This window comes from Ixodes scapularis, unplaced genomic scaffold (genome assembly GCF_016920785.2).
Source record: "Ixodes scapularis isolate PalLabHiFi unplaced genomic scaffold, ASM1692078v2 PGA_scaffold6__148_contigs__length_123643588, whole genome shotgun sequence".
In the NCBI taxonomy this organism is placed as follows: domain Eukaryota; kingdom Metazoa; phylum Arthropoda; class Arachnida; order Ixodida; family Ixodidae; genus Ixodes; species Ixodes scapularis.
In genome coordinates, this window is record NW_024609881.1 from 54,250,312 (window position 1) to 54,322,400 (window position 72,089).

Consider the following 72,089-nt stretch of genomic DNA (forward strand, 5'->3'; position numbering starts at 1 on the left):
AAAGAGTCGATTCGAATCCCGTCTTAAGTTTCTAAGAGAAAGAACTTCATCGCGTTCAGAAGGCAGCGTAGCTAATATTTTAGTTGCATATCACAAAATCACAAGTTGATGCGAATTATTTTTAAGACCCACACTGAGGTGTGCCAAGTGTCCCCAATAACCTTGTGCTCAAACTCCAAAAATTACGTCAGTTCTGTAACCTTCAACAGGAAACAGTCTACTTGCCTTGTTGCAAAGATATCAATTTGTTTCTCATACCTTGACTAATTAATAAATTGTGGGCATTGAATTGACGTCATGTGGTAGAACTGACTAAATGTTCATGTGACTCGTGCAGCCGGAGGAGCACACTCAACTCTGTTTCGGTTCACTCCTCCACGTTTTCTGTGTTAAAAACAAAATTCTACGATATAGGTCTGCACATCACAAACTAACGATTTCATTATAAATAATCGCGTTTGGGCAAACTGCCCTCCAATGTAAGCCAAGTGCATGCTTTATAACAGGTCTTAGTCACAGGCGTTGCCTGAAGGCTTCAATTAAATGAGCAGCAGATCGATAGCGAAGTTGAAATTAAGATGCTTGAGACCTTCGAGCCGAATCAATGACAGGCGCTTGGCTAATAGAACGAATAGAAGTCAGCCTATGAATGACGTCATTATTAGTGGATGCCCGACTACTGACCTCTATTGTAGTAGTTTGGATCGCGGATCGAACTTTGCCTCGCTGGTGTCGAGTGGCACCACCGACGGCCATCGCTGGACACCAGCTAATGCAAGGGACTCCATGAGAAAAACGAGAAAAAAAGGGCCGTTTTTCCCATTTCTAAGCTCTTGTCGGAACTGAAACGTTTTGGCCGCTTTTCAGGAAGCCCGTCAAATAGCGTGTGCTAAAACATTACAACTGACAACCCCACAGTTCTTATAAGTAAATGTTTTGTGGTTGAGAGTAACTCCGCTGCGCGAAACATGTTCTGCATCTCAATGACACAAAAGTTACCTAGAGTTACTGCGGAGTCCGTGCAGTTTCGATGAGTTGTGTTTAGCAGACGACAATCTTGAAGACTTTGCTATGCGCAAATCGCTCACACCCGGAAAACCGCTGTCAAGATGATTTTTTACGGCATTGATCAACTTCTGGGCTCCCCCGAAGATGGTCTTATTGACGGCAAGTTCCTTTGTTTACTCCACTACGAGAGCAAGCTTGCCAGCTCAGCCGTAGCTGCTCCGGTACGCTTGATATGTTTAGTCGGCGTTCGAACGTTTGACAAACACCGATTCGATCTCCAAACACCCAACATAAGTATAGCAGTACATCAGAAAATGCTGGCTTTCGAGCACAGCGTACAAGCTTGGATGTTCGTACTTTTGTGTGTTTTTCCCATGAAGTTCACTGTATTGCCTGGTGTTAAGTAATGACCAACGGTGTTGCCACCGACGGGTTCCCATCCGCGATATAGCCGACTAAAATAGAGATAATAATAATACTATTTATTTTCGATCAAGTACAAGTACATGATAAAAGGAGACTGATCAAGAAAGCTGCATTTGTGCAGCTTGACGAGTGTCGAGCCCTTTCCCCAATTGGCAACAGCAGCAGGTCCCAAAAGAAATGTAAAAATTCATAAACAAAGAACGAAATAAAATACACAGGTCATTAGCTCAATGTATAACATTTGAATGCGATACATATCTTATCTCAGCTAAAGAGACGGTTTAGCATAAAAGCAACAAGTGCACATTCACAGGCTTAGGTATATAGCCGACTCTCTAATAGTATCCTCATTTACTAAATTCATTCTCAGCAGATATAACTGCAATTTATAAATGAGGACATTGAGTGGAATATTGATTTAGTTATGGCAATGCAAATTCCCTCAGCAAGAAAACATCTCTGATATCATTTACAGTTGATGTCAAAGGATGAATATTTTGAGTATTAAGGTAATTAGGTAGGGTCGGAAACACATTGGATAGAACTTGTTCACCATCATTTGTTCTGAAACTGGGGACTTTCCAGTTGTCTAGGCTACGAGTGGGATATGTTATCGATTTCAGCGATAAGACGGCTATTTCACTTAAAGTGCTAACATTTTTTTTATTATTTCCGAACTATAAATTATAACTTACACATAACTAATATTTATAGATTTAGTAAACATGTATTAAATTTCAGTTTGTGAACGGAGACCTAGTAGGGTAATTATATGGAACATTTAATATTATTCGCATTATCTTATTTGTAGCATAAGAATCTTGTCTAAATTCGCCTTTGTAGAATTTCGCCGGACGAGGTGACAGCAATGTATGTCTGAAAAAATAACGAGTTATAGATTAACAATTTAGAGTTTTGGGGGAAAAAAAGAGCGGTGGCAATCACACCCGTCAGCTTTATTAAGATATGGTTCAGATTTTCATCCCAATTCATTTGATGCGTGAATACAACTCCAAGGATCCTAAAACTGGTCAAAGTTCTCTTTGGAGATATCTCTGATAATGATATCTCTCGTAACAGTTGCATTTTTTATTTTTGGGTGGAAACAATACAGCCGCAGTCTCGCTCACGCAGATTGTTCAGGCGTTAGCGTGGCTCCAGCTACTAAACTTCCGCAGAGTTTGATTCGCCCTATGTGCTAGGTCATGAAAACAGCCTACTACAATAGACATCAGTGAACCTGACCCGCCGGCAGAAACACGACTCATGGATTCCCCCGAAGTGAAACCATTAGCGAGAACGTTTGAGGAGGAAAAGCGCAATCCTTTCCTCCCTATGTGTGTTTTCAGTGGCTCCGCGCACCCCTGCCTATCTCGGGTCCGCGTCACCCCCCCCCCCCCCCCCCCCCCGCGCCTTGCAGCGCCCTAGAACGAGGCCTACTCTGGCATTGGGCAACGCCAAGGTGCATATACGTCTGCCGCTTTGCCGCGTACTCTCGGAAAAGCTTCAGCGTCTAGGTGACATTGATCTGGCACGCCCGAGTCAAAGGACTGTCGATTTATGCGAACCGTCTTCAATACGCACCTAAACCCTCGGTACACGGCGTGAAAGTGTTTTCGGCGCATTCCTAGCACCCCTTTCCACCTTTAAACGATCATGCCGATATCGCAGGCAGTGCCACCAAGACGACGCGCTGTCCACACTGCGTCATGATCGAGGGGATTCTTCCCATCCCGCCCTAAGTGACAAGCAGGCCGAAGCTCGGAAAAAAGGCTTGGAACGCGTCTCTTCTGTCTACCGCTTTCTAAAACAACAACAAAAAAATATCCTGAGCCATTCTATACTGTGAAGGTGGATGGCCAGCGCAGCTGTTTAGCACACGACACAGACGTGACACAGAATTTTGAATAAAGGTACGAAAACATCTATTGTCTTCATCGATGGTCATCGTGACGAAAGGTACGCACACAGATTTCTAGGACTATCGCCGCCCCGAGGAGCCGGAGTAAACTAGACACGCGCGACGGGGCCGCCACCCGGCGTAGGGAAAGGAAACTAGGCATGCAAGCGGCTTGGAACGACGACAAAGAAAGGACAATGCAAGCCCTTTCTGAGTTTTTTTGTTGACGCTCACGAAAAATCCACGGAGCCCTAGCCACGAACGGCTTCGCTGTAAAAAAGTGTCCCTCGATTGTTATCTATTGACGTCATAGCAGAGTCACATTCTCACCGGCAATAATCCTGTTGGTGTCAAAGTAACGAAGGTGGACGTGGTAGACGCTATATTCTGCCGTAGGTCGCTCTCCGGCTGGACAAGTCCACAGACGTTTCTGCAGCCAGTTTCTGCCCGGGCTTCCATCGCTGTTCATAAACGAGCAGCCCACTCCCGGTGTGGGCACAAGCAGTGACCAAACCGGGTGTGGGCACTGCTTGTGCGCAGAAACCAGATTCGCCTGAGGCGAAGCATTTGCGCATGCGCAGCACCGACAGCAGCGCCACCGCAGTGCTGTGACGTCAGAGAGAGTTGGATTGGTCTATTCTTCGCTTTACCCTCAAGTCCGGACGCAGCTGACGCAACAGCGTCGAAAGTGCATCATCAAAGTGTTCATGTTTCTGTACATGTTCCATCATCTCTGAACCAATCGTAAGCAAACAAAAGGCCTGGCGACTCGCGCTTTTGACGCTGCTTTATTGGTACCATTACCTCGTAGCCTGGGCTGCGTCTGGGCTTGAGCTGAAACGAAGTAAAGCACCAACCACCAGGATCGGGACTTTCAACATGACACGCCTGCTTCTGTGACAGCAGGGGGGCAAGGAAGCAGGAAGCCGACCTTGTCTTTTATGTGGTACGTTTTTTAGCCGCCGTACCTTGGCGTCGCCATCTGCTAGTGTCGCGCCCGCTGTGAGCCGCTCCAAGACACTTGTATGCTCTGCTTGTGTGGCGTCACAGAGCCAAAAAATGTCTGGCTACGTCATTACCGATTACTAATATATTTGACGACTCGGTTGTCCGTCTGTTTGGGTGCGTGCAGATCGTGTTTCGTCTGGTGGGCGAGAATCCGGCTGTGCGTAGTGCCCTCTCGGTCTCGACGGGGCATCGCTGGAGGGAGGTACGCAGATGCGTCGCCCAGGCCTTCACGACCTCCAAGCTTCGACCGGTATGTTCATTTTTACCGGATGGATGGAAGCGGCTGAACCTTTCGAAACAGCACGGCGGCATGCGCCAACTAGAGGAAGCCTGCAGTGCTCGATATGGCTCAACTAGGGACGTACTGCTCCCCTTCGGGATACTGAACGAAATGCTAGGGATCTTGTAAGCAACGAAAATGTAGTCTCCTTGTCTCTATCCTGCGGATGACTGAAAGTGAAGATATAGTTCAGTCACAAAATATATCACAAGTACAAAAGCATGTGCTCCTGGCTGGTCAAAAGTTTGATATGTACCTCGCGTACAGACTCTTCTTTTATTTCGGTAAAGTGTTCACCAGTTCTTTTGTAATCGAGTTGGACTAAATAATCTACGCTTAGAGTACCGGCACACTATTTCCCGATTCTCATAATAGGCCACTTTGTTGTTTATTGCAAAGTGGGCGCAGTAGACGATATTTACGATTCAAACATGCGACTTCCAGTGCTTTCGAAAGGTTTTCAGGAAGTCCATACTATTTTGTTTCAATGTCACGAATTGTTTTGACATTAATAAATGACCGAAAGGTGTTGTCTACAGTTTCAGAAAAAAACTTTAAATAACTGGTAACAATAATTTTAATCAACGAGATGGCTAAAGTGTAGTTATACGAAAACGTAGCATAAACTAACCTTGGAGTAAAAACAGGCGCTTCTGGGTAATAGTACCAAAAGAGTGTTACCCTTCATGGTTGGGGTTTTCCTTAGTAATAGTAGCTTCAAAACGAAAACTTTTTGGACCTGCTAGGTCCAACGTCAGTCCAAGCTAAAACGTCTATATTTTAGTTTTCTTTCATAATTACAAAAATGTCGTGCAAAGAAAAAGTCTGAAAAAATACGAACGACGTGAAAAATAAATACTAAATCAATATCTGACTCCGTGGTTAGATACAATCAAACAAAAAGGCAATATACCTTATGATAAAAGTTAAAATGACAAAACAAATGTAGTTGTTTTAGGCAGAACCAGTTTTTTGGAGAATATGGCTGCCGTAAAGCCAACAACATCGGGTGTCACAATACTTCGATAATTTCTTAAAATAGTCTTTCGTGTCGTGTTACACGATCAAGCGAGAAAAAGAAATACCAACCGTGCGGCACCGACTAGGTCTGTACTAAATATCAAGGAATTGATTTTTTTTTTTTTTTCCGGTCTCCACGGGTTCTGAAGCCACCTTGAAATATACTAGAACTAAAATCGAAAACTTACATTACGATCAGTATTATTGATCGTAAGGTTTCTCAAAACCTTACGAATTAAGGTTTTGAGAAACTGGTCCGGGAAGAAGTGTACGAATGTGACTTTTATTCACACGTTCTCCTACGCTTGTTCCAGTTTCTCCTATATACTGAATTTTGCATTTCTTACATCGAGCCAAATTAACGATATTTTCTGAATTACGACTAAATCTATAGTTTATTTTACAATTAAAGTTGTTTGCTGCACTCCGAATAGAGTCACCAACCAATAAATCTTACGCAAAATGAAGCGATGATTATTTGATTTAAAAAAAAACAATCAAGTTAAATAACAATCAGTGATACTCTCCTCCGCATACGCAGTTGGTTCCCGGCATGGAGGCTGCAGTGGACGAGTTTCTCCATATTCTGAGGGAAAAGGCCGCCGATGGACAGACGGAAGTAGATGTCTGTCCGCTCCTAGACAGGGTGGCCTTCGACATGGTGGCACGGACCGCCTTCGGGGTCAAGCTGGATGTCCAGACGAAACCCGAAGAACCGCTCTTCCAAGAGTCCAAGCTCCTGTTGCGCAAGTCACTGTCCGGAATATTCAACAAGCTTGCCCGTAGGCGATCATGCATTTTTTATCATACCCCAAATACAAATTGGAACGGGGAAGGGGGTCACGAGCCTGATGCATTGGCGCGCTTCACGCTGTATGTAAAACAAACGCAAACGTATAAAGGATATCAAGGGTCTTAAGAGTGACCTGGTGTGAAGCTTGGAGAACATGAAGCGAAAGATCGTCCTGTATACCCTATGGATCTTGGGTTGCATCCCTACGCTTGCCCGTTTCTGTATGAATGGATATCGTGACAGCGTGCGGTCGTTCACTACTACTGCGGGATGCCCGTTAAAGATCCCAGGCTAGCTGTGGTACTGCGCCGGCTGAACTTCTCACCGACTGCTGAGACAGCAGATGCCCATTGGTGATGATTAGCTTTATGCTGTCTAAACATTACACAAAACGCAATTATTAAATAGAGATTCCAAGCACGAAAGCACGTATGCCGAACTAAATAAATTAAAAAAAAGATATGTGCAAGCAGTTGAGGTTTGATACCGCGACCAATTTATTGTTTCCTTGGCTAATGTAGTAATGAGCGCATAAAATTGTAATTGAGCTCGCTCCTAAAATATTTATAGTTTTGACCTCAGGCAACCATGCAAAGCCTAATCACTCAAGACCACCAGATGGATTGTGGAACAATTTAGACCACAGAAAACTTTTAAGGAGTCAAGTAAATGAAAAGGTGATTATGCTTATCTTCGTCAAACTACGCGTGTTCCTGTAAGGCCGAATCTGGTAGTTACGTTGAGATTTTTGCATGCTTCACATTAACTGTGAATTTGTTATAATGCAATTTCCGCATTTACTATACAATTTACTATACAGCTCCAGACACAACGGCTGAAAAACACGTTACTCTGGTTTCGACCTCGATGTATGAAAAAAAAAAGGTCTGAACGACGCCGCCTCGCCATGGAACATGTGTGTTCAAAGGTTCGTTCGCATTCCTGACAACCGCCGTGAGATACGCATCTTGGCAAGGGCTCGGGGAAAGCCGTCCTCACTTGAGCGGAAGTTTTCAATTCCGGGCGGCATGTGACCGCGTCTGCGCGAATGCCCCCTAAATCGACAGCGCCCCTCCCGGGAGATGGGCGAAGCCCGAGCTACATATGGTCGCCTTGGGCTGGCCTTGTTCATTCGTCTATCTTCTTCCACCGTGCTCTCGACCTGCATACATGTGTCCTCCAACACGCGACTCTGACGTGACGCCGCTGGGTGGCGCTGCGTTCGACAGCGTGAATATGCGCAGACGCTCTACTTCGCGCAAAGCTCGTTTCTGCGCACGCGGGCTGTTCACACCTCGTATAGGCAAACGCCGACTTCTTTGCTAACAGCGCGTTGGCCGTCTGTGTGGGGGATTAGGCAGCTGGAGGTTAGTCGTCATTAAAGTGCCATCGAACGTCAAGGCTGCGCAGGGACCATCTGGAAATCTAGCACGACTGTTATTTTCCTTTTCAAAGTCTAGGATAGCGTAGGTGTTTCGTGAGTGCACACACGTAAAACACCCACCCTATATAAAAACCGACAGCCAACGATCTCTTGGCCTGGATGTTTCGTATTTCTCTGTTCAGTGCTGTGTTGTACTTTTCTCCGATAGATTCCGCTATACCCGTTGTCACATCAAGAAAAAAGAAGGAAGTTTTCCCCAATATTCATGGGCTGTACGAAGTAGTGCCTACACGGTTTGGTTGTCGGAAGAAGAAACTACCCCTTGGGGGTTTGAAACGTGTACTTCTTGATATAATAACGGTGGTTTAGTTTTTAACATTCACCCAGGTTTACCTTATTTCACCACATAAAGGAGTAAATCTGTAACGCTCCGCGAGAATCCGCACTTCTTTCTAAGCGCGATTCCTGAGGTGACTAGAAATATAATTGCACTTAGTATGCTACGATTCAGATTTGCAACTCTTCAGCCACATCTGCTTAAATGCATTGCTGCCAGCTAATTAATTGGCATGTATTTTATATATGAAGTTATCAATACCGGGTGTTTCATTTCGGTCCGAACAGGTTTATTAAAAAAAGTCCGTAAAATATCCACTAAACCAGTTTGGGCAGGTGCGTTATGCGGCTAGGCGTATATCATATAGGTGGCTAATCTTTGCGGTAAGTGGGATAATTAACTAAATTTCCTTAATAAATTTTTAATTGTTAAAAATAATCATATGGTTTGAATTAGGAAGATACTGAGCATAACCAAAAACCACTATATCATTCAATTTTTCAAGGACTTGAACCTCGTGGGAAACTGGGGGCGCACCAAATTTACCACTTGTGCAGCAAGCGCAAAGCTAACAGTGGCGGAACGCGATGATAACCTAATCATCCGGTTTTTGCCACTACTAGCTTTGCGCCTGCTCCACGAGTGGTAATTTTGGTACACCCCCGAGTTTCCCACGAGGTTCAGGTCGTTCTGAAATTGACTGATATAGTGGTTCTTAGTCATGCTGAGCATGTTCTTAATTGCAATCATATGATTATTTTTACTAATTAAAAGTTTATGAAGAAAGTTTAGTTAATTATTCGACTTATCACAAAGATTAGCCACCTATATGATGTCCCCCGGCCGGCATTACTCACCTGCCTAAATTGTATTAGTACATCTCGTACGAATTTTGTTCTTATAAATCGGTTCGAATTAAAATGGAACATCCGGTATATTTATTTGAAGCATCACCTGAAATCGCAGAAAGCGCTATTTCTTCCCCTTAAAAATCTCGAGACAGTCCGCGACAAAGCACAACGATGTCACCCGACATTTCTGATACTCTCTCTAAGACTCGGGTTGTTGTATTTTGAAGTTGTAACTATCGCCAATTGCGCCCGCCCTGCACTAGGAAACAAAATGGCATCTCTTCTTCGCTCAGCTTAGAGGGCCGCACGTGCGCTAAAGTTGGTCTCTTAGACGTCTTGCAATGCATTTTTGAGTTACTGAAATGCGTTACAGGTTTCTGGGACATCTCTTGACGATTGTTTTTCCCCATGAGACCTTAGCCCCGTGGTTCTTAACCACTGATGTTTTCGGGACCCTTTAGGGATCGGCTGAAGTGGTGGATGATCCTGTGCACTGCAGGGGAGGGAGCGGTATTGAAGGGTAACAATGACAAAAAGGTAAATAAAGAAAACTAAATACGCGATAACCAACTTCGAAGCCCTGGATTTAAGAATAATCAACTCTACTAACTCGATGCATATGGTTTGGTTTATTTACCTTTATGAGATTGCCAACATCAATCGTTTTTTTTTTAATGTCTATTGCTTGGTTTTATGGGTGTTTGAGGTCTTGAGGGACTCTATGGCCTTCGGGGAGCCCGAAGGGTTCGCGGACCCCAAATTTGAGAACCACTGCCCTAGCCTATCCACGCTCTGTGTAAAACTTCTGCGCAGAGTTCTTCTCCGGCGTGAAAGGCCTGCTGCCGATTTTGATGTTCCTGGAGGACCTGTTCAACACCCAAGCTTTTTCTGCCCTGGCCAAGTTGTCAGAGCCCATCATACAGCACCGCAAGCAAAATCCAACGGTATAGCATTGATCTAAAATACGAACCGACGGCTCGGTCAATAACGATACAAAAATGTTTCTCTCGGTCCCAGACATCACTGATCTTCTTAGAACGCTCACGCGTAGTCTCAAGATATACACGGTCTTTGTTTTGCGTATGCTCGAGAACGTTAAATAATTGTTTAAAAATGCACTGTAAATAAATATATTATTCCTTCGGGATAACGTTATTGACCGCGGCGCACACAGGACTACGAGTGTGAAATGACAACATGCAAGTTATTTATTTAAACTGCACTAAATTTATTTCTAAGAGACTTGAAAAGGTCAGTGCTCGGCCTTTTAGTTGTTGACTATTTCTAACAAAGAGCGGGCCTCTTATTAATTATGTAAAATAGCGCTGCGATTCGGAAGAATTTAAGACGAGCTGCGTGTCTGGCGAGCACGATCAGGAACAGTATGCCCGAGGTGGAGTTCGCGCTTTTTTGGCAACTTCAGTGGACAACTACTAGGTCCCATTGCACACAAAAGACTGGACAACGTAGAACAAAAAAAAAATATTGACGCCGAGCTCAGCATTCATATTGCCATTTGCTCTACAATGGGAAAATTGCCCCTCGGGGAGAAGATTAGTGTCCCTAAATTTTGGAGTATTTCGAACTGCTCGACCGAGGTCACGGGGTTTACTTGTCGCGTTTGCAATACAAGCTGCGAGGAAGAGCCCCTCCGTCTGCTGTTCTCCACGCTACGCGACGGGTCTCGCATGTGCGTGTGCATGCGGGACATGCGCATGCACTTGCACGTGCACATGTTCATTTTGAATCTGCGAAGGAGGCATCCACCTTTAAAGTGCAAGATGCTTTTGAAAGATAATCAATGGTTTGAGTTGCTCCCTTTATTAAATTAATCAATTTTTTACTCACTCCTTCTTCAAAATTTAGCAATGGTTTGAGTTGCTCCCTCTTCTAAATTAAGCGGTGGTTTGAGTTGCTCCCTCTCTTAAATTGCGCATTGTTTTGGGACGCTCCCTTTCTTAAAATAATCCGCGTTTTGAGTTTCTCACTCTATTAAATTAATCAATGGTTTGAGTTGTTTCCTCTCCTAAAATAACCAATGGTTTGATTTGCTTCCTCTCCTAAATTAAGCAACCGTCTGAGTTGCTTCCAATGTTCACTTAAGCAACGGTTGGAGTCGCTTCCTCTCTTAAATTAAGCAACGGTTTCAGTTGTTCCCTCTGTTAAATTAAGCAACGTTTTGAGTTGCTCCCTTTTGTAAAACAATTAACGGTTTGAGTGGCATCCTCTCCTAAATATAAGTATCTAGAAAACACTCACGACGCACGGGTATACCAACTTCCTTCATATAAAAAGAACAAATGTGATTGGTGCCACTCCTGATAGAGGGATAACTTTTATAGCGCCTCCACATCTGCTGCTTTGGGACTGGCAGGTAACTGAGCTGAGCTGCGAGAGGACACGGGAACTATGGAATGGGGCTAGCGCGGGAATTGGGTCAGATAGCAATCAGCTACCACAATGTAATTATAGGATCCTGCAAATTAGCCCTAGAGGAAACGGAACCCGTATTGTCCAATCAACGAGATGATCGTGACCTTCACTCATTCGGTGATTGGCTTCCTGTTTGCTTTCAAGATGCAGTCCAAATGCCGTGGCTAGTGCCTCAGTCAAAACAAAAACGGAAGTAAGCTCACATTGGTGTTTATTACGTCGCTTCATTAAGTCCTACGAAAATTCTGTAATATAATTAAAGTACCAACGTAACATAAAAAAAATTATTAACTACTTTCTTATAAAATTTTGCTATGCCCCCCTAGATTCCTCAATGCACGCAGAACAGTATTCTTTTCAGTTAAAAAATCTACTTTTTAATAAAGGTTCACATTAACTTATTTTGTATACATTGCGAGCTACAATTTGGCACCCGAGGCAGAAGTTGTCATACATGAGAAAGTGGATCGTACAGAAATGAATTAAACAACGCAAGTAGGAACGTGACCTCGAAACCTCGAAGAGTGACTGAGACGAGGACGATAATTATTTCATTGATGATGCATCTGTGGACAGAATGAACATGTCATTCTTTCATGACGGGACTAAAAAACTTATTCTTTCCACAACCTCCATTGAGCCACTTTAATGACACAATGTAACAGCTTAGACAATTAGGCAACCCGGCACACAATAATATAGTCAAGGGTATACTGTTTGCTTCGCGTAAGATACAAACCGTCCTGCAGCAACGCACTACAGTTATATTAGCATGCCTATAACATATCTGTCTGAAACAATTTATCTGCATATATGCGGCAAAAGACGGCCAACACGAGGTATGTACAATAGCATACAAAACTTTTAGAGAGTTTAACTCAGTGACTCTTTCATGTGTATGACATTTTGCAAAGTTCATCTCAATTCCAACAAGAAGGGAACTGATAGGGATTTCGAGTTATAGTTTAACAATACCTGCTTGTAAATGTCCCTGAGAGTGCTGACGCATTTATATCAATGAATGGGCCGTCCGGCAGTCGGAGAAAGATTAGACAGGCGCATTATACCGACCACCAATCGCAAATTTAGCAACCCGTAGAAAAACGGGCTCATAACGACACAGACTAATTATGACTGCGCAAAAATATTCTTTGGGTGAAATCTTGCGAGCACATAACCACGACTGCCAATCTTTAATGTGCACTTGGTTTGCATTTGTCTGCAGGGTGAACGTTTCCTCTACCTATTACCAAGCTACGCTGCGGGTGCTTCATCCACAGATCTTACCTCGTCATTTCAAATCGCACTACTGCTGGTTTCAATATAAATAAGCGTTGGACTGACGTCCATACAGTGCGTACACTGCGGACATCGCAAACATGCACCGTTATCATAGAAACCATAAGATGAATTCTTTATTCTTAAATTGGTTCTCGATTAAGCACGAACTTAAACGTCTACCTACTTTTTTTTTTTTTTGAACATCCAATGTTTCGTAAATGAAAAGGACGTAGTGATAGATTCCCTACGTCACCTATGAGAAACATTTGCGTAGCACCGATTTAACGGCTGAAAGCTCAGTTACACCTGCCGTTCGTCACGCCACTCAAGACAACGCTTGTAAACAGTATTGTCCTTAACAAATGCAAACAAGGAAAACATGAGTGCTATGTCAGCTTCCGGCTGGAACTCGTGCTCAATCAACAAGGACACCTGGCCCCGTCGAACACTGAGGCACCACTCGTGTCTCATCTTTGCCCTACGCAAGCCTTTTTCAGTAATGCATGAAATTTCGGCGCTTATACTTTGTTTCAGCTTAAGTCCAGACGAAGCCGACGCTACGAGTCAATGTTACTAGAACAACTCATTTAGAAAACTGCCATAGAGTCTGCTTTGAAAGAGTGGCTTCGATCCGTACTCGAGAACCGAACTAATGGCGATCGCAAAACCGCTATTTCTCCCGCAGAGGTCACTCCGGGGACTGCACGTCTGCACATAGCGGCTCGGGTCTAATCGCGCAAAAGCCGGTAGTGCCATCTCGCAGTGAAATTTCACAGTAGCAATGTAAATAAACTTTTATGTTTTGACTGATCGCTAAAGGGTGGCGCTGTTATCGTATTTAGCTTGCTCCCGCAGAGGCCACTCCGGGGACTGTACGTCTGCACAAAACGGCTCGGGTCGAATCGCGCAAAAGCCGGTAGCGCCATCTCGCAGTGACATTTCGCAGTAGCAATATAAATAAACTTTTATGTTTTGACTAGTCTCTAAAGGATGGCGCGGTTATCGTATTTAGTTTGGTCTTGGTGGACGCGAGTGGTCTGGGTTTCATGGGTCAGTTTCCCAACGGAGTGTTTGAGTAGCGTTGATACGAGCTAATGAGAGCAAACAAGCAGCGTCGAAAGAGCGCCAGTAAGCCTTTTCTGTTAATGATTGGTCCTGTTATGATGGAACGCGTACAGAGATATGACGAACACAACGATGCTTCACTTTTGACACTTCAGCTGCGTCTGAACTTCAAGTGAAACGAAGTATAAACTTTCTTATCCAGGACGTGCTGGTACATATCTCTACTTCTCCCTTTCTCTTCATAAAGTATGTCCGCTCCCCCTTTTTCATCTTTTCAATTTCTCACGAAGTAGTAAATCAGCATCTCAAAAGAGAATGACTTCTACCTGATCTCGTAAATAAACCTTTTTCCAGCTGTTTCGCGCCAAATCATGCCTACGGACATTTGATTAACACAGTTCAACGAGTTGTCTTCGCGTGCAGATGTTTAGGCGAATGTCAAATGGCCTTTGTCTTGTGCTTCATTTCAGTTGGCAAGACCAGACCTGATGCAACATCTTCTGGACGCAGAAATAACGAAGCAAGATGATCCGGACGTCGTACAACAGGGGGATCAATCACCAGACCGACGGAGAACTCCACCTGCAGGTATACAAAATCTAGTCTGTAGAAAATTAAAAGAAAACATACATAACGACAAAAATAATTAGCAAAATCTTTGATAGGGGAATATTGTCAATTAGTGAAGAATATACCATACCAATTGTGATTGTTTTTATCTCTTTTTCCATCATAACTAAGTGGCTCCCTTCGTTATATGTTATAGTTGTTTTGTTTTTTTTATTTTTTCCCACGCGTTTGCTTATCATCTTGATTATCTTGTAAATTTGTTTGTGGCCTACGTGATCAAGCACTGGTGGGAATTAGTTCTGCAAGAAATCGCAACGGATTTACTTTTTCTATTCAAAATCTATACATACAAAAACTTATTTTCACAAATATCGAACACTGTCAAAAATAAAACCATTACTTGTAACAATATAACAAGCTTATCTTGTCTATATTCCAAACAGAACTATCACATTCGTAACGTCTTTATGGTGAATACTATTTCCTTAAAATTTAGAAACTATAGCAATTCGTTTTGAAAGAAAAGACCAAGTACAATCCTAGACACATATCGACACATATCCTTTTTTTTTTTTTCTTTTTCTTTATAGCACCTCCGGATTGGACCGATTTTTATTCTACTCCTTGTAATAAACAACCGAGTAAAATTATATGAGATAGTTTTTGTTGAAACTTCATTTTCTATGTGTAGAACTCCATCTAGAATTGATGATGTCTAAAATTGTAAACGCACTGCAATTTCACAATCTGCTGTCTGCTCTTTGTTGGCTCTGGTAGTACTACGATAGTAGACTGACTTGATTGGCTAGCAAACTCTTGGCCTCGATAATTAGAATTGAAACTAAGCAGATCCCAGGCACACTGCAGTGCATAACCACCAGTGTAATTAAGTGCATCTTTATTCAAATATGTAATACTACGAAAAACATTATCGCCCCACGTGCTCACGCTATTCTCAGTGAGACATCATATACTTTATTCTTAGGCCGAAACGTCCACTAGGCTACGATGGTAGTTTCGTAATTGGGGGAGCGCTAAATTGACGAACAGAGGCACCTCTGGCCTTCTGTGTTAGGTTCTGAATTAATGTAGTAACTCACTTCTTTCTCAGCGCCAAGTTAGGCCAAAAGCATGTAAACGTTTCTATGAAAGCCATCACAACTATTAAACGCGTCAAAACCATACCGAGCTAGGACGTAAGCATTCCAGACGCTGTGGACGACGCAGCTGAAGCCAGAGGCTTGTTGACCGGAGTATCAAACCGGAGCCGAACCGAACCGAAAACCGGAACTGAACCGTTTTTTTAGGCGAACCGGAACTGAACCGAACCGTCAACTTCGCCGCCACCTTGGAAGTAAACCGGAAATGAACCCTAGACAAATGTAACGGTAACCGGCTCAAAACGGTTCACATCAATTTTTGTGGGTAATATCACAAACTGAAAATTTGAAAATTAAAAATTGGCAGCGGTATTTCTATGTATTGATGAAAAAACCATATGCAGAATTGCCATGTATGAGAAATCGGGGCTTTCCGTGGCGCATTTGTATTGATGACAATAAAACTAATTTAATTACTGAATGAAGATTTATCAACATAAATGAAGGGCTGATTACCTCAAATATTTATATTATGAGTAAATGCACCCCCCATCGGTCCAAGTTATCTGCAATATGCTCTGAAAATCGTTTCTGCCTTTTTTACCCTCAATAGGCACGTCTATCAGTGATTGGAGAAAGACTTAAAAAGATTATAGGACAGATTAAAAATACAGTATGCGATAACTACACCGCTAGGACCCACTGTATATACCTATGTTTTCTTTAAATTTGTTTTGTAATTGGCGTAAAAGCTTTGTAGATAAATCGATTTATATGCGGGACCCTCATATCCACTTCCATTCGGGAAAACCGCCGTCTTTGGTGGCTCGGCAACGTACAGCCTCCCGATTTTTTTAACATTATTGCGCGAATGCTGACCGGCCGGTAGACCAGCGCCTTATTGCTGCGTAAAACGCTGACCAGCTAGACTACGCGCGTATGGGAGAAGGCACACGCCTAGCCTCGCTGACTTGCTGTTTCCCGCCGCGATAAGGCCCTGTTCTACCGACCGTAGATTCGAAATGCGCCAAAAAAAACAAGGACAACAGGAAGGATTGGACGAAACGATGCTCCCCTGTCAACTGAATTTTTATTCGCAAAATACAAACATATATACAGTCCCAGCGAACCATTCCCTCACAATCGAACTTCTCGCGAGATGAATTCAATGTCTTTATATGATAAAAGGACTGACAATGGTGCTCATGCATGCTCTATTGCCCTTCAACCTGATATTAAGAGCCTCAAAGATTTATCTTTCTGTTTTTGTTTCATACCGTCCCAAAATCTGCGTGTCATCGAGTGCAGGAGTACATGGGCACCTGTCACAATGAACGGCCAAGTTTCCCCAAGGTGACCGCCTTACAGAAAAATCATGCCCCCTGGCCCTCTCATTCACGCATCTCACCGTCTGCCCTATATACGTTCTCCCGCACGTTGTTCGTGTTTCATAAACAACCGATATTTCGCAATCTGTATATTTGTTTACATGCTTTTTTGTACATGCTTCCCCCTCGTGTGCTTTATTATTCACCCTTGGGCCTACTCTGGATACCTTTGACGATGCTGTGAACACAACAGGAGCCCCGAAACGACCGGCAATCGTTTTAAGATTGTGGGACAGCCTGGGAATGTACCATAAAACCGCCACTTTACGTTTACTCTTGGGGTGTCTTCCGATTCACTTTTTTTTTCTTCTCAACTTTGACACGAGGGTTTCGGCGATTTCCACAAGATTGTCTTCTTAATAACCCGTCGTGTGCAGGCGGCTGACTTGGTTGTGGAAGCTTGATCTAGAAACGTGTTCACACATCTCGAAAGGTCTGTTCACACGATGCATCTTTTAGGCGCGCAACAGTTTCGCGACACTCAAGTTTCGCGAAATGTGCTCGTTCACACGTACCGCTTCACGTGCAACAACGATGACGTTTAGACTCGCGAAAATAGTTTGGGTGTTGACCATAAAGTGGCGCTTCAGTTGAAAACCAACATCATCATCATCACCATTAGCCATTCAGCGTCGTGTTCTCCATCTCCCGCCACATTCTAAGAGTCAAAACGCAGGCGAGCTGGTGAACAATCATAATTAAGAAATAAAACCTTAAGACAAGGAAACAAAAAGGGACATACACACCACCGTCTTAAAACCAGCACAGCATACAGCTGTCATTTACTTCCAATTACTTAATCTTCTCTTAAATTGTCATTTACTAGTTGTTGAATTGTCATTTACTGCCATTTACTTTATTTACTGTTAAATATATATAATTTGGATGGTGGTTGACAAAGAAGAAGACTGTTGTGGAAGTAAATGACAGCTGTACGCTGTGCTGGTTTTGAGACGGTACTGTGTACGTCCCTCTTTGTTTCCTTGTCTCAAGGTTTTATTTCTTAATTCATCATCACCAATTACGTCTTCGTCCATCGCTGGATTTTTTTCCGATATGCTGCTCACTTTTCAATCAATGGTACTTGACGTGCTTGCGGAAGTGCCGGCAGTATCCATCGTTCGTGGTTTCGATTTTTTTCTGATTTGGCTCGGCTACAACACCGGCAGCGAAGTGGTCTTCTCAAACAGCTCGCTCCCCCCTCAAAGGCCACGTGAGTGCGTTTCTGAGTGGCCATTGGCGGCGCCCTCAGAGTGATTGATAGAACTCGGCAAAGTTTCAGCAAAAGCTTGCTCCAGAAGCGAGGTGTGCGCGCAACTTTTTTAAATTCGCGCGTCCTTTTCAGACTCGTTCAGACGGCTCAACCATTTCGCGAAACTACGTTTCGCGACACTAGATGCGCGAGAAAAATGCATCGTGTGAACGGGCCTTAAAACAACGCACAAGCACAGGAGGAAGGAAATAGATGAAAGGAAAGAGCTCTCTTTCCTGTCTTCTATTTTCTGCCTCCTGTGCTTATACGCTGTTTTAGATATGTCTTCAAGGTACCACCTAGCTCAACTTTCTACGTTACTACGTTTTCACGCGATTTTTCTTGCGCGGCCAGCAACAATGAGGTTGCAACTCCTCTCTCCCCGATTCTTTGAATCCGCAGAATCCAAGGGAGGCACTTTTTTTATCTTTGATAATATAATTAGCAAAAATAATTTTCTTCAAACTTGAAATTTATATCCAGAAACGAGTGTTATGTAATGGTTCCCAAAAAGCCCCGGTCTTGTGCGACTTCTTTTTTTGTTTTTGGCGGAGTGTGACAGAGTGCCTTGGCAAAGTTCTAGTGGAAAGGTGGGGCTTTATAATCTTCACGTATGTGGACGATTGTTTAGTGTTAGTGAATCCACCCATGGTTGTAAATGAAGAATCCATAAAACATGTGCCAGAAGTGTTCTCGAACGATGCCAACGAGTTCGCTTTCACGCATGGGAAAATAAAAATAGGTGCCTACAGTTTCTGGATGGAAATTTCAAGTTTGGTGAAAATCATGTTTGCTGGAAATATGAGTCAAGATCTAAAAAAGGTGTACTTCCAATGGATTCCACCAATTCAAAAACTATTAAAGAGAGGAGTGGCAACCTCACTGATGCTGGCCGCGCTAGAAAAATACTGTGTACACGTTGCCGTATCAAGCTCCGCAACCAAGTCAGCCGCCTGCAAAAGGCGGGTTATCCAGAAGGCAGTCTTGGGGAAATCGCCGAAAGCCTCGCGTCAGAATTGAAAAAAAAAAAAGAAAGAGTGAATCAAACGGCATCCCCAAAAAATAAAAAAAATGGTGGTTTCGCCGTACATTAATAGACTGTCCCACAATCTTAAAAGATTGTCGGTCGTTTCAGGGTTCCTGTTGTGTTCACAGCACCGTAGAAGTTATCCAGATTATTCCCAAGGGTGAATAATAATGCACACAAGGGGGAAAACATGCACAAAAAAGCGTCTAAACAAATATGTAGACTGCGAAACATCGCTGGTTTATGAGATTCCAGCGCCCTACGGGAGATCGTATATAGGCCAGACGGGGAGATCCCTAAATGGGAGGGCCGGGGACCATGACCTTTCTCTAAGGAGGCCACCTTCGGGAAACTTGGCCGTTCATCGTGACAGGTGCCCATGTTCTCCTTTACTCGATGATACGCAGATTTGGGACGGTAGAAAACAAAACCAGAAAGAGAAATCTTCGAGGCTTTTTAGATCGGTGTGATGGGCGATGAACATGCATCAGCACATCGCCAATCCTTTTTTTTTTTTAGATAACGAATTTGAATTCATCTTGCGAGAAGTGTGATTGTGAGCGGATGGTTCCCTTAGAAGTGTATACAAGTTCGTATTTTCCGAATAAAAATTCAGTTGAGAGTAGCGCAAGGTGTTGTCCAATTATTCCTGTTGTTCTTGTTTTTTGGCGCTTTCCAACCTAAGATCTACCAACGTTCACAACTACAAATTCTTCTAGTGATCAGTCGGCGTTCGCGCGATATTGTTAACAAATATAGATGCTGTACCTCACTCAACACGCGGCGTCTCCTTGCATGCAGACCCAGTAGTGATGCAAGACTATCGAAATTCACTATGGACACTATCGATAGTTGTTTTCCAAAACTATCGATATTGAACTGTTGATAGTACTACGAATAGTCGGATATCGATAGTACTATAGATAGTTTACTATCGATGGTACCATCGATTGTAATATCGACAGTTCACTATCGATAGAACCAGCGATAGTGCAATCGACTGTACTATCGATAGTACTATCTATAGTTGTATTGTAGTCGACCATCATTACTATCGAAAGTCAGCTCTCAGAAACTATTCAGTGTTAGAAAAATTAAAGCACCTTTCAAAAGAGTAATGACGACGGATATGTATGGTCAGACAATTTTTGGTTTTGATTTAAAAAACACTAAATTGAAAAGAAACAAAACATAGTTGCATTCTAGTACAATTAATATAGAGGTAAAACAGAAAGGACGGTTTCCTATCTTTCATGTGCACATATTTTGTATATTCATGGGGTTCCGATGTCAGGCTTTACACTTTAGTATGCCCGCATTTGTAAAAGTATTCAGTATATTCAACATTTCTATTTTATTTGTTTTGGAGCTAGGGAAAACACTCGCTGAAGACATTCAGCATCAAGATTTTCACAAGATTTTTTTGCATTTGTGTTTTTTTTTTAATTTTCTTCAATTGACCCATATCGAACGTCTGTGACTACCTTACGCTTCTTTCTAACCACGGTATTTCTCCTATTCTGAACGTGCCTACGAGGGAAGAGTTCACAAGCGGAAAACTTGTTTTTTCTTGCATCGATCATATTGACATCAGGGTTCAGGGGCGTGTGTGAAATCCGCAGTCATCTCACAAAAGCTACCTGATCATTATTTTGTGGCATGCCAAATGGACTGTGGTATTGTATCGGGAGAAAACAAGAGGCTTTTAAACCAGATTGCTATTATCGACAGTCACGTTTTTGACAAGTTACTCGCGTCATATGATTGGGAACAGTTAGTAACCACCACGAACTGTCAGACTGCATACAAAAAGTTATTTGATGCATTTGCGCGTTTTACGGAGAAGAGTATAAAAGTACTTAAGACAAAAAACCGAAGACCGCAACATCTCTGGTTGACAGCAGATATTATATCGTAAATTAAACTTTAAAATATCTTAATGGGCGCGTTATCGCCCATCACCAAATGCTCAAGATATAAAATTACAATACGCAAACCAGATAAATCGAGGAACCGCTCTCATACGCTATGCAAAGCGGAAACACTACCTACGTAAGTTCCTTGACGCACGTTCTAATATTGCAGAAACCTGGTCTCTTGTGAATGAAGTAAAAGGCTACAATACGCGGAACTCTATCAATGAAGCTATTGAAAAAAAACTTTAATTCCAATATGCTTTCTGTGGCAGATAATTTCGATCGTTTTTGCTTCAGTCTCCGGCAGATCTGACGATGTAAAGGTTTCGGCAGTAAATCTGGAAAAAAACCCTGCCTAAATTTTACCTTTCTCCGAAAAATGACTGAAACTGACTGAATATTGAACTGTTGATAGTACTACGAATAGTCGGATATCGATAGTACTATAGATAGTTTACTATCGATGGTACCATCGGTTGTAATATCGACAGTTCACTATCGATAGAACCAGCGATAGTGCATCGCTGGTTCTATATGTTGATATTCAGCTTTCGGCCTCATGAGACTCCTGGTATAGATAGTATTAAACAGCAACTTTCTTCGCACTTTTAATGTCTTAAAACGTGCTCTTCTCCACATACTAAACGGGTTTTCCAAAAAAATTTCAAAAGCACAACTGTCAGACCTCTTTATAAAAATGGTACACGTGACATTGGAAAAGGCTATCGTCCCATATCTATTCTTTCTTGTTTGACATTGGTTCTCGAAAAACATATTTTGAAAAAAATAAGCTCCTTCCTTGACAAATTCAATATTCTATCACCTAACCAATACGGCTTTATCGCCGGCTGCAGCACCATCTCGACACTTGAAGATATGTCTGACACGTTACACACCTCAATCGACAATAATCAGTTTACGTGCGCACTCTTTCTCGATGTGTCGAAAACGTTCGATTCTATCAATAACCAGGTACTTCTGGAGAAACTTTGCAATTATGAATTTCGGGGTTCATTTTTTTCGTTGCTTCAAAACTTTCTGACTGACAAAGCGCAACAGGTATTGGTTTGCAACAAAACAAGCGCCAAAGTATGCCTACAGAAGGGAGTACCACAAGGCTCGTTTGTGTCCCCCTTGTTGTTTAATCTTTACATGAACAATCTCGCCAGATCAACATCAAGATGTACAGTTATCACTATGCAGATGACACAGTGTTGCTATCCACTCATATTAGCCTGCGAGTGTAATCAACATGCTACAACTAAAATCTACAAGAGTCATGAACTGGTTTGAAGCAAATCGAATTTCTGTGGATGTGCTCAAAACGAAACTTTTTTGTTTCCGTAACTCACTCAAGCGGACATGCATAGACACACCTTTTATATTACATCCATCGTCTTGTGTATCTTGCAGCTGTACGCCCGACACCATACGGAAGTACAGTAAAATACTTGGAGATTTTTTTTCGATAGCAATTTAACATGGAATACACACTTGGATTATTTGGCTAGAAGACTACGAAATGTATCGTGTTTATTATATCTCATCAAAACCTTCCTTCCTATCTCCGTCAGAAAAACAGTCTTCGCCAACTGGACAGCTCTTTGGAGAACTAAAATAGATGTCATTCTTAAGAGCATCGCCGAAAAGGTTGCCTATGATCCCAAACTAATACAGGATGGTGACATATTTGCATCAGTGAACCTACCTCGTTTTCTTCCTCTTTTTTAACGATGTGTTATCCTAAAGCATTATTGGAATAGCCCGTTTAAAACACCTCACTTTATTGAGCACTTTATAAGAAATAGTGAACGCTTTATAATTCCTCGAATATACACCAACTACGGAAAGAGTATACGTTCATTTTACGTGCCTGACATCTTCAACAAATTACCAGACGTTCTTAATCAGCTCCATTCACTACGATCTTTAAATAAATACCTGAAAGAAATGTGCTAGAAACCATATATGCATTTGTTTTTTGCGAATAACATTTCGAACTCGTTGGACCTTTCTTCAATTGGTGCTGTATTCACATAAGCATTTGTTTGTGTTTTTATCTGTGCCTATGCTGTAAGTTCTCTACATTTGTATATCCGTGCACGTATCTGTAGATCTAAATTTGGGTGTATATATATATATATATATATATATATATATATATATATATAAAAGTAGAAGCCACCGAGGGTAAAACACACTTGGAACGTTTAATTCAACATGTATAAGTTATACAGAAACCGCGACGTTCCTCAAGCGGGACTTGAAAAGTGAGACCTCAAACGTCGAGCGAAATACCGCAGAAGCAAGAAAAACAAAAAAAGGCAAAAAATACATAGAATACAAAGATAAATTTTTTTATCTTTTTATCTTTGTATTCTATGTATTTTTTGCCTTTTTTTGTTTTTCTTGCTTCTGCGGTATTTCGCTCGACATTTGAGGTCTCACTTTTCAAGTCCCGCTTGAGGAACGTCGCGGTTTCTGTATAACTTATACATGTTGAATTAAACCTTCCAAGTGTGTTTTACCCTCAGTGGCTTCTACTTTTATATATATGTATATATATGCCTCGGTGCATCCTTGTGTGATATAGGCCTGTATACACATATCCGTTGTTTGTTTGTTTTTGTTTTTTTAGAGCATTTTCTTTTTAACTTTCGAAAGTGTACACTGCCCCATTTATGTGTTTAAATATTACTTTGTCATGAAGGATGGTATAGTGCAGTTATAGCAATCATCTCGTGTGTCTTATTTTTGCCATTTGTGAATTATTTCAAACTTCTATACTGACTGCCATTTGTGAACTATTTTGAACTTCTAAACTGACTGCTATTAGCATACCAAGAACGCCCGTCTACCACTCACATTGGCTAACATCATTGCTGGGTCGTGTCACACAAGCCAACAAGCTTCGACAGACCCGAGTCTAACATAATGAAGAAATCAAATGCGGAAATAAGTGTATTATTATTCCTTTTCATGGCCTCGACCACTGACAGATGAAAATAAGCACTCTGCTGGGGATGATAATTTTGTTTTCTTCTGATTTCCATTTATAGCGAATTCCTGAAAATCCAGAATTGGTTGTTCACGAAAGCACTTAGCCTTTTATGCCGTGATCTGTTGTCATTTTTGTTCGATTTTGTTTTGGCAGAGTTTAATAACGGTGACTGGGAAAATATTGACCAGCTCGTATGAGAAAAACAACTTCAAAATACAGAAGCTGTCACATAATATGTGAATAACTATATTGCAATCAATAAATGTAACAGTGATTTTGTTGCGCAATCTACGAATTGAACTTTGCCTGATAAAATGCTTATACCAAGAAAACATACTGATGCTTTTATTTTTTTTTTCACTCTTCAAATACAATAAGTTTGGGAACATGCGGCTATTGGATCAAAAATAACTGATAAAAACAAATATTTATTGTGATTTACGTAGAGGTATTGTCGACAATGAGGAATTATTTTAGTTAAAAGGCTTGAGAATCCGAAAGGCAATATTATTTCATTTCTTCTTTGCATCCTCTTTGTTGCGAAAAAATGCCACACTTATTTTTTCATCCGGGTAAAGTCATGTGACCATACATACCTATTCGATTACCATCGCTAGCATTATGTTGAAGCAGAGTTCCGCATTTATGCAACACATACATAGTTTACTTATCAGGGACGACAGGGTTATTAATTTTTCTGATTGAGCTCATAAAAAGCAAAAGCAAAAAAACTTTGGCAACTATCACATTGATATTTGTGTTGGTATTTTTTTCAATATTGAGCAATATATGTTTTATTAGTTTATTGGCAATTATTTCTAGCACGGATCTCTACCGTTTTGTGATTGTTTTCGAAGAGGCCTTAGATCTTTCCACGATAAGTGTGCGGAAGTCCCTAGCTGCAGTCACGTTTTTCTCCGAGCTACAGGACCTTTCCTGGACGTTCTTCGTCAGTCACGTAATAAACCCCCATTGATAGCATTACGTTCGTTTGATATCGTTAGGTTCCCGATATTCGACTATAAACAAGTGCATGATAGTCGGCTTGTGAGTATGCAATCGAGTTTCCCGATAGTCGACTATCGATAGTTTTACTAAAGTTGACTATCGATAGTATAGTGTCCATAGTTTCACGATAGTCGACTATTGATAGTTTCCCGATAGTCGACTATCGATAGTTTTACTAAAGTTGACTATCGATAGTATAGTGTCCATAGTTTTACGATAGTCGACTATTGGTGGCACTATGGATAGTTTTTACACTATCGATAGTAAAATTGTGGCTCAACTATTCATAGTGTCAATACCGCTATCGATAGTTTTTGCATCACTAACTCCCAGTCCATGATCTTTAGGCGTCTCACGCTTCAGACTGCTCGTTTTACGCGTTTCGAGCACGCGCTCTCGAGAGATGTGACATGTACGGCGTCGCTCGCTTTGTCGGAGTCTTCGACACTGATTGCAGCAGCGATGAGACTGATTGTTATCAAGACACGTTGAAATTGGTCATTTTGACTCCGACCCGCTGGTCCAGCGACGACGAGATCGTCACGAGCGAATTCGGCGATGTCCGCGACGACCTCGCACATGCATGCCGGTTGGAAGATCAAAGAGCAATGGGGCAAGAGCAAAGGTAGCGTTTGAGTAGCCGAGTAGCCTGAGAGCTAGGCGCGATAGTACCCTGTAAAAGCGAGCTTGGGCGAGCATGGTGGCGCCTAAAATGAGAGTGTTCAAATACACATCATGATCATGTGGTTCATGGACACCATGGTGTGACTAACTTCGGCGTTGTCGCCTGGTCGCCAGATAAAAATATTGAACATGGAAGTAAATTGATTATTGCAATTACTAGAGTTCTAACAATCGCGAAATGTGGTGTATATACTAAGAAACCTATGAACATTGCTTGAAACCGAAATCGCAAGACATATATGATTTTGCTACACTGAACGAGGACGTGGACGAGAAGGAAAACACAACGTTCTGGCGGACGCTCTTGTTTCTGTTCAATTTTCGTGCTCTAACCCCTTCAACCAAATTTCCAATTTTGGAGATGATCTAAATAGCCATGTGTACGTGACACATAAATAACTTTTCAAATGTATAGGAGTATGTTGTTGCCTTTTGTATGTAATGAAAACCAGCTTGACGTGTCTATGGGCGGGACTGTGACGATTACGCACACAGACCGCAAGACAACAACCAAAAGGAAGCAACCAAAGCTGCTAAATTTAGTATAGGTCATCAAATGCCACTTTGTTCTCTTAAATGAAAATCATCAATCAGCAAGAGTGATTCTCATTTGCCAATTCAATTTGCCGTCATCATGTCAAGAAGAAACCTCAACAGCCAGGCTATGGATATGCCAGTTGATCCCTTTGTAAGGAAATATTCACCTGGGTACGCGCTAATCTAGGCCAGATTTCATGTGTGTTCAAATGTGCGTGGAGGTTTGAGTGAATAATTTTGACCACTCCTTTTTGGGCGATTCTTCGCCTACAGCACTATGGGTTAGGAAAACAAGAGTTGTGATTGCCGCTTAGTGTTTCTATTAAAGGTAGAGTGAAAGAGCTTGTACTAAAATTTTCGAGACATATTGACTATATGATTGCTTTTAGTTTGGTTGCAACGTCATCATATATATCGTGAAACGTATTTCCTAAACCATATTTCCCAATATTCACAATGTGCCCATTCCATACTTTTATGCACTGCAATTAATATCTGAGTTTAAAAGCACAACTACGATTCAACTTTTAAGACTGTGACGCAAACTTCTACCAATTCAGTTTATCTTAGGTGACTTACCTCACTTCGTAACGACCTTACGCTTATATATATATATATATATATATATATATATATATATATATATATATATATATATATATATATATATATATATATATATATTACTGAAGTTGAACAAATTAATGCTGATTTCCAAACACGACGTTTCGTATGCAAGTCTATTTTCTAAACTGTTGCGTCGAAAATAAATTGCGCAATACTTTTTTTTATTTTTGCTACTGAAAATAAAACTTGATTGTACCAAGAGGAAAAAAAAGTCTATTCAGCTACTCGATTCACAGCGGCCTATTGCCTAAACAAGGCGGAGGATATATTCCCACTTCAGCGGTTCAAAGCGGTTCGAGCCGGTTTGAATCGTTGTGATTATAATGCAATTATTGCAAAGGTGCAATCGAGCTGGACAATAATAACAATAATATTCCCTGGAGATGAGGACCAAAGGGGACAACGGCGAAACACAAAACTCCAAACACAGCTAGGTGACTGGTGCGCGACCGAAAAAAAATCCGCTTCGCCAAGGTATCGAACCAGAGATATCTCCCTTTCCAGTGGAGCACTCTACCCACTAAACTAACCAGGAGTTAGACCTCAGCAGAGCCAACGGGTTTTATCAGCTGCCACCAGTCTGAAAATAAGAAGGACGAACGGCCTGCATTTTAAGGCTGATTCATAATGCAATTAATGCAGGGGTACAAGCGAGCTGGACAATAATGACAGAACTGAACTGATCAGAACAGAACAGACAAGAACTCAGACCAGAACTGAACCGGAACTGAAAGCCGCGACTACGAACCCGAACCGAACCGATAAAAATTTCGGTTCGACGCTTCAGTATTGACACGCAAAGCGGAAACGTGGCCTTCACGAGACGCTGCGACGCAGCCGAATATCTTGGGCGAAATTATCTTGGCAGCTGACCAACTCTGCGGCAGCCGCTGCCGCAGACTCGGCAGAGCGCACTGACAGCTTAAGAATTAAGAAACGCTTCTGGCATTGTCACTTGTTCTTCGGCCTTCATATCGGCCAAACCCACATTCCCATTGACTGCAGGGCGTTAATAGAATTCTCCAGAGTCGCCATGCTCCGAGTGTCTTAAAGGGGGAGGCTGATCTTTAAGTATGAAGTTAGGAAAAAGTTATTTTTGAGAAAATAATTTTTTTTATATTTATTCATTTTCACCCAGCTCTGTACAAAAAATTATTGCTTCATCTAATTTTCATATAGAAAAAAAAAATATAAAGTCTTACTTTTTTTATGAACATTCAGTAGGAATAAATATACATCAATTGCTTTTTTTTTTCTCTTCACACTTCTTTCACAAGTACCGATGAAATACAGGCGTTTTCTGAAGTTTGTCTTGGACAATATTAACACGTTTGGTGTCACTTTAATCGCGAAGAATTGAGCTGTGCGGTGACAATATTTCTATAGTCTTCCAACTAAAGAGTTTATTCAATTAATTAATTTATAAATAACTAAAAACCATGTCTTTTACACTATAATTACAATCACTTTTTAGTAACATCATCTCATGTGAGATCTAAAGTAGCATCACCGCACAAATTACGCCTTTGTGAATTCAGTTGCATTAGAACATTTTATAATTTAGAAATAATTTTAGCAACCCGTAAAAAATGATCTAATCAAATTTGACTGATTTCCCGGGTTTTAGTAAAGATGTTCAATATCTGATTGCATATTTGGAATGGGTTCGAGATGTGTTATATTCGTGTATAATGTAAGTATTCTTTCATAGATAAACAAATTACTCTAAAGCCCCACATCCCTTTTAAGCACTCAAATGTCATGTGCATGAAGATTTAGCGCACTTCATTTGCCATCATTTTTCGGGCTTTTTTTCTAAAGAAACAGTATACTTAAACGTGTATGGAATTCTAACTTTAAAACTCTGCCCACTGTACAGCGGCCACGGAAACCTTCTATTCGATATGATCTTGCGCGAATTAGAACAAAATATGGCGAACGTGTGAGAATGTGTTATGTACCACCTCTTTTCAATGACCTCCCGCCCTAGTAAAAAATCTTATATGTATAAGAAATTTCTGTGTTCAATAAACTCATTCGATCAGATTAGAATATTTAAGAACAAACAGGAACCTCATGAGAACATACAAGACAATTTAAGATTATATAAGAAGTTATAAGAAACTGATAGGAAGTTTTTATCATTTTTTGTCATCTTATATTGTTCTTATATGTTCTTATAAGATTATGTTATGTTCTTATATAATCTTGTTTGATCATATTCGTTTATTGGACACAGACATTTTTTATACATATAAGATTTTTTATTAGGGGGCCCCATAAGATTTTTTTATAACTTCTAGACAGAAGCTCATGATATCGTTAAAGCATTTAAAGCAGTAATATATGTTTTTGTGTGCTTTTTCACATACTTTATTTGTATTCTCCTCACTAATTGCTATGTATATAATACATTGCGTGGTTTTGATTCTTTTGCTTAGTCTTTTTGTGATCTGCCTAAAATGTCATTCTGTAGACATGTTACATTGATTGCAAACGCTTTACATAAGTATGTAAAATGTTAAATATACCTAATGTTGTCCACCCGCCGAGCCAGACATTTAGAATACGACTTAGAATGGATTCCTGATGTTCATAACCTATAGAACACGCTTTCACCTCCTCACCAAATGGAGCCAAGACACGCGGCCACGTGATCGGAAGCCAATCACGTTTCTCTAATGTTTATCATAACCTCGCGCCGGGGTTGGCAAAGTACAGGGCACGCTCTGATTTACAGACAAAAGGAACATTTAGCAGACCGTTCACCGTGTTCCGCATACCGCACTACCGTAGCCTTCGAAGCATGCTTTTAAGCGCGCACGCCCTGGTGATATCGTGACCGCGAAGCGTGGTATCACCCTGGTTTAAAACGGCGCTGTAGTCTGTGTCGTTCTTCACTTTGTCCCTGTTTTTTGTCTCGCCGTTTCAAACCTAGACATCCCTGGTGATTGAACTAACTTGAGGGGAGTTTCCGAAGTGTGGTGACGAATTCGATGTAATACACTCAGTGAAAATAGGTTTGCTTTCTTACTTTCAGAGAAGGGTCGCATGAGCATTGAGGATGCAGCCTCCAACGCCGCCAACATGCTGCAAGCAGGGTGAGTTCGCCATAATTCGGGCAATACCATGGTCACTGATAAGATTAGAATGGCAGAGAGGAGCTTCAGTTGCCCCTCTTCTATAGCTCTATATTTCTGCCTTCGATAATGCTTGGAAGTATTGTGAACCTCAAGCGTGCAAGCGCCTCCGAAGCAGAGCGGAAGGGGACGAGCGAGTGCAGGAGGTTAAGGGTTTGAGATAAAAGCCCTGCCGTTCTCGCATTGTCAGTGGCCATACTTCTTTTCATACACTGCGTCCACTCCTAAGCTGATAATGCGGTGGGAGCTACGCGCTTGACGGTCCAATCAACCGCTTCCCTTTCGTAGTTCACCGCACCTCTGCGCGCAGGCATAAGCGGTAGCGTGATCACGTGGCCAAAGATCGACGTATAACTGGTCCAACAAGCACGCAGTTTTTCCACGCGCCGTCATCTCAGGGGAAATTCCTTCCTCCCTTTCTCTTTCTCTCTCTCTCCCTTTCTCTCTCTCTCTGAACCAATTAGATATGTTGCTTCTTATCTTCCTAGTGCATTTTCGCGTCCTCGTGGCCAACTTGCTTGGATATTCCTTGGAAGAAAAATATTTTCGAGTAAATGTCAAAATAATAGATTTGCGTTCTATGATACCCGGGAAATTACAGTGGTCGGGAACATTACAATATTTTGTCAAGAAAAGCAGGAATGTCCACTTTCGTGAATGTAACCCACGGAATTCGATGTGAACAAAATAAGTCGCAGAGTCGTGGTACGCGTCCAAAAGGTTTAATTACTCCTTAATGATATTTTATGACTGTCACCTACGATATAACTGGGGAGCATTGCAATGCTTGTTGTTTTTCGGTTGAAATTCTGATTTTAGTGCATTCGGCAGAGGCGTTGATGTCCAAGAAAGTTGGGGGTGACGCAGGCTGCATTTCATTGTTTTCTTGCTTTTTGCTACCCCTTTATACCAAATCAAACGTGTTTCTTTGGTTGAAATTTCTTTCTTTCTTTCCTAACAAGGTCAAAATGCCGCGCCGTTTGTTTGTTTCTCTTTTTTGTTTTTTTCTAAGGTCCCCCACAACTCATGCCCGAGTCTCACTAAAGGGACAAACATAAACAAGCGACTAGGATAAGCTTCAAGCCAGAGTCTTTCGCAATTTGGCAGGCTTTGTAGAATAAAGGAGGCTATGCTCCATCACAAGCATCATGCACAGGAGGGTACCTTCGGCAGGCTTGCAATCACTTGTGCTTATTTCACGAGCACACTGAACGACTAAACACCTGAAAAAGGTACCATCGCGAGCATGCTGCATCTGTTCAAGGCTTGCCACTGTCGTTTGTTTCTGTTTGTCGCTCTAGGGGGACTCGGGCATTAGACGCGGGACGAACCTTATCGTGTTCCCGATAATCCTTTCTTATCCGTGCTTTCTGCGTCCTTATCGGCTAACATGGCGATTTCATTTTCTTGACTCGTCACATCCCACGTTTCATAGGCTGTCAATTACTGTATAGTTGTTTCCAGGACTTGGTACTTGCCAAGAAAAGACCATTTAGCAAGAATCTGATGTAGATCACATTGAATCGCAGAATTCAGTCGAATACGTTAAATTCATTGTTTTATTGACATAAAAGTATGTTTAACAATATAAAACGTCTCGACGAAGAGGTAAGCTTTTGTAAAAACGCCAGATCTAGCTAATGATCTGGAGATCGACCCCAAAAGTGGACTTGCTTCAAGAAAAACGATGATCACATGATATAATTGTCAACTTTATTTTGTATTACTTCTTTTTAAAAAAACTACGCAACTCCACAGCAAATGTTTCTTACCTTGAAATATTTATACACATTTGCAAGCCTGCTGGCAGACCCAACTTCATGCATGCCACTTGGCCTGTGCAAGTTCGCCGATTATATAAAGCCCCTATACCGAGAGCCTTGCGAATATCGACAAAACGGGGATTTTACTCGCGCTCAATGATCTGGACTTAGCGGTGTTGTAAAACAAGATATAGAAATCAGCAATATCTTCTGGATGTCAGCTTTTATGGCCATGTTCCTGAGGCGAAACCTTAGGACATCTTCCAGCTACCAGAAAGTCTCTTGTTAACTGCCGCGATTCAAATTTAGCAATACACTACCAGAGATGCCGTCCGAAACTTCTAATATTACAGGGTTGACGGTTTTACGTTGCAACAACCGAGCAGTTATTATTTTCTTAAGACAAACATCCGTCGCCATAACCCGCACGAAATCGCAGAATTTAACCAGAGTAATCTTCAAAACGTAGAAAAAACGTCACGAATAATTTGAACTCAAAATTAAACGAACATCCAATTTACAGCCAGAACGCGTGACTGAAGTGGGCATTCTGTACTTTGAATGGGCTTCCTAAATTTATGGGAAAATAGTTATTGATGAGTTTTTATTAAAAGGGTCTCGGGGTACCTAAAGGGCTGTTCAAACGGGACACGCAATTTGTTGTGCACGGCAAAACAAAGTACTGACTTCTAAAAAAACATGAACCATGCGGCGCGCGCGTAGGTTGTCAGTGAGTACATAACCGCGCAAACTGCACTGCGTTTCTTCTCGCCTTCTAGCTGTCGAGTCTTCTCCCTTTCCTTATTTTCTTGAGGTTGGGGACTGACAACAGCCGGGGTTGTCTTGACGACAGCAGAAGGGTGGTTCCGTCCTGCTCTCCGTCATAAGCATGCTGTAAAGCTTTGTTCAGGGACTCTAACCGGTTTTGGCAGAAACTGACTCCCCCCCCCCCCCCCCCCCCCCCCCCTCTCACGCCCGCACAATCACGCACTAGAGCGGACTGGAACGGAGGGAGGAGACTTCCGCTTTTTTTCAGCAAATTTTGTGCACAGTGGTAATCGTGTACTGTGTGGAGAGCCCTTAAAGTGGTGTTCGCTCTTGCAGCTTCGAGACGGTGTCGCTGACGCTGTCCTTCTGTTTCTTCCGCGTCGCCAAGCACCAGGAGATACAGGACAACGTGAGAGAAGAGGTCATCTCCGTCCTCGCTAAGCACGTGAGAAGGCTTAACTTACACGCGTGATTTAGTTGCAGGGGAACATATTATCTTTCGCTTTCTGTGAAGTCATACGATATGGTATTCATCGCAGAATTGTCGCGAAGACAGTGAAGCTTTCCTGTCCTGTGACAAACTTTTTAAATGTCTGAATGTTGTTGAATAGCTAACGTTCTACGCATTATTGCTTAAAAGATCGGCTCCATGAAGCGAATATACCGCGAATAATCGACGAACTGCATACGGCGGCTAGTTCACTTTGAGCGCCCCCCAAGGGAACATTCACTCTCCTGACACCACGAGCAGAGTGATTTCCGCCAGGCACAATTCATCGCCTCCTTCGCTCCATGGAGCCCAGCCTATATTCATTGCTTCGCCATATGAAACCAACCAATCATCAGATAGATTTCTCTACGTTAGAGCTGTAATGCTAAAACTCAAAAATGGTCTGTTTTATAAAAACAATGAGTGCACAACATCAGATGAGAAGCCTAACAAAATCTCAATGCATTTCATGATTCAAGCTTTAGGTGCAAGTGAAAAAGCTAACAATGCAAGCTAGGGAGGTTACTTCGTGATAATAGAAAAACACTAATGCGTCTGCCAGAAATGCAAACAAAACTCGCATCTTGTACACGACCGGTGCATGGCTGGAAGCTTTTCCTGAACCAAGCTGTTATTTTTTAAGCCGAGAATCAGTCAATTAGAGTGCTCGAATTACAATTCATCTGTGCTGAAAGTATTCATACGTATATATCCCATATCTCTATTTCACATTCTATTTCAACTATCTCAAAAATTGCTCTTAAAAAGGCTCATCAATTTCTTAGCGGTAAGCACTTCCCTTGGCGGTTTCAAAGTAATATTGTCGATCTTGAGTGTGTGATCAAATATAAGTGACAACATGCGTGGAGTTATATTCTAGAGTTGTCCACGAAAAATGACCTGGAAAACAGCTTAGTGGTAGGGGCGTTGTATGAAGTCGCTTAGTTAACTTTAGGGTGTCATTTTTAGACTGTGTTGTAAGCCTTCGGAGAACATTTATTTTAAGAACATCTTTTATAGTTCACCTTCTTTCAAACCCCACCGCCTCCTCACATTTTTTTTTTTGCTCTTGCGTTAGAAGAGTACAAAGCAGTGGAAAGATAGGTTAACGACCTGTATCAATAGATGACTAATGCAACATTTTTAGTTCAGAAGCTTGTAAAAAGCCATTTGAATATCGCCTATGGCACTCCATTAGGGGTTACAAGCCAGTGAAATTTTCACCATTTGGTCATATGGCGCGTACTTTGCTCAAGCGACAAAGCTCTTCATGGTGAGAAGCGTATTAAGGCTAGAGGAAAAAAAAACACCTAAAGAAACGGCAGGGGACAAGTAGAAGGCACACGCATAACATAGCTGTTTTGAAAAGTGTTCATTCATCCTGATCATGCACCGACTTGACAATCTACGCACGCACTTCTACGGTGTGCTAAAGCCCAATTCGAAGCACAAAAAAAAACAAGCCTGAAGCGTCTGCTTTTCCCCTAATGCACTTGGGAGAGAGTCAATCTCTTCAATCACGGAGGCAGCGCGGCGAATGACGAAGCTGAAAAGAGGTTTAGACCTTCAAAGTTCAGTCTGCGCTGCTGCAACAGATCATGCTTGATGCCACTGTAAAAATTGATGTTTTAGATCTATGCTATAGATGGATGGATCCTAATGGCTGTACCCTTTAGAATGGGCGGTAGATTGCGCTACCCAGCCTAGAAACCAAGAGTTTGATTCATGCACTCGCTTTTTCAGCCTAGTAATTTGTCGAGCGCCCTCCGTATAGATTACAGTTTCTGGCGCACCAAAGTGCGCCAGTAACTGTATTTGCACCTGTGTAACCCCACCTAACTGTATTTTTGAAATTGTCATATTTTACTCTTTCCGGTATGCTATTAGTATCGCGAAATTCAAAATAGTTACTGTGAAATCGGCAAATAAAAATGACGCCAAAACCAAGATTCGAATATGCCCTGCTTTTCATTGCCGTGACGTCACGGGATGGCAGGTTTTCGGTTCGAGCGGGCTGACTAAAAATGAACAATGCCGAGCATTTGTTTCGTGCTGCTGCGCGGGATCTCGAGCAACATTCCGAAGCATTTATTTCACACCATGAAACTCTTTTTAATCAGTTGGGAACAAAGTCTACAGCCCAAAGAGTGAACCCCTGCTTTCCCATGACGTCACTTTTTCAATGTTGACAGTAGAGCTTTTCAGTTTGAAAAACGGGATGAGGACCGAAATTGCAAATTCTATAACTTCGCGAAAAAAAGTTATTTGGGCCAAATATTGGAGTTACTGTTTCAGCAATGTTTCTTGGTGTGTTTAGCAAGTTTTCAGGCAACTCGGGACTATGAAGAAAACACCAGAGTACCCCTTTAACTGTCAGGTTTTGTATATTATACGTAAAAGTTAACTGTCTATATTGAAAACACAAGCTATTGTCTGTTGTAACGTGAGATCAACACTTGATGCTCCGCATCCATCATGCGCCCGTCGCTTCTCGGCGTGTTTGACTTGGCGTGAGCCAAAGTGTTATGAAGGGTATGGAAAGCTTGCGTTTTAGTCGGAACATTTATTGCTAATCTTAATCCGCAACGAAATATAGGTGACACAATGCGCAGCTCAGTTTCAAGGGTTCAGCCGCTTGCATGCATGCATTCCCTCATTCGTACATCCATGTTATGTTTACTCGGCGACGACGCTGGGGCGGGTCCAGTGACCGGGTTTTTCAGACGAGGACGCGGCGACAAGCGGAACAGCAGAGTGCGATCAATTATGTCTGGCCGTTGTTTATTCGCAGGGAGCGCTAAACTACGAGGCCATCAGCGAGCTCCAGTACACGTCACAGGTGCTCAACGAGACTCTTCGGGTCCACGGCCCCGTGACAGCGTAAGGGTGGCATAGTTTACGGGAAGACCTTCGTCCTCTTCGTCGTTCCCGTACACTTACAATAAAACCTTTCGTCTGCTTCCCATAAGCTTTTACGCTCCCGTAAATTGCCGTAACCTTACTTAAAGCTTATTATAAACTGTGTTTGCTTCATTGAACATATATTAAACTGATCATAAACGTACTGCAAAGTTACCTTCGCATACTTTCCAGGGGAATTTCTTTGTTCTCTTTTTCGCTTTCACAGACTTACCATAAACTTCCCCAAAGATCGCCTTGAACTTTGCCGCTCTGTAGCTCTTCTAACTTTACTGTAACCCTGTCAAAAGCGTGACGTAAGCAATGTCTCTCCCGTAAACGTACAGTGAACTTACCATAAGCTTACCAAGAACTTAATTCGTCATACATTCGAGGGAAATCTTTGTTTTTTGTGCCGCTCCCGTAGACTTTACGTGAAAAGTTTACTTTAATGTTTGTCGCTCCTGGAAAACTTGCCGTAACCTTACCGAAAGCCTAACAGAAACTATGTCGCTCTCCTAAACGTACCTTGCAAAGTATTTTATTATTTTTGTGAAGAAAAAACTATTGTCTGTGAAGAGGATGAAGAACGACTTTTCCGATTTCGTGTTGCCGCAACTTCGAGGGCCACAGGAATAAACAAAAATTACGCACTACATCGGAAGGATTTTTTTATGTATAAAACACGCAAACTTGTCTATATAAATTGTTTCAGTTTATTTTATTTAAAATAACATTTGTAAAAATAAAACGACAAACTTGCGTAGTTTTTTTTTCATTTTAAGTAATTTTTGGCGAATGTTTAACTTTCACAGCTTTTAGTAATAAAAACAATAATATTCTATATATTTCCCAAGAAAATATGTTTGTGAAGACAGTCGCAAAAAGCTGGTAAAACAACTAAACAAACAAGATACAGCAGCAGAAGAGCATCATAAATAAAATGTATATGTATTTAACCAAAACACTGATTAATAAATGTACGTAATATAGAAATACATTCTTTACAAAAAGCATTCACAAAATCTTAAAATAAAGTTTGCCAAACAGAGGCATCTTACAAGAGAGACTATTCCAGATAGCACCAACGTACATGTATCATTTCAACAGCAATCAGAAAGCGAATCGGGAAAGAAAAAGCAAAAAGACAAAGAGTAACCGTTCAAATTTACCCGATTTGGTTAACGATAATTAATTTCCTTACATTACTCATCGGCGGTGCGTGAAGTTCTAAATGTTCTGCACTAAGTTGATTTAGGATGATCGGGAAAGTGTATGCAACAGTTCGATGTCCGTGATTTGTTCTAAGAAAATGCTACTTCCCATGGTTCTATAACACGTTTTGGAAATGAATGTGGCACTTTTGTTGTTAGATTAGCTAAATTTCAAAATGATGTTTTAGCTTACATTTCAAACATATGCGATATATATATGCCACAAATAATTGTATTACTCTAAATTGACTGATACGAAATTTCATTGGATGGTTGACTCCAAAACTGGAAATGCTTCTCAGCACTTGTTTTTGCTATATGAAGAGTAAATGAAAGTTTATATGAGTAGTCATAGCCCATAATAAATGTAGATAATTTATATTGGAATATAATATTAAGTTTTACAGTAAAAACTGTTCCACGCGGAAAAATATGTTGTCTCGATATATCTGGTCAACGATGCTGGACAGCTTGAAATAAATGCAATTAATATGACCCTTTCATAACATGTTCTCTCAAGAAATACGACCAAAGTAATAAATGCAAGACTGATTCAATTTTTGAAGAATTGAAACATATCTACTTGCATATATATAGGATTCCCTATGTTCGGCTCTTTTTTTTTCTAGTGAAATTAGGAGGGTTTTTTCTGGATTTTATTTCTTACCGAATATTTGGAGTTTATCGGAGTTTATTTTCGGTAGATTTTCAATTCTCTTTCCAAATTTTCAAGACTGAAAATAAAAATACATATAATCCGGTGGGTATACAGCTTTTCCCTGGATTTGTAGGAACGCACGTGCACCACATGACATTGGCGTCCTTGCCATTAGTAGTACTAACGGTCCAACGACAAAACTTTAAAAATACATTAAAATCATTGAACTCCTTCAAATAGTCATTTGAAAGCTTTTTTTTTTCATCCCATTTTATCGCTTCTCCCTCCAGCTGCACGGAGTGGAGGGGTTAAGCAGGAGCCTCAGCTGTCCCTCCTATAAAATTTAAGATCTTTTACGCCTATCCAATCACAAACCTACGTTACTCTAAGAGGTTTTTTCTGGCGTCCAAAAAAGTGGGTTGTGTCGTGATTCACAATTAAAATGCCCCATTGTCTTGAAGGAACCCTGACGGAATAAGCGTTGAATTTTCTTTGGTCAACACTACGAGATTTTGAATCTGGGGAGACCTCTGCTGATGACCATTGAGCATGTGTTAAGACCAAACTTTTTTGTAGAAAAGTGTCGCTTCTTTTTCTCATCGTGACCTTCACATTTTTTTTTTTATTTATCCTATATATCGGACTTGAAGAAGATTTTACTGGAGGGTGTTTTTCTGGCTATATCTAATTTATCCGAAAACACGAAGGCCTACTTTTATATTTACATATTTATTCTTCGACCGAGGAACATCCTTGGTTTTATTCAGATTTATATTTTAAGCATTTTACTTGCACAATTTATCATCTAATTTTTGTAGTGTATCATTGCCACTATCTATGAGTACTGTGGCACTATTACCAGTGAACAGCAAACTGGTATCGTCGGCATCGATAATGACGAAAGTAATCCCTGGAGAAGGGGAACAAAGGAGACAAAGGACAAAGACAAATGTCCAAACACAGCTAAGTCACTGGTGCGCGCTCGCTTACCCCTTTGCATTTAATTGCATTATAATAGATGATGTTGTTGATTTGCTTATGTTGACAATGTCGTTTACATAAAGATCGATTAAAAAAGATAACGCCTTATCCAATCGCTTTTTTTACGATGAATGACCATTTATATGAACACATTGTATACAGAAATATACATATATGATTTAATAAGCAGTGACAGTTGATCATAAAAACCACGCACCTCTAATTTTTTTAATTAACAAACTATGGTCAATATAGCCAAACGCTTTCGGAAACTCCATAAATAAATCAAGAAAAAGGTGTTTTTAATTGCTTAGATCATGCATCTTTTTTTCTTCAAGGAGATCAAGTTCGGCGGATTTTTATTTACAAAATTGAAATTGAGGTGTATTTATTGAGTTGTGATGATCTGAAAATGCTTTCATTCGAATAACTGATTTCCTTTTCTCATTACCTTTAAAAAACACTAGCAAGAGTTAAACCGGTCTTGGATTGTCCTTACTAAACACACCCTCGGTACATGCCCCGCCTGATGTTTCTTCGGGCTCCAGTGACTATTCGCGAATCCAGCGACCTCTAGCGAACGCCACTATAGGGTAAATATGGCGATTTAAAACAGGTCGCGCCGTGCCACGTGACATCTCAATGCACGACGTTGGGGGAATCAGCGAGCAAGCATTGGACTAAAATGGTTTTGTCCTGATTTTCATCCTCCACATTTCGCGCCTGCGGCGATGTGTTGGCGTAAGACCAGCTTCATGAGGCTTGACTTTCTTCGAGAAAACGATGAAAGGATTGCCTGCTGTCTTTCCATGGCGCCGATTAACGTTGATAAATGCGAAATATCTGGTTACACGGTTACGTAGGTTGCGCTCAGAGCGACTGGGTTAACAAACTCATACTATGCGGCTACGACAGATTCAATAGGACAACTGTTCTATCGCGCCAACCACCGACAACATGTAATCACGGAAGCGACAAGATACGAGCAGAAATTTCGAAAAGACCTGTTCGGGCCAGTTTAGTTTTTTGCCGCTAGATGCCGTCCATTTTGCTGGAGTCGCGAATAGTCTTATGCAGTTGAAGAAAAAAGGACAACCCCTTCCCATGAAGATATCTACTTACCATGATTGGTGCTTTCCGCGTCTCCCTCGCCTCCTCCCTATTGTTTTTTCTGCTAGAGTGAGAAGAACGGAGGGCCTTGTGGGAGTTTCTTCTCCTGCTACGTGTGACCTGAAACAGGCTGCTGTAGGCACCTTTGCCAGGCTTATCCCCCGTGCGAAACATGCTGACCTACTGGACTGTGGAAGTATGCGCGGCGCCTGGTATTAGCCAGAAGAGATCCTGCTGCGCTTGCTCAGAACGCATTTGGAATCCAGATTGACAAAGATGGCAGCGCGCTGAGGGCGATTACTGGAATGAACTACGAAGGCGGGGTCACATAGTTGCGGTTCAGTGTGATCGAGTGCTCTGCGCCGATACCACCTAGAAGACGAGGCCTGAGCATGACGTCATCATTCCTGAATCCCCGACCCGCCCCAAGCGGCAAACTGGCTGAAGCTTTACGCAAAGGAAGAAGGTTTTGTAGCATTTGCGAAATCAAAACTATGCACTGTTTTTTTGTCCAGGGTCACTACAGACATTGTTGTAAATGGTTCCAGCGCACGATGAAAAAATAATTTGTGAATGGTTGGAAAATGTATATACGGAGATTGGAAATGTTCCAGGGCTGCCCGATGGATGGCGCAAGTGGGCCAGTGTGCTCTCGCATGCGGTTACAAGCGAGCACAGCTCCCTCTATCCCAGTCGAACGCAACTGTTTGAGCGAGCCTTAAGTCGTTCCATCTTCCACCTTATGTTGTCTACGAGGCAAATGCATGGCGATTTTCAGGTTCACCTCCCGTATGACCAATCAGGATTACAAGTACCAAGATGTGCTTCTTCGCCGGGGCTTCAGCGTGATCGCCTGCAGTCACCTAGTCCACAAGGACCCCACCCTTTGGCCAGAACCGGACAAGTTTGATCCAGAAAGGTAAAAAAAAACTAAAAAGGACATGTCGTTCTTCTATTCGATCACCATGTTTGTAAAAAATATAGGTGTATTGAACTGTGACGTAGTGACTACCGCGCGAATTTTGTTGAACTAACTACCACAAGGGGCTGCTATAAGAGCTTTTTCTTTTTCTTGCAATGGTCATTGTTTATAAGTCGCTATCAACCAAGAATTTTGCACAGGCGGAAATAGTATACAGTTATTAATTATCTGGATACTTAAACCGCGTCTATATCAATATATTAAGCGTTTACATTAGGTTTCCTTCGTGTGTACGGGGGACGCTGCGGTACCCAGTGATCATTCACAAGATCAGAACGGCAGGGTGTCTGTTTGAGATGCCCAACGCATAAGCGTGTTTTCACACCGCGGCCTGGAGCAAGTGGAGCAAAAGCTGGAGCTTCAGAACCCGCGTATACGGGGCTCGATCCACTGCCCCTTTCCGTTTCAGTCTGAATGAGCATCGTACCGACCTGCGACTGTGTATCTGCACTCTAAACACAAGGATAGCAGTCGCACTGCACTGGGTAAATTCGTCACCTACAGCTCTGACACCAGACACCCCCTGGGGTTGACTCACTTCCCGCTGTCTGCACAAACACATAACACAATAGAATCGTCCGAGGTGGTTGTATCCTTGTACAACATCAATACGGTCTATTTTATTTTTCTGGCGCTACCCGGAGCTATGAAGAACGCTGTCACTCAAGAGGCAATCCTGATGGCAACGCTGACAATCTCATGTCTCGACAGGCTTAAAATCTGTAACCAGGACTTCCGTTACTGCCTGGGGTGTAAAGACAAGAAGGCCGAGCACTACAAATCGTAAGCGCTGGAAAAGGTGGCTAAGAAAAAACTAGAGACTAATGCTATCCGAGTTTGTTTTGCCGTGTCGACTTTACGTTCTTCAAGTGATAGTCAACTGTATTTCTTTGTATACAGTATTTCCGAGCAAATATGGAGAGAAAACTTAAGCCTGTTTTGATCATGAAGTCGCAAACACACGAAATGTGTTGAAAATGAGCTGGCCACATTTCGTGTGGCTGCAACGTCACATGACTCTGAGACGTCAGAGTCACGTGACACCACTATGTCACGTGATATTATGACGTCATGTAATAACGTGAAGTCACATGACACAAGAACTTGACGTCAAATCACGTGACGTCGCGGCGTCACGTGACGTCGTGATGTTATTAACGTCATGACGTCATTGTGATATGCGCATGTCATGTCACGTGATCTTATAACGTCAAGATACCGTGATGTCCGAACTTGACGCCAGAGTGTCAGATGACGTCATCATGTTACGCGACGTTAGGGCGTCACATGACGTCATTATACCCTGTTAAGTCACGCTTGACGTCAAGGACTTGACGTCAAGGCCAGTGACCCGTGTGACGGTCGATTGCGTCGATTTTATCGTGCAACCTCGCCTTATGACGCATTGGGTATTATAAACAAGGAGCAGACATTTTGCTAGCTATGGTGTGCCGCTTCTTTGTGTATATTAAACCGCCTCTAGCAACACGGGCCAATCGGGACCACCCATGTCCGCGTCCATGTCCAGCCGCTCCGAGGGGGCCGAAATGCATGGGAAGACGGTGGACCTTTTGCTCCAGTTTTATTCCATAGCCTCCATGGCCACTGCGCAGGTTCTCTCCGGAGCAGAGCAGCTCCCGCGACCCGCTCTGCTTCCAGGGGTACGGCATGGGGCCTCGAATCTGCGTCGGCTCCAAGCTCGCCCAACTGGAGATGGCGCTGGTGTTGGCCAAGGTACTGCTCCACTTCCGCCTGGAGCTCGGACAGCGGGGAATATCTGAAGTAAGCACTCACGATACGATGTCTGGAATTCGTTCGCGAAATTTAGACCTTACAAATCAAGTGTCACGAGCAGGAAGCTTCTTAAACCCAGGAACATTCTACGTGCCACCTAGACAAGCGTACTTGTGTTCTTTCTATAACGCTATCGCAATTTTCCAAGCGGCCGTGCAAAAGCAGACAACACGGCGCAGCTCACACGCGCTGCTTCGTCGGTTGTCAAGTTGTCTGCCTGTACGTGATTAGGAACGCAATTGGGCATTTGTAAATGGCATAACCAATGTCCAAAGATTCAAGAATCTTTCTGCTCGCGAGACTTCAGTGTAAGATCTACATTTCCCGAACGCAGAGCGAAAACTATGTTCCGCCCCATATCCGGCGCACTAGGTCGCTTCCCCTGAAGTGCTTTGGGCATATTTGTCGCACGCGACCCCGTCTTTGCCACTGAGGAATTAATGGCCAAAAGAAAAGGATACTCTAACTTTTTTATTTGGTTTCTCTGTAGGATGACACTTTTATGAAGTCATCATGAGGAAATTGAGTGATCACAAATGAGAAGACGGTAAACACTCGCCGGTTGGGGACGCGTTCCAGTGAACGCAAAAGGGTCGATCGTGAGTATGCATAATCACGATTGACCGTTCCGCGTTCGCTGCCATACTCAGGGTAACGAACGAAACATCTCGCGCCGTTCACACCTTCTGTAACAAAACACTGAAGCCAGAAGAGGTTCACTAAAACCTAATGTGGCACGTAACCACCGTGTTATGTTTTCGTTACAAACCGATAAACCCCGAAAATTAACGCCCGACCCAATTTCAACAAAATCGGTGAACACAGACAATTCCTGAATCGGAGCTGCCCTGAATAAGAAAAAAGAAAGGCTTCCCCGTAGAGATTGTTTCATCTTAAACCATGTTTGTAATCATAGTTTCAGGAATTATAAAAACCCTGAATAGGTGTAAATAAAAAATCGTGAGAAGCAAGCGTTTAAACATTTATCACAAACCACCCTAAATTTAAAAAAAAAAATTTTCTTTAAACAGGAAAAAAATTAGGTCAATGCAAAGAAGCCCAATAAATTTCAATTTAGATATGTTGAATATGTTAAGATGGTTCACGGAACTTATTTGGATAATCAAGGTAATTGAATGCGAGAAGATTAAGATTAAAGTATTTTTCACTCTCCAGGAGGATTCTGAAATACGACTTAGAACGCGAAATATAAAAGCCCCGAAGGTAAGCGTTTATAAGAAACACTAGAATAATAGCTAAGATGTGATTTAAATGCATCTCGTAGAAATGCTAAAGAATCTAGAAAAACAAGATTTCATAAACTGGAGTTCAGGTTAATCATAGAGTTTTCTGTAAAGGAGGTCAGACTACTGGTTATAGGGCATTAAAACAAAACGTTCTATATTATTCAAGGTTTAATGTTTTCTAGACGGTGAACACTTTTATAGCATCTGATATGAAAGCAAAGACCTGAAATACAAAGAAGATTCCATAACAAATCGGAGCGATCGCGAATCACTGGAATTGCATTGCTATGTGATCCGGACCGGAGCTTCATATGAACCAATAATGTCAACATACTTGCATAAAAGCAGACTTCAAATATAACCTGGAAAATAAGTTTCGAAAGAATTATGAATTATATATATTTTTAAGTGAAATGGGGAAAGTCAAGAAAGCAAGCAGAAAACATTTAAAAGTATGACCCCGAAAAGAGGTTGCGTTCTGGAGAATGTTACAGTGAATAAATTGTCTTCAAAAGCGCCCTTTGAATGTATAATCTAAAACAGAAGCCACTTGCTGTTTATTCATATCCTCGGTTGAGCAATACTGAACGAGGCCAAACAATTATATGAAATAGTCGTGTTGATCATATATCTCCATTATCTTCAAGTAATGTGGAGATTTAACTAACGGAAAGTAAAGCCGCCTAATAATCACCTATTATATGAAACGTAACAAAAAAAATGCTTGAATATTTGAAATATGAGACGATATTATAGCTCAGACATACTATAACTTGCGTCGCTGCAACAACCATTCATTTCCTACAAAGGCATACCCTCCATCCTTGAGTTCGCATTGAATAAAAAAATGATTGCTTTAAAATAATCTAACAATTTTTCATTTGATGATTAAAAGTTTCCTTTTTTTAGTTAGAGGCAACTATACAGGAAATAATATAGTACATCAAGATAAATACTATGGTGCCCTATATTTGCCCTGCAATTATTACCGCGGTAAGAGCTCTTTCTGACACATGATAAATGTGTTTTAAATGTTTAAAGAATGTTTTACATAATTGTTTATGGTTATCGGTCACAATTTTAGTGCGTGTTTATCAGATATTTCATTGCAATTAAACAGGCCTTTTTGTGTCGCATAATGTTGACTTCCAGGAAGCATTAAATGTACGTTCTTTCCGGACAAAAATAGCGACCAATAACTCAACAACGCCAATATCTAGAGTGAAAATAGTATTAACTCATGAAGTAATACGTGGAGTGTATGACACTACACAAAAGATGGCATGTGTATGTGTTATACAACTCGTCCTAAGGACAAGCGTCCTTCAGAAATAATGTAACCTCTCAATTTTACATTGGGAGCAACGAAAACCAAGGGTTATTCCGTAAGGTTACCTGAACTATAAATGGCATCTGCATCTCGATTGGAGCCCAGTAAACAGCCTCAGCACCGACATGTTTACGCATCTATCCCTATTTCTCTTGTACATTAAGACGCTATAATGCAGTTCCAGACTTTTATTTTTCAGGGCTCATGTCTAAAGGGGTATTCACACGGGGAACTGCGTGACTTTAGTGGTCGGGGGTACCAGTGGGACTCTCTGCCCGACTACAACATTCATATGAACGGCGGGAGCTGAGAGGGATGTCAATGATTCCTCAGGGACCCCCCAGGAAGACTCCTCAGGGTGCCTCGGACGATATAGGCAACAGCGGAAGCCACAAGTTAGCCGATCCTGATGCCACCGCTAGTATCCCGCAGGGCAAAATCTGTAAAGTAGCCAGACACGCCAACAAAATACCGCCAATTGCGAAGGGTCCCCGCGCCAGGGCGAGGACTGTTTGTGCATCCCAAGCAACAGCTCTACCATCCCCCTGAGATTTCTACGTCAGCGGGACTCCGCGCAAAGGCGTGACGTTGTTACCGCGGGGTGTGAATCTCGGGTAGCAAACAGAGGGATTTCCCCCGTGTGAAAACCACTTAAGAACGCCATTTTCCCGCTCTTGAAAGCAGCTCAATCGCACTACTTTTCCACGTGCCGATTTCATCCCAAAGTCTCAGTCAACGGATCATCTTGTTTGTTGGTCTTAATATTCTATACTTATTTAGAAACTACACGCACCCATTCAACTTATCTCGTTGCTTATACGAGGCCAAACCTGAAGATCCACGTGAACGACGATTTCAGGCCGTCTTGGTCGCCAGGTTTGCTCCGGTATCTTGAGTTTAACCGAAAGCAAGGGATGCCAGCTTTTGCTCCTTGACATTATGACTTCGTGACGCCATGAAGGACTCATAAATAACATCATGAGTAGAGATGACGCTAACTTTTGTTAAAGCTTTGAACTTTTTCAAAATTCGAAGGACGAATCACGAAACCGGAAGCGTAAACATGATCAGCCACGCCCCACGTTTCTTAAGTGGACACTGACAATGGCATGACACTATTCAGAGAAAATATTTCGTAAACTCCTTCCTCAATCTAGTCCATTTTAAAAAAAGTCCCTAGAGACTTACTAGCCACATATCCAAAAAATTGCTCGTTTCAAATGCACGAATCGAATAGACGATTTATAGATAGGTATATGATTCCCCTCTATTATAGTTCACAGTTAATTCTGCCGATAATGTTTCACTTCACAACTTTTTTTTTTCAAAAACTATTTTTTGAACTTTGACGCAATCACATGTGCACCACAAAGTTGGGAAGTGCATTAGGTGAGTGCATGCCATGCACGTCTCGTCAAACAACAGTCTTTCTTCCTTTTCAGCCTCATCAAAACGCAGTATTGCTGAAAGAGTGCTATAGTCCGTGAGCCCAGAGGACTAAGCGGTTATTACCAGCTTTTAACTTCTCGTTCTTCCCCGCATCGTACAGAGACAGAACTCGGACTTGCTTTGGTTGTAATAAAGACAACCATGGATATCGCACGACTTTAATTACACGTCGCCATTTTTATTAAAAAGGTAGTTAAATCTTAGTTTCATTCACTCCTTGTTGTAAAAAAAAACTTGAGGCTTTTATAAAAATCAAGTATAGTTTAATCCTAGAAATTATGCTGGCATAGAGAGGCTTTTTTTCATGATCTCTTGTAAGCTCGGGAATCAAGCTAGATTCCTCTGAATTCAGCCAAATTTAGCGTGATAATTTAGGTCTCCGGCTAAACTTGCTGAGTTAGTGTGTTACGCGCTTTTCCGGTGCACTTTTAAGTTAAACTTTTTTGGGGCGTTTTATTGAGCCCTAGCTGTTTGGTGCACCAATTTACATAGAATTACAGAAATGCATGCTGCCATTTCTCATTGGATTTCCGATTGTGTGCTCATTGTTCAATGCATTATTTATTGCATCATACATCCTACTTAATTCATGAGTTTGAAGTAGCCGGTCCAAGAATATGAGAAGAAATCGTTGACTTCATCGAAGAAACATTGATCCACCGTATTGGTTATATGTCGGATCACCGGAGAACAAAACACAAACAGACCAATCACATGAATGAATGCATGCTTGCAGAACGCGATATAGTTCAATCTTCGCACCTACACTTTGTTCCATTATTGGAGTGGAACAAGCGGACATTCCGCTGTACGATGAGTTGAAAAAAGTTGGCACCTGCACGTGGAAAGATTAAAATTTTCACTGAATGTGCACTAAACATGTCAGTTATACCGTTTGACCTTTCAAAACGTAGATCTCTTCCTGTAAAAAAAAAATTAGAGCGAACAAACTTGCCAAAGTTCCGGTTGTGCGCGTTCGCAGACGACAGAATATAACGAAGCTGCTTTCTTGCCCCGCCATCTACCGAAAGGCGCAGCAACCAGAAAACAGAGTGCGTCGTCTGCTCGCTGCCACTATCGAGAGATGGCGCCACAATTAAATAGCGTCGCTATATCGGTCGTCTGCAAAAGCGTCCGACCTTGACTTCGGCAAAGTTTTCATCTCAGTTTTAGTACGAGAATAATTCTACGCCTTGACATTTTACACGGTAACACTGACCTGCCCACTGCACACTTGGAGAAAGTTTGAGCTTTCAACGTGAAGGCGCAGATTTTTTCCCACTTGTACAGCGGAAAGTCCGTTTGCGCCACCCCCACCCGTTATATATAGAAGCTGACAGGATGAATAGAGCAGGGTGTATGTTTAGAATGCCTGGTTTCCAGCATGCCCTTTATGCCTTCCGTAGTATTTTAGCCACTCGTGCACGCTCGAAGCTCATAAGACGCCCGAATATTAACGAAGCTGGGAAGCTATAGCGCTCGAGGCGGGATAATTAAAACCCTGCAGTTTTCGATTTGGCAGGAACTAGAGCCACAAAACAAGCAACGCTTCAGAATAACGACACTGCAGCCATCTTGGTTCTTAAAAATCGTTGCTGCCAGGTATCTTAAGTTTTCTTCTTAAGTCGCAGGAAACGGCTTTCCCTTTTCCAGAAATGTTCAGACAGCCAGCGACGGTGGAAAACGATACATCCTGAGGTTCCGGACACCGTGTCCAGAGATCAGGCAATCGCGTGTTCGAAACGTAACGATCGACAATCGCCTCCCCCTCCCCCCCCCCCCCCCCCCCGCCCCGCTCCTCACGGAGCACCAACATGGCGGCGCCCACGAAAACATTGGCGAATGGATTGTCCCTACTCTAAGCGTGACCTATTGAGTGCCCCTATCGTTCCCTAGATAGTGAGAAAAGACTGCATCAGCTTGGCGCTGCAGCATGGCACAAAGGTTCAACTCTGTCAACGTACACCTAGAAACGGAACAATGCGGGAATCGATCCGAATTTGCAGCGGAGAAAAACCGTTGGTGGGGAAAGTCGCGGTCTCTTAGGGATAGTAGTTCTCGTGTCGTATCGCGTTGCATTAGCATTTCCTGTGCCGCCGTAGCAGGTAATGTATTCTACTGGCTGAAGCCGCCCGGCCGTAAAACAGGGACACCGAACACGCTGAACTAGAGTTTTATCTTACCCGGGCTCTGGCTTTCGAGTGAATGATAGTATGCGATTTCGTGGGGTAGGCGCGACAACATCGGTGGTTCACTCAGCAGTTCACTTTGATTTCTTTTTCTTTCTTTTTTTTATTTTTTTTTGCCCTGTTTTCGATTGATATTTGCATTTTTTCCTAAACATGGATCCAAATGTCATTCTTGATTTGATTTAACATGAATTCCATTCGGTTTGTTTTAGAGATATAAAAGAGTATTTCACAATTTTGTGATTACGGTGATGTGCCGCATAAAAAAGGAACGCTTGCTTACTAATATTTTCTTAGTCCCTCGGCAAGGCTCTAAATTTTTTTTATTTGATTGCCTATGTAATCTAAGATGTTAATTTTATGTATTTCACACACTATTAGTCCTGTGTTTAGGACTCTTATACGAGTGGGAAAAGAACACTTCAAACAAAAATATGCAGGGGTAAAACAACAAAGTCCCTTGCATATCGTACATACAGATTTAAATTTTAAAAAAAACGCTCAATGTAAAAAAAAAAAAAAATTTCTCAGGTCGGTTACAAGACACAACACTTTCGGGCAGTGCATTCCACTCGCGTATGGTGCCAGGGAAAAACGAATTTTTAAAACGCTTTTTATTATTTCTGTATTCTTGTCGATGCCGACTGTGCTCATTTCTTGAAATTCTGGACTGGTGAGGTGTAACATATCATGCCGTGTCGATATGAGGAAGATTAGTAGGAACCATATAAAAAAGTTTTAGACGCTTAGTTTTTCTCCTGCTGGTAAGCAGCGGTAGATCGACTTGAGAACAAAGCTGTGTGGGGGACTGAAGTCGGTGGAATCTAGAAAATATAAAGCGCACAGCAAGGCGTTGAACACTTTCCAATTGCTGTTCAAGGTACATAACGTAAGGGTCCCATACTTCTGAAGCATATTCAAGTAAGGGTTTCGCCAACGTTTTATGCGTTAAAAACCTCGTTTCAACGAACGTATGTCTAAGGGATCTGCGGAAAGAACCCAACCTACTGTGATCCTTTTCAACTATATTACGGACGCGCGTATTCCATCTAAGATTGTTTGCTATAGTTACGCCTACACGAGTTAACAATCCGCACGAGTTAACAATGTACCATTAAGATTGTAAGGAAACGCCAGTGGGTACGTTTGTCGGTGATGGTCATGCACACTTTTTTTGAAGGTTCGAAGACATTTGCCCCGTGGCACACCATTCACGTAGTTTGACCAAAGAACGATTTAGTTTTCCTTGATCGGAGACCATCTGGACTTAGTAAATACTAAAAAAATCGTTTTCAAAAGGTTTAGCGTGCGCATCTTAATCGCATATTAAGTCATCCATAACTATTAAAACAGTAATGGCCTTAACAGGGATCCTTGGGGAACCCCTGATGTCACGTCACACACGTTAGAGTGGACGTTTTGAATACTGAATACTGAATACAAACTGTCCACGTTTATTTAAAAAGGAATAAATCCACCCAAGCAAGAGCTTTTTTTTTAATCAGCCGTAATTTGATCATTAACTTCTGATGGCTTACTTTATCGAAGGCTTTCGTGAAGTCTAGAAAGACCACATCTACCTGACCTCTGGCGTCTAAAACACGTGAAAAATAATGTACGACTTCAGTTTGCTGCGTCACAGTGGATAGGCCCTTTCTGAATACGTGTTGCCTATTATGGAGTATGGAATGATTAGCTAAAGAGGTGTTAATATGCTTCGAAACTATGTGTTCAAGAAGTTTGCACTAGCTTTAGGTTGGTGAAATCGGCCGATAGTTCGGTACATTAACATCACCTAATTTTAGGAATGGAATAACTTTAGATCTTTTCCAATCGTCTGGAATGAAGCAGAAAGCAATGAAGCCTGAAAAATAATGAAGAGATATTTGGCAGACCATTGAGCATATCTTTTCAAAAATGAGTTTAAGACTAAGTCAGGTCTTTCTGACTTGGAAGGGTCTACATTAAGTAGTAGCAAAAAAATTCATTCATAAGACAAGGGTACGTCATTGATCGCTGGAATATGAGAGTATTCATTGAACACTGGTCACCCACCATCATCGTTTAAAAATGCCATAAAAAATTATAAACTTGTTGGCTTCATTAAACACTTTAACTACTGGCTCACCATCATTAACCAATTTGGAAATGTCATTCCTCCTACGTGAAAGATACCGCAAAACGTTTTTTGGGAGCAGTCAGTAGAAAACTAGACATTGCGATGTTATACAATTTGTGTTTAGCGCTTTTTGTGGCAGTTTTTGGGTTTGCGGTCGGAATTTTTAAAGTTTCACCTATGGCCTTACTATGAGATTTGTGGAGGTTTGCTCTACATCTCGAGATTTTTCGCTTTTGATGGACGATATCTTTCGTAATCCACGAGTTGTTGGAATGCCTCTTTTCTTTGTTTTGGTGGGAATGTACTGGACAATGCATACGATTATTATTTCCTTAAATTTCAGCCACAGAATGTTAACATCGTTTGCAGGGTCAAGGCTCAATCGCCTAAAAGTGTGATAACAAGAATTTAGTTTGTCTAAAACGCCAACGTCACCTCCATGATCAAACTCTTTGTATGTTGTCGCATCACAAGGGTATGTAAAAAAAAATAATTTTAAATATTCTTAATTATGATCATGTTCCTCTTACACGAAGGCCTGCTTTACAAATATTGGCATATTCCTAAAATATCGCTCTGAATACCAGTCTTAATATGATAGAAAATAATCATTAGTACAAAGCAGGAACAGTCAAGTTAAAGTTGCTTTACTTTCTAGACACAAATCAGCTAAACATAAACACGCAGTGTTATTTAAAGCCACGCTTGACTCCCGATCTTCGGGGCACTCAAGATAGAACGATCACGCCATTTAAAGCCTATACTGACCTTTGCAAATATTCTTTTTTCCTGCGATCCATCACCGAATGGAACAGCCTGCAGCAAGATGTTCTTGAACGGAATTTTCTTGCAGGTTTTGGAACCAAACTGAAGAAGTTGACTCAACAAAAGATTATTTGAATAATATTTGAACGAAAGACACCCGGCGGTGTCCTTCGTTTGTCAGCGTCGGGGAGAGAGGGTGAAGGGGGGGGAGAGGGTGACGCGTGCGACGCTCCCATTGGTCTGAAGCCCTGACGTCAGCACGCGTCAACCTCCTCCTTTCTCCCCGGCGATAAAAAACTGACAGACACCGCCGGGTTTTTGTCAAAACGAGCCCTTTTGTCTTCGTCAAAGTCGCGCGCACACCTGGCGCGGTGCCAGAGAGGAAGAGGCGCCAAGGCGCCAAGGCACGCTGGAATACGAGTGTGCTCAGTTGCCGCTTTGCCGTCGCCGGTTGTTCTTCGAACTGGATTACCGTAGTAGCGGTGCGTGGGCTGTGATATGTGTGTGTAGTGAAAACGATGGATGCGGTTCCCTCCACATGTGATATGAATGCGGTTCCTTCCACGGAGGGTATGGACGTGGTTCTTTCCACGAGTGATATGGATAACTGTATCTAAGGGGGTCGGCGTACTCTGACAGGCAGAGTGCAGAAAAGGAGTGAAAGGATAGAGGGACATTCATTAGTAGATTCTTAGGGAAATCATTAGCATGACCCTTGGAAAACGCCACATGCATCTCTCTTTGGGAAATGCCAACACTGAGCCCGTAACCAGGCCAAAAAGGGGCAGCAAAAAAATAAAGGAAGCAAAAGAGAAAACCGAAGGCGACATGGGAAGAAGTCAGCGTTTGTGTTTTCCAAAGGAGGACGTGTGTGATGTTTCCAAGGGTCACGCTAACACATTCCCTAAGAAAGAATCCACCAATGGATATTATTATTAAAGCTCAGTTGACGAGTCTTCGCTTGTCCCGTGTGCACTTGTACTTTCTCCCTGTTTTTTGCGCGCTGTTCGCTCTTTTGTCAGAAAAATAGACATGTAGGGCTTGTTTTCTCATCTCTGCGGTTTTTATTAAATGCAATCGCACTTTTCCTTTGGCCACCCCCCCAACCCCAAACATTTTGATCCATAACAAGAAAAGCATGCGCATGCGCGAGAGAGAGTTAATAGAGAAGAAAAAAATATTGGCAGCGACCCCTACTTTCAATGTCCTTTAATGCGTAAAGTGCGGTGTTTAAGAAGTAATCATTTTCATTTGTTTAGAAGACTATATTCAGTCTTGTTTGGTATAGAACCCGTCACGCCGGGCCATGTGACGTTCACTTTCCGATAAATTTTGCGGTGAAACTACGTCACGTGACGTCAGGTTACGTGACATCAATTTCCCCGCCAAATTTAGCGGGAAAACTGAAATGATGTATAGGTCACGTGACGTCAGGTCGAATAACATCCATTTTCCCGTCACATTTAGCCATTTCTTTTATTGAGGAAACTAAATTGGTCTGAAGGTTCAATGACGTCAACAAAGTTCCTGCTAAATCTAGTGGGGAAACTGAATTCGTGTATAGGTCGCGTGGTATCGATTTCCCCACTCAATTTAGAGGGAAATCCACAAACTGACAGACGGGCAAAATTTTTTATTGGGGGTAACTTCAAAGAGCATTTCATGCTTTAATAACAAAATTCCAAACAATGAAGATGTGAGACCAAGGCCCCAAGGGTTTCAGCACGAAACTCAAACACTGTGCCAAGGTGAAGGCTTGTGAAGCTATAGCTTTTGCGTGGCGTTCGCGTCGCCTAACTTGACGGCATTCGCGGGTCAGAGGGCGATGGGCTCAGTAGATGTACCGCAGTCCTCAGAATGCTTCGCGACGAAAAGGAACGGACTAAAGAAGAGACAACTATACAGAATCGGTGACGTGCTGAATATTTAAAGTGGCGAGTAGACGGGCAGATTGCTATCAAGTGTTATTCTCAATTTAATCACCGCAATATAATCTTCAATAAAAGACAAGCGATGCTCTTGAATTTCGACTTAGTCGTCATTGGAACATCGCAAAAACGCCGCCCTGTTGTAGTTCTGTGAATATTCCGAATAAACTGTGCTATTGGTATTCGATTCGGCAATCGACTCTTTGGCCAGGAGTTTCGGCACTATTTGATTCAAATTTACTTCCAGCTGATATTTGAATATTGGGACACCCCTATTTATAATGTATTTAACGAGTTCATTTCAGAGGCATCCTAAAATTATTTTAGGCTTTCTTTATTACGGACGTTTTCCGCCTAAACGAAAGCTTTCGTTACTAAGGTTTTCATAATACTCAAGCATGGCTCTAAATTTCATCCTTTATTCGATTGACTATGTTTTCTCATGTTGTTTCTTCAGAAGCATTTAAATTTTTATTTTAAATTTTCTTACTTAGGGACCGTCGGGAACCACTCAAAGTTTGCTTGAGTAAGAGTTGGATATTCCCCAAATGTGGCTCTGAACGCAATTCTCAATACTGTGAGCTATATGGGTGCGTTTCAGTGCATTAATATGAGAGGTGTCCCGAAATTAATGTTAAACTTTCTCGATTACGGACATTTAGCGCTTAGACGAACGGTAGCTGTAAAAATGTGCGTTTAATCTTTGCTAACGGCTAAAGCCGTTCGTTTATACGATGAACTTGATTTAGCTACAAAGCATGAAATGCTTTTTTAACGCTACCCCCCATCCTAAAGTTTTGTCCGTTCGTCCGTGGATTCTCCGCTGAATTCAGAGGGGAAATCGATACCACGAGACCGATACACGAATTCGGTCTCTCGGCTAAAATTAGCGGCAAAAATTATGTCACGTGACCTTTATGTTCCATTATGTTCCCGACAACAGCTTGTGTTGTACAGTCGATCACGAAAGTCAAAGAACTCGAGCAATGTGGAAAACACTGCTTCCAGACATAAGACGAAAGCAGCGAATATCACCGACGTGGTTTCCGGCGGACGTTTTGGAGCCGGAAGCAGCGTTGCATTACGGTCTCTTGCAAGCACCCTGTGGAAGCTGTTGTAATGTCCGCTGAGGTCCCCAAAGTTTGATTTGTTTTGCGGGTAGACAAAGATTTCCGCTTTTTGTTCTGCTGTAAATAGGCTGTATTTTGGCGCGTGTACGAACACTGTTTCTCGTGCGTTTGCCTATTTCGACACAGTGATGGTAAACAACTGAGCTATTTTACATAAATGTAAAGCTTGACTTTCAGAGACAGGAAGGCAGACGCTAAAGCGGCTTGCTTTACCCGAACTAAGACAAAATCTTGGTTGAGGCACTACGAAAGGCAACATTTCCAAAAGCGATGGTACAGAAGAATAGCGCGTGGAGAGTTCATCCTTCATTCCTATTTGTTTCTCTCCCGCGGTCTGAGTTGAGATTTTGTGTAAACTTGTTCTGCAGCAAGCCGGCCGCGCTTTCCATGGAATAAAAAAAGCAAAGTTTTGCCTCGTTCCCAGGTTCCGGTACCGCTTTGTAGCTTCGGCCCATCTTTCCCAAAACAACCCAAGTTTTACGCATTGTTTGGGCCGAATCTAGCTTCTGTGCCGGGTTTATTCCTTCCGGCGTGACACCCCGTTGTGTACGGCGTACAATGTTGGTGACAGTGTCGGTCCGCCTAATGCCTCTAATCTTGCGCACACAGGGCCGACTGGAAACTGCGGGCTACTCTATCATGGAAGCCCCAAGAGACGGTGTCTGGCTCAAGCTGCACGAACTCGAACAACCCTTTCCCAAATGTAGCGGATAGAGCGTTTCCCAACGCAGACTGCGCCCCATGTTTATCCTGCACGCAGCTGAAGATAGCGGTTGTACACTTTGAGACTGACCCTGGAGAGTAGTCTTAGTTAAAACAAAGAGACGCCATGGAACTTTAGTGTTGGCTCATATGTATATTCGGTTGTGTCTCCTGTGTTCATTTTTTTTTTCTTTTTTCCTTGACAGCAAAGTGTATCATTCTCAGAAGAAAGATTATAGAATGTTTCGCTTTAAACGCTGGTTTGCATATCTGCGTTTGGATGCGATCGACTGCATTGCAACCGCTGCTATCTGTGAACACACTGGCACGCCATCAATGAGGTAGTGCTAGAAACCTTTCGAACTGCGTACGACTATAGACCGACATTTTTGCAGTATTTTAGGAGATCAACTCGACGCAATATTCGTGAGAAATAGTCACTTATAACATTGTCAAAATAGTTTCAAACACACCGTGAAAGAATTATGTTGATATATACGCGTAGATCGGGTGCGTTCCAGCGCTTCCCCATTGGTGGCGCCAGTAGGTTCTCTCGTCGTGAGCCTGCACCAGCGGTCACACTCGAACGCGAATGTGTGAACGAGCCTTAACATGCGCCGCACCGAGTGTGACGAGCACATGCTCCTTGCCTAAGGACGCACTTCAGCTGCACAAACTCTCGCACAGCAGGAGCAAAGTCTGCCAAAGTTGACATGGTGAAATGTCTTCATACCAACTCGCCCAACTTAAAACACTTCTGGCAGAGCTGCGAGCTTGGGATTCTAACCTTTTATAGGCTGAAATGAAGTATAGGAATATGCGTGTACAGCCTCTAACAATATAATAGACCCATTCGCCTAGACAGCTTTTGCGACTATGCTAAGCACAGGTTGGCCCTGGGCACTTTGTATTTAGACCAAGAACGGAACGACAGTTAATTTATTTTGTCCCCCAAGCAATGTGGATCGACCTGCTCAAAGTGACTCTTGCACGGTCGTCTGAAGCTGCATTGTTGAATGTGTATTTTATAATGAAGAAGACTACGACACGTACCCTGTACATGCTTTAGGTTGTCTTCCTTCTGCTTTCATCCGCAAAGTACATGTTACAGACCACTTAATGTGAGCTTGCTGCACCAAACTCATCGAACAGCAGCCAGCCTAGGGGACAGTTTTTCTATGCTCTGGAAGTTTCAGCTGACAACACATTTCTCCCCGCCTATGACTCTGTTATTAAAACGGTATGTGCCGCCAAAAGCAAGTGAATTTTTATTTTTCATTAGAAACAGGACGTCGTGTACATATAGATGTTTGTTAGAGGGAAGAGTTGGCCAGGAGAAACGAAACACTTGAACTTCATAGACGCTTTTCCGGGAAAGCTATCACGCCGAAGCAAGTGAATGATTAGCGCAATTGTTTAATGGCGTACAATGTAACCTTTTTCATTTTCGATTAAATTACAATGATGGCGAGTTTTGTGGTTTGGATTCGATTGAATTGGACAGGATTGAATTGGATTAGATTGTATCAAAAAAATTCGAAATTTGATGTGCTAAAGCTTTTGAGGCTGTCGTCAACAATTATTCCGGTTCGGTGTCTTTATATCAGGAGCCGTTTTAGAGGGGAGGGGGGAGGGGGGGGAGCGACCGCCCCCCTCCCCCTAAGTTTTCCAATGTCAACTTTGTTCTAATAAAACCATTGATATACACCATTCAAAAGTTTAGCTTTTATTGACCAATGTCGGGTCAACAAAAAAGATCTGGGCAACGTTTCGGCCGTAGCGTCACATCTCGGCAAACTACCCCCCCCCCCCCCCCCCCTGCCAGCCGGATGCCTACCGCCTCTCCCTGGCCTGCCCTATAAATCCGCCCCTGCTTAATATGTTATATTAATCGATAGTATTGAACTACAGACACGTAATTCGAAACTATCTGTTTCTGCATCATTACTTCTGAAAGAAGGATTCTTTACTTCTTTCCTTGCTTTAAGTGGGGTCAGACGAACCGGAATAAATACGTGATACTGCTTTAAAAATTCATAGTTCAAAAATCTACCTCGGGGGTTTAGCTAAAAAAAAAAAACATTTACCAGTGAAAGTATTTAAAAAAACATAATTGATTTGCTTTCTTCCAGTAAGAAAGAAGCGCAGTGGCAAATTTACTCATTAAAATAATAGATTACTGGCAACCCCAAGATTTACACAAGACGTATGGAACAAGTGTTCCCGTTGCTTTTTGCTGCAGTCCACTTCAAAGCGGATGTGAGTTGGTTCTTTTCAGTAAGAATGCCTTTCCTAATCGATGCGCTTTAATTGCCTTTTAGGTGTAATTAGTTCATATAGATCAGAAAATCAGCGCATTAAAAGCGTATGGCACTAAAAAAGACAGGACCGCGAACATGTTTTGTTTCTGAACTTATCTCTTGCGGGAAAAAAAGGCGGATAAATATTTTACGACCATTATTTTAAAAAATAGAAAAACAGCCGAGGCTGTTTTGGGGAAAACTACGTTTTAGGTTAAGTTTTAGGTTTAAGTTACTTGGGGAAAACTGCGTTTTAGAAAAACCTCTTTTCTTGTTAAGAAAGTGTCTACTCTAACAGGGAAAGAGATTTCTCTTTTTAAAGAAGTATTCTCATAAAACGCCTGTGAATAAAATTCATTGCTTTCCCTCTCGCTCGAAAAAAGGTTTGTCCCTTCCTGGCGAAGTTCTTTCTTCAGAAGCGAGGAGGTTTTTCTTCCTTGAGAAGTCTCTTCCTGAAAGGTCTAAAAAAAAGGTCTCTGCTGCTCTTCTTACGCGGAAAGACATATCCAGTCTCGGAATAAAAATGTCTTTCCATTCTGACAAAAAAAAAAAAAAATTCCATTCTCAGAAACTTTTTTTCCCTCAGAAATGAAGATAAATCCTTTTTTGGGAAATTCTGATCTCTTGACGCATTTGTCAAATAATGACTCTGCTCTTGGTCTTTCTTATATAGATTTTCTCTCCCTTTTTTTTTTATCGAATATTAAATTATTAGTAGCGTCGACATTTCTAAGCAAAAACAGACGTCAAGAAGGCGCGTGCTTCGGCCACCTGGCGTGCAACCCGAACGATCCAACTTCTCACTTCCGCCGGAAGTCGTGGGCACCGCAAGCGGCCGAGTGACGCCCCCGCGCAATCGACCTGTCCAGTTTCTCTGGACACTCGTCCGCCGCGTCGTAGGGAGACGCGCGGGGTCAACTGTAGAGAGCATAGATTTCAGAGATGAAGCAACTCGAAAATGCATCGACTTTGCAATTTAACGATTGACGTCTCCTACGATTATTAGTAGTCCACGCGCATGCGTGCGAGGCGAGGGGAATAACAAGGGTACAGGCTAAGCTAAGCTTGAAGACGCTTGCAGACGAACCAACGCTTACGGCTTCTCTTCGCAGCTTGTATTGCAAATGCCGCCCGTGAATCACGTGACACCCCGTTGGAGCAGTTTGAAGCTCTCTCAGGTCAAGCCACAGTAATCAACAGCAAAGCTGCAAGCGACATTAGAGCCAGTCGCTCGAACCAATTTGCTCGCCCATGAAATTTATTTTGAGCATGGTTCGCGGCAGTACATAAACCAATATATTGAAACTATCGTCAGAGCGACATTTAGTTTTATTTTATTATCGCGCTGCTCGTGAAATAAACCAGTGATCCCTAGAACCTTATTTAATTTTGATTCCAAAAGGTTGCGATGTTCGTAAATTTATATTCCTTAACATCTAGCGGACAGGGTGAAGCCGCTCAAGACATTCCGAGCTGAGGTAAGTAAGCAAGCTGCCCTAACTACAGTGCGTGGCATTTTTAGCGCGAACGTAAAGCGGGCACTTTTTAGCATTCTATACATACACGTCAGTACCAGACACCACATGTTTCCTACTTGGTTAATACCAGAAATAAGTGAATTCTCCTCTTTTGGAAATTTTTATCGCATCCTTTCATTTCTAAAGAAAAAACAAAAAAAAAATCTTTTTTGTGTGTTTGATAGTTAAAAACATTGATTTTAACTATTTTATCCTACAGTATATGAGATGTGACTCTCGCCAGCTGAGCCCTATAGGGCAAGGCCGTAGCACTGAAAATCCAGCACAACGGCATGGCATGGGGGAGGGGGGGGGCATCAGAACGACGAGCTCTGATTGGAACGATTAGTGGGTATACCAGAAGCTATAGTTGCTTTGGCCTCCACCGCAATTGTCGAACGCGTCTAAATGCGAGAGCCAAAAACGACCGACGCCGGCGTTACGCGTTCTAACGCGTTCGACGAGCGCGGTGGAGACAAAGGCCTCTATGCGGAGCGAAAGTTCGTCTGCTTCTTGCACGGAGGTGGCAATGACGTCAGAACGCCTAGCTCTTATTGGCTGAATAAAAACAAAATAATGGGTAGACCTCAAGGCCTATAGCAATGACATCTACCTACTATCCTTTCAATCAAACCCAATCAGAACTCGGCGTCGTACTGACGTCACTGCAACCCTGCGCAACAAGAAGGCGACTTGCTCCCCTCGTAGCTTTAGGACTACCCACTAATCGTTCCAATCAGAGCTCCACGTTCGGGCGTTTCCGCGCTCTCTCGTCTCCTCCCTTCCCCCACTCTCTCGGCGCATGCGTGGTTTAAGTTCGGCCGCATTCAACGCTGCCATCGGATGCAGTCATTACTCATCCTCTCTCTCCCTCCCTCTTTCTTTCTCTTTCTCTCTTTCTTTGTTGCTCTGAAGACTAATATGTGGACATTCTAATTAGAAGATCGATTGAAGGTACCCGCGCAAGAAAGACTTCGATCTCAGGAAGTATGCGGTTCGTGACACGACTAATCGTGACGTGGCCCAATTGGGGATACCGCCGCTTCCTGTTGTAGCCGTCGTCAATTTCCTACGGATATTGAACTCATGAAAACACGGCGCGCAAAAGAGAAAATAAAACTGTTTTTTGTGTGTGTGTGGTTTGCGTAATAAAAAAATATAAACTACGCATTGCAGAAAGGTGAAAGTCGGTGGGAATATAACGCCAGCTATAGAATGCAAAACTTTGAGAATATGCTCGGAACCTGGGTGAAAAAAACATTTTAAAATTAAATATTTCAATATAAGACGACGTCTACGTAGGCCTAATCTCCGGCGGACGACGAACTGATACTGTGGGTGCCTGTGGCAAGTATTTTAGTGAAAAAAACCTTTTCACTTTTCTGGCTTCGTGACAATTTTTTTTATAGGTGAAATAAATCTTACACGCGCCCACGATGTCATTTCCTGGTTTGACAAATATTAGGCCTAGTTGGACGTCGGTTCACAACTAAAAATCCTGCTTTACCTTTTGATTTTGTTACTGACAAATTCTCAGACTCTCTTATACTAGCACCACCACAAGCGTCGAATTTACATCGAGTTTCGGAATTTTTACTGAGTAATTTGTTTATGCAAACAAAAAAAAAGTTATTTTTCTTTAATTTTGTTAATTTAACATGGTTTGTACTTCTTCCAACATAGAAAACGCTGGCAGACCTGTCACACATTGCAACCAACAAGGCGTCAGCTTGTTATAGGCTATAGCTCCTAGGAAATAAGGATTTAGTATTGCTTATCTTACGTCATCTACCGTACGCCAGCGCAAGGCCCAAACATGCTCCGTAAGCCTTCGATTAAAACTAAATTGTATTGTGCGTATGTTAAGACAGCGTTATACTCTATTTACGCGGGCACCCATAACCGCAGCTAAGTGTGACTGAGCTCAGACTTAAGATCGGTTAAAGGTGACCGTGTAACTAGGCTATAGTTGGCCGTAACTGTTTAACATACTTAAACGTAACTGCGGTTAAACATGACTGTGTAGCTACGCTATAGTTGGCCGCAACTGCTAAACATACTTAGATGTAACTGTTTTAAAGGCGACCATGTAACTAGGCTATTTGACGGCAACTGCTAAACATGCTTAAGCGTGACTGCGGTTAAAGGTGACCGCGTAACTAGATTATAGTTGACCGTAATTGCTAAACATACCTAAACGTAACTGAGGTTAAAGGAGACCGTGTAACTAGGCTATTTGGCCGTAACTGCTAAACATGCTTAAGCGTAACTGCCGTTAAAAGTGACCGTGCAATTAGGCTATAATTGGCCGTAAATGCGAAACCTACGTAGGCGTAACTGCGGTAAAAGGTGATCCTGTAATGAGGCTATAGTTGGCCGTAAACGCTGTAGATGCTTAAGCGTAACTGCTGTTAAAGGTGACTGTAACTAGGCTATTTGGCCTTAACTACTAAGCACACTTAAGCGTAACTGCGGTTAAAGGTGACCGAGTAACTAGGCTATTTGGCTGTGACTGCTAAACATGCTTAAGCGTAACTGGCGTTAAAGGTGCCCGTGCAACTAGGCTATAATTGGCCGTAGCTGCGAAACCTACTTAGGCGTAACTGCGGTTAAAGGTGACCCTGTGACTAGGCTATAGTTTGCCGTAAATGTTAAGCGTACTTAGGCGTGACTGCGGTTAGAGGTGACCGCATAACTAGTCTATAATGGGCCGTAACTGCTAAACATACTTAAGCGTGACTGTGGTTAAAGGTGGCCGCGTAACTAGATTATAGTTGGCCATAACTGCTAAACATACTTAAGCGTAACTGCGGTTAAAGGTGACCGTGTAACTGGGTTATTTGGCCGTAACTACTAAGCATGCTTAAACATAGCTGCCGTCAAAGGTGACCGTGCAACTAGGCTATAATTGACCGTAACTGCGAAACCTACTTAGGCATAACTGCGGTTATAGGTGACCCAGTGACTAGGCTGCAGTAGGCCGTAAATGCTAAACATACTCAAGCGTAGCTGCGGTTAAAGGTCACCGTGTAGCTAGGCTATTTTGCCGCAACTGCTAAACGTACTTAAGCGTAACTCCGGTTTATAATGCCCGTCGGGCACCTTTAACACCAGTTAAGTCTGAGCTCAGTGTGGTTAACGGCACTCATGTAACTAACATATTGGTTGGGCGTCTCGTGTTTCCGCTGTAGACGGCATAATTAGCCGGCGCAGTACGATAGCTGGCCTGGGGTCTTCAAAGCGCATCACGTAGTAGTGACACACGACTTGATGCCGGGACCGACGCTCAACCGATCGGAACGGTCATGTGTGGGGATCGAACCCACGAATACCTCCACGAGTTTGCAGAGCAAGCTTTCGCTCCACGTGTGCCGAGCCGCGGGGCGATAAGATCTGAGTCGCGTTCTCATTGAATTTACGAAATTCTCAGCCCAAAGCTGAAACAGCAGTCGTGTCAAACTTTTTCACCGCGCTATAGACTCAAAAGGGGGTGACGTAGAGATGCAGTATTACGGCCTCGTTGTCGAGGAGGTTGTTGAGCGCGCCCGACTCTTGGCGTCGACATATCGGCCGGCACACCTGGACGTAAGCCTCATTGACTGCGAAAGCGGGTTCGATTTGTGTCAGAGCAGAGAGTCTATATTGAAGAGAGGAAGCAACTCAGCCCATTGAGCGTGTAATGGCAGACGACTCCTGCGAAGGTTGGGTGCATCTGTGCATGCGTGCGTTTTCGAGTGGCCAAGAGGATAGAGGGCGGGAAGGCAAAACACTCGCAGACGATCGACGCCTTCGACACCTCCTCGCAGCTTGCGTTCCAAACGCGATCCACGAACCACGTGACCCCAATCGAACAGTTGGAAGCGCTCTCAGACCCAGGCACACTGTCCCGGAGTGTCGCCAGCGGCGCCCTGCAAGGGGCAAGGCAACCGCGATTGATTAATGACGCACAGCTCAACAACACGCAGCAAGGCTCTGGGCAACACGGCGAGCACGAGCGAAACAAAGCGAAGCATTTTAGCCAACGTGTTGCTTCGTCGCCGGAGCTGCGCTAAGCACAGATGCGTCGTCCAATTTCGTAAGTGAAATCGTTCCTCTCGTCTAGGGACCTGTTGCTCCCTCGAATAAGGGAGGCCGAAGGGTGGAAAGGGGTATAAGGTCAAAATCCTGCCTTTCGATACAAAAAAAGTAAAATATACCGGATTATTTTGTGCCTTCTTCATTGAAACGTGATCTACGTCTTCATTTTGATATATACGCAGTAGACAAAGAACGTCTGCTGGCCCTAGCTTTCGCATTCAGCACAAGCACTGCGTCAGTCGGCTGTATGCGCTCGTCAAGAATCAATCTGTTCACGAATATTTGGATCCGCGTTCGTGGCCAATGAGTTATGTGACGGCACTTATCATTTGTAAGGAATGAACAGCACCAGTGGAAGCTTAGACCTATCTCATTCCGAAACCAACAGTCCTAAGTCGACAATTTGACGCTGCTCTTATTTTACTGGTCGACGAAAGCAAAACTACTCAGATTGCCCAGTCGGAGAATGCCGAAAACGTTGGCAAGAAGGCTGGCAGGGCTATCTCCGTAGCTGAACGTTCCTCGACGGTTGCACCAGAACATTGTCGGCTAACCTTGCCGACCCCTGACGGCTGGGAGAACTTTCGATTACGGCGCATTGCTGTGTCACGACCACGAGATATTTCGTTTTGCATTTGAGTTGAAGTGGAAAGCTGACGAGATCAACGTCGGAACACCATTTCATCGCCTCTTTAAGTTAGTGGTTTTACTTTTTTGGTTGCACGGACTGCGAAACGAGACAAAAAAAAAATAGAAATCTATCCGCCTTTCACGTTCTCTGAGCATCGCTAGAAAGAAGACACAATGAATGCGTGTCATATAAAAACCTAAAACCCTTGGGTTTTTATATAGCTTCAGAGCAGCATTCCGACAACAAGTATTTGGTGAAGTTTAACGCAATGGCACTCAAATTACACGCTCAAGGTTTCTGTACGTTTACGTCGAAATCGCACGTGAAAATTCCAAAGGGCGCTAATCAATCAAATTAGAGCAGACGTCCTGCAAAACTTCTTGGACGCCCCACTCTCTGTACGCTTCTTTGTAGCGATTTTTTTTTTCATTTGTTTTTGGAGCGTCTTTATTTGTCAGGTGTTTATTTCCTTTCTGAGTTTTTTCAGGGCTTAATGCTTTCTTCAAAACAGACATGTACAAGTTACTCAAAAAAAGGAATTAAGTTAAGCTACTGAGTATTGACGTCAAAAGTAATTTGAGTAGAGTAGAAATTACTCAAATAGAAAGTAATTGAGAGAATTACGAATTGCCGTAAAAAAGTAGCAACTTACTTTTGAAGTTACTTTTATATCTTTCTATGGTAAAAAGAAAGTACAGAGGTTTTGATCCGTTAGCGTAATTGTGCTAGTCAAATATGAATCGGCTTGTTCTTTTCCACAGAAACTCTTTAATAGCTGGTTCTGCCTCTGCGTGCCTAATTGTTTTGTACTTTCTTGTTTGTTTATTAAATGATGTATTGCGAATGTTTCATTTGTACTTTGAGGTTTAGCACTGTCTGAGCTTGATTTTTAGACAGTGTTTGCTTGTTTACAGTGTTGCGTAAAGTACATCTAAAAAGTAGTTGAAGTAAGTACAAAGTAAATGAGAGGTTATGTACTTCAAGTGGAGTAGTAAGTACACCGGGTGCAATGTACTTGAAGTAACTTATATAAATACAATATATTTCAAGGTAAAGTACAAGCACTTTTAACACAATATTTCATGATTCCCTTTCATTCCTTATATTGTGTTTTTTAACTGGTATGCATTGCTCCAGGGGTAATCGGGGGTGCATCAGTTTTTTACTAAAATGGCAGCAAATATTGTATAAGGTCAAGTCGCCGCAGAGTAGATGTTTTACTCTTGCTGACGAGCTATTTGGCAGAATCAAATTAAAGGAACTTATTTGCATTGGTCTTACAGCCGCCATTACTCCACTTAAAGAAATGAGCAGCTGACGTCTCGAAAGAGCGCGTTTTCACGTGACAATACCGCCATTTTTTGTTTTCAAATTCGGGGAATGTACGTTGAAGTCGGGAGTTTTACTATCCTCGAAAAATACAACTACATGTTCAGAAAAGTTACTTCAAGTAAAGTAAATTTTTTCTAAAGTGTAGTACTTTAATTACCATGTACATAGAGTATTTCCCTACAATGCTTGTTTATTATTTTTTCTATAAAAACGTTAGGGGAATTACTACATGTTTCTCAAACGATCTATGAATCTTTGAAGATCTGCGAATTCTGAGTTCTGATAGGAAGAGCAACGCAAAAAGGTAATCTTTGCGTTGCCCTTTAGCACGCGATTCCTTCGTGTGCAGCACAAACTACGGGAGCATAAGATGAGTTTCAGAGCAGGTGCTGATTTTTGTTGCCTCCTTTGAGTGAGGATGCAGTGTGTGCACCTCCTGTAGTGGGCGAGAGTTTCTACGTTGGGGAGAAGCGGGGACCAATCCTTTCTTCAAAAGGGTCGAGTCTCCTTGAGCTTCGGGACACAAAGAAACGCCAGTCTTCGGCGCAAATCCCGCAGTTACTCGGCCTCTCTTGCGTCGTGTCTGTTCCCTCCCCGCGCCTCGTAGCAGTGTTGTGTGTGTGTCGGGGGGGGGGGGGGGGGGGGGGGGGGCAGTAGGGCGCTTCGGACTGTCCAAATTATTTTCGGACTCTCCAAACCATTTTCTCCCTCCTCCCCCCCCCCCCCCTTCCTACGCCATATGCTTCCCCTTTTTTCCGAATATCAGCTGATCTTCGAACATATTATCTCCTTTGTGCAGCAATGTTTGTTGGTAGGCAGAACAACCACTAAAATTCGAAAGTAATTTGTAACTTGAGTAGAAGTTACTCAAAAAGTAATTAAAGTAAACTACTAATTACCGAAATAAAAATGTAACTGAAAGTTTCTAAACTACTCAGAAAAGTAGTTACAGTAACTTGAGTAGAGTAGTTGAACTACGTGCAAGTCTGCTTTAAACACTCTCTTAATTTATACGTTTTCTTTTTAGTCTTCAAAGATTTTTTTTTTAATCCCTGAAAGCTACGCTAATGCGGTTTGTGCAATTGAGGTACACGGCCAAGGGGGCAAAATATAGTGGAAAAATCGTCGCAATAAGTCGACTAATTAACGAAGATATGTTAATTAGCTTTTTTATGAGTGAACCCTAACATATGTTTCCAATTAGGAACTTTCTGAGCGTAATCGAAAACTGCTGAATCAGTCAATTTTAGGAGAGACTCGAAGTTATCACTCGGTGCCATGACTCGGCCCTGCGCACTTTTCTCCGTCTCTTATCATCCGCGTTTTCTCGCCGCAAGCCCCGTTGAATGGGAACTTTACCGCCTTACCGCCCTTCCCCAACGCTCAAAGTATTTGTAAAAAAATTGCAGATTTAGCGGTTTTCGATTAAGTTCAGAAAAATTATAATTGAGACCAAATTTTCATCCTCACTGATAAAAAAAGTTATTGAACATTTTTTTTTGTTAATTATACTTATTGTGGCAAATAGCCACCTACATATGCCCCCCCCCCCCCCCCCCCCCCGGGCCGTATCACTGACCGGCAAATGCCTTATTAGTAAAGCTTTTACGGATTGTCTCTTTTTTTCATGAGAGGAATCAAATCTTTACCCTTCTCGCTTACGCGTGAATCGCTCACGGGTGTTTTCAACGGCTAATGCTGCACCCTCATTGACTGCATGCCAATATTGATAACATGCTCAGGACTCTCAACACCCTGCGTTTCTCGGTAACTACAGCCACGCTTTGTTGTTCTTTTCTCTTTTTTTTTTTTTTTTTAATTTTGAGTTTATTAATTAAAAGTTTGAATCGGTCTTGGGACATCATAACATATCAAACAGAAAAGAATCACATCAGGCTTAAGCCTTTAACGAGTTCGGGTATCCTAAGATATGAACGATAGTACTTAGTATATATTGATTTTTATTGAGGCAACGACATACCAAGCCCCCAGTATGTAAGACAATTTTGTAGATAGACCAGAAGAGTCATTCTAGATTTTTTTTTTTGCACATCCTGTTTTTACAAGGCCCAAAAATACAGGATGTCTGCGAGAAAACCAAACCACCCCGTTTTTTGCACAGCCAAAATAAACTAGACGTCGCGAGAGCTCAAATTATGTTAGAGCGTAGCCCCAGCCGTTGGAGCAAGATGCCAAAATTTCAACAGTTATTATTACAGGAATACAAGGTTAGACGTGAACAACTGCTTTCGTCTATCAGAGGACGCCGTCCGTGAGAAGCTGCAGACGGAATGCCACTGTTTGCAACCACATCTCACAAATGGCGCCTCCATCGGCCAAGTGTTTTTGGTTAGTTTCGGTTTCGCTCTGTCGGTTTGCGGCACAGTACATTGGCATCGTTTCTTACGTCTCGGTTTGGGTAAAATTCCAGGTTGTTGTTAGACTTTTCGTGACCCAGGTTAGGCTCGCTAGAATGTGTATTTGTATAATGTATTTGTTTATCCTGAATTAAGATATTCTGTTGCTTCACCAGCTGGCTCGGCATTTTTACTCTTGTGATGCGAGCCTTTCACTGATTTGCTGGTTGGACATAGTGTGTGACACCGGACTGCATAACATGAAGGTAAAAGATGAAGCAATATGTGAGGAGAAAAGAGGGCGCTTACAAAACAATCTTCTTTCCATAGGAACTTAAAGACACGGGACAGCAGCCGCGACGAGAGTGTCTATAGGCTCCGTGGCGACAACTGGCAGCCCTGAAAAAGTCCTTCATCGGGGTCATAAAATAAATAAGCCGTACACTTGACAGGAAGGTGTAAGTTGGTCTCGTAGACTGTTGTCAGATCAGTTCTAAGCAGGGCCCTAGAGCTCTACTTCAGTCAGAACCAGAGCTTCGACGTGGCATCCTAGGCGCCAAGTGCAGAGCCCAAGTCTGGTCTCGTACTCTCCGAGTGCCACAGCTCGCATCTCGTCCGTGATGAAAGCAATGCTGCCTCGATGCGCTGCTTGAACGCGTCGAGCGTGGGGATGCGGGTTTTTTACACCTGGGACTTCACAAACCGCCAAACGAAAATGTCGCATATTGTGAGGTCTGGCCATCGGGGCGGCCACGGCATCTTCGGCGGTCACCGGTCCATCCACCGTCCTGGGAAGATGGCGTTAATTAAGCCAGTGCATTACACTTGTCGCCCAGCGGGTTGCATTCTTGCATAAGAATGCATACGTTCCGCTGCATGAGCAGTGCTCCCAACTCGGGAAGAAACTCATCCTGCATCATCTTCAGGTAGGTGTCTCCAGACAAGTTGCTGTCGAAGAAAAAGGGGCCAACGACGTCCTTTTTTCAGATTCCGCACCAGACTGTTACTTTCGGCGACTGCAAAACCCTCTCGAGCGTCCAGTGCGGACTCATCGAACTCCAATTCCAGTTCTGGGTGTTGACCTGCCAGTCCAGATGAAATGTCGCCTCATCACTAAACAGCAAAAACTGCAGATGTTATGGATCTTGTGCAATCCTGAGGAGCCCGTCCCGGCAAAAGTCAAGTCGTTTCTCGTAGTCACCGGGCAAAAACTCCTAAATCAGGCCAAGCTTGTACGGGCGCATCTCGCCGATAGCTTTGCGCACGGTGTGCTTGAATACATCGAACAAACGCCCGGCTTTTTGCAAAGGCAAATGGGGATCTGCCTCGAAGGCACCGACGATGGCGAAGCAGAGCTCTTCCTTTTGAAAAGGAAACTGAAAGTTTTTGTACTTGACGCTACTTTCTTCTGCAAAGCGCCGGGACCACGTCCAGATCACCGACTTGGAAGGTGGCCGTAAGCTAAACTCCAAGAAGACCTTGAGCTTTACCGTTTTAAAGGTCCCCATTTCGATAATACGACCTGGTTCAGTTGTTTGCGCGTTAACTGCTGCCTAAGGAACGCCAGTTGGTAATTAAATAAAACTGGACATAAACAATCATTGCAGGTGCGCGTAGGTGACTGTGGGTGTTTGTGAAGACAGAAGCAGACATAGTCTGCTTCGGTATTTATCCGGACGCCTTTTCATAAAAAAGACCGAGTGACTACAATTTCATATTCTTTATTTAGTTTTGTTTCTTTCTATTAACAAACGACAAAGTTGGGACAAGGGTACAATACCTTTGTGAGGTATTGTAACTTTGCCGTCAGTCATTTGGTTTAGTCAAGCGAAAAAGCGCGGGAAGCCTCGAGAACAAATGGCGCCATCTTTGAGATGCGGTCGCAAACAGCGGCATTCCGTTTTGCTTTTCACGGACGACGTCCTCCCATACACGAAAGCAGTTTGTCACTTCTGGCTTTTTATTCCGGTAATGGTAATTGTTGAAACTTTGGCATCTTGCTCGAACGGCATGGGGCTCCGTTCTGACGGAGTTTGAGTTTTCCACGATGTCTAGCGCATTTTTGCTGCGCGAAAAACAGGGTTCAGTTTCCTCGCGGATATCTTCTATGTTTTAAATAGAGGAAAACGAATAACCTCCAAAGAATCTTTCGCTAGTAGTATCATAAGTGCCAGGATAATGTTAACATCTCCAGACTTTGATAAAATAATTTGACCGAAACATAACATATTTATTTTGCCCGGTTGCTTCAAGGTGGTCTCTTTTAAGAACTCTATATTTGTTAACTGTATCGACGAGTGTGGTAAATAGTGCAAGTTTCTGTTTTTATTGGTAATGCAATACTTTTTTTTTTACTCTTAACATACCTACGACCTGCCTCGACCTCCGACCGGCCGTATGTTACCAATTAATAAATAAATATTGAAGGCTAACTTTCAGGTAAAAGATTTATTATTCCTAGCTTTGATTAGTAACAGCGTATGTGCGTTAACTTTAGCTCATGAACAACCTAAACAGATTTCACAAGACACAGTACATGTCAAAAATCAAGTAATTATTTTCCTCCTCTTTTCTAGTGCTGTCCCGCTCCAATGTGCTATCCTGGCGTTCATGGTTATTTCTCCTGTCCTTTCTGGACAATACTCAAGAACGAGAGACAGAAGAAGTGACGTGGAAGTATCCATAACTGCAAAATCAATGCATCCAGACAACGTCCCTATTCACAGAACCACTCCTGTCACTTTGGAGCCAACGTCCGAGGAGGCAGAGCATGGAATTTTGGCGCACACAACACCCAGCAATGTCAAGAAACCGGAACCAACTGGAGTCTTACCTTCAGTCATGCCATTTAAACCACAGGACAAGGACGGGCCAACAAAGGATTACGCTGTTTTAAGCACGTTGTCTAAGAACATTATTTTGCAGAACACCGGATACACTACATTGCGGAAAATACAACAAAATGTACCTCCAAAGAAAGTCAGCCCCTTGCAAGCCGAAGTGACAAAGAAATCGTCTACTAAAGCCACTACGGTTGAACTCGTCGAAAGTATACCAACTGCCAACAAGTATACTGCGAGAGTAGTCATTCGAAGCGTCCAAACTGCCGTTGCGAGCACGAAGTTTACTACCGAAGGACCGATAGAACAAACATCAGCTGTCACAGAAAGAACAGGCATCGGAACAAGGTCTGCACAGGCAATGAGCACAAAAGCATCAAGTTCGGAAGAGGACAATGAAACAACTTTAAGTGAAAGAAAAGAACCCGTTAAAATGAAAACTGATACTAGAGAGACAGCTAGCCTTAGAGACATTGACACAGCAACAAGCAGTACAGTAAGAAGTGGTACACAAACAAAAATCAGAGAAGCTAGCAGTGTGGTGCCCACCAGCGAACATACAGCACATGATTGGACTGGCGGTAGTGGTGAAAGAACCACGGACTCTGAACGCAGTAGCGTTGACACTACGGTATATCTAGGTCCATCTATTTTAGAAACCGAAGATGAAGACACTGCCGCGTCATCAGATACTGCTGAGGTCACACCCTGTGATTTAGATTGTACCAGCGCTGCCGTGACCGATTCGGTGGATCCCTATAAAATTACCACTCACATGTCCATATCCGCGGACGTTGACGGTGCAAACACTGCTTTAAAGAACAGCGATAGAAACACGCCCACCTTTGCAAGTGTTGATCAAGAAACCACTGGTTTAAATAGCAACTACGCAGGTCTAATCCCATCCGCGAGAATGGACGAAGTAACCGCTATGACAGGGAACTCCGCCAAGATCCTGACCACTTCAGCGAATACTCATGCTGTGAAAAATGTAATGAATACTGATAATTCGGGCAGTACTTACCCAGGTGAGTCCGATGCAACCGATCTTGATAATTCAACGACGGGTTCAAGGAACGCCGGCATATATACAACCGCCTCGACGAATTTTCATGTGAACACTATTTTTATGAAGACAGAAGCGGCCATGACCGCAATGGCGGATACGGTTCGGGTGACCACTACTTCAGGAAATATTGGCTCAAGTATGGCGGCACCTCCGAATATAGATGAAGTCAGCACCAGTTCCGGGAATGAAGATTCCAGCTTAAACGCCTCGGCGGATAATACAAATCAATTTACATATTCAAGGAGCACTGGTAGGAACAGCGTGAACGCGTCAGATAATACTGACAAAGTGACCAGAGATTTAAATACCACCAGTGCACTTAAAACCACAACTAAGAGTGCTGCTGTTGTTACTACTACACCACAGGGAACTGGAGCCTACGTGAACTCTCCTGTTGATTCTGGCGAAGTAAC

The 72,089-nt window shown here is 42.5% G+C and overlaps 1 protein-coding gene and 1 pseudogene across 1 annotated transcript in view; both read left to right on the forward strand.

Annotated features, from left to right (window-relative positions):
• The first annotated feature begins 4,569 nt into the window (after positions 1-4,569).
• Positions 4,570-57,024, forward strand: LOC8033921 (annotated as a pseudogene).
• A 13,584-nt stretch (positions 57,025-70,608) lies between these two features.
• The window catches only part of LOC121838489, a 13,427-nt gene continuing 11,946 nt past the window's right edge, over positions 70,609-72,089 (forward strand). The window contains exons 1-2 of the mRNA XM_042294767.1: positions 70,609-70,816; positions 71,264-71,635. Of these exons, the coding sequence (XP_042150701.1) occupies positions 70,609-70,816; positions 71,264-71,635 (580 nt within the window). The remainder of the gene's footprint in view (positions 70,817-71,263; positions 71,636-72,089) is intronic.